Raw genomic sequence first — 72089 nt, forward strand, 5'->3', positions numbered from 1 at the left:
ATAAAGTAAACATCTCTTCATAAAAATATGGATCATTATTACTTTCACCGTCATCAGAATCATTATCATCAGAACAAGGATCATCGTGCTAAACAAAAATTATATATACTTAAATTAAACAATATACTTGTAGTTATATATATATATATATATATATATATATATATATATATATATATATATATATATATATATATATATATATATATATATATATATATATATATATATATATATATATATATATATATATATATTAGATATCAGTTGTGCTAGCCCAATAGCACTAGTTAAACCAATTTAAGTACCAATTTAAGAAACTTCTTTCTAAATATTTAATTGTACTTACGAATCACTAATAACAAATATACATATGCTTATTTACCACTAAATTCGATTCTTCAAGACTTTCCACACAAGACTCTTGTTAATACGATGTTCCAATTACTTGTTTATTCTTTAACTTGATTAGTCCTTTTTAATCAATTTTGCCAATCTGAAATGACCCTTTTCCACCTTTTTAGCTCTTTGGTTTTTAGGTACTCCCTTTCATTCACTGGTACCTAAATAAAAAAAATAGTAAACACTACTAATAAAATATTTTTTGCTGTAATAATGTCCTTAAAAAATCGATTTTTGTAGTTGTAAAATTTAGTTGTTAAATACCTTTTTTTCTTCATCACAATTGCACAATATATGCTTTTTTAAACAATCTTTAATGTCACATCTAACCAGTCTGCAGAAAAATGCCAAAAATTTAAAGTAAGTTAATTAAAATTTTATTTAAATTTAAAACTCGATGAAGAAGTTCCTATTATACATGTCATCACAATTAGCAACAGGTAGTTCACAATTACAAGCAGACAAATCAAACAATAAATCAAAATTCTTCTCCAAATAAACGATACTAGATTTGTTCCCTTTTAATTTTTTTATGTTCAGCACACAAAACTCTTTTAAAAAGTAACTCTAGTTTTTTGCGTATACTTCTCTCGTGGATCAAGAGGAGTTTAGAGTTCACTTTTCTCCATAGCTCAACAAGTTAAATGCTTATTTGAGAAACAATTTTTTGATCAGTTATTTTTTTGACAGTGAGTTGTTTATTGAGTTTGTAGCTGAACTGTATAACTTGTTTAAATGTGGGAAGGAATGTGAATATTGACTGCAACGAAAATTGTTGGCAATATATAACAAAGTTTAACTTTTTTCTATTTTAAAAAAAAAATTACTACTATGATCGTGGTTTCTTTACATCATTTGTATAGAAGTTTATTGTTTCACAGTTCCGTACAGCCTGATCCCTAATGTAGTCCTACCTCCACTTTAAATCTGTCTGTCATTCCTACTGCACATCTCTCTGCTGTCACACTGTTCTCATTTTTTTTTTGTTCTTTATTACAATATTTATTACAATTTAAATAAACAAAACTTTGTTACAATAATAAAAGTTAACAAGTCAAGATATCGTTAAGAAATAAATATTAAAAATAAATATAAAGAACGCGGATTACTCAAAGAAGACCATCAGGTCTTGTCACAGAGAAACCGCTAATTGCTTGTGGATAAAAAAACAAACAAAAAAATAAATAAAAAAGAATATACATTAAATATATACATATACTAATATAGATAAGGGATTTTCAAAAAATTTTAAAATTTAAAAGTAGATTAGTATATTATCAGTTGAAAAAATGAGTTTTTTAGGATTTTGTTTAAAAGAATCAAAATTACATTCTTGAGAAAAATCTTTAGAAGTATTTAGAACTATACTATTCCATAAAAATGGTCCGCGAAATGAAATAAAAAATATTCTAAAATTAGTTTGAGAAAATGATTGTTGAATTAAATTATCGTTCCTTAAAATATATTTATTTCTATCTCTTTGTAAATACAAGTTACGAAAAGAAAAGGGGTGATAGGTGGGTCTTGCATTTATACATAAAACAAAGAATATTAAAAACATTTAACTCATATATATTGAGTGCTTTCATATCATATAAAAGAGGCATGGTGTGAGCAAAACGTTCGCTGAAATTTATAAGGCGTGCTACATCTTTCTGTTGCCAATAGAGAGGTTTAAGTTTACTTTTATAACTACCCCAAGCAATGTTTGCATAATTAATATGGTAATGAATTAGCGAATAATATAACTGAATTAAGTTATGTTTATCTAGAAAGTTTCTTATTTTGTATAAAATGCCTATACTCTTTGAAATTTTATTGCACAAGTTAGCAATGTGACTTTTCCAATTAAGATTTTCATCGATATATACACCTAAAAACCTTGTCACTAGAACTCTTTTAATAGTTATGTTATCGATAAAAAGAAAGGGTAAGTTGCTAGGCAGCTAGTGCTTTTTACCATAAGGATGAAAAATAATCTATTTAGATTTATCAATATTTAATGATAGTTTGTTTAATCTAAACTATTCGGAAATTTTGGCTAGTTCAATGTTCATGTTGCTAAAAAGTGTAAAAATGTTTTTATGAAAAAGAAATAAGTTAGAATCGTCAACAAATATAATTGTCATTAGGTTAGAAGCTTTTGGTAGATCATTAATATATATTAGAAATAGGAGGGGTCCTAATATGGATCCTTGAGGAACTCCACATGAAATATTTAACAAATTAGATGATACGTTATCATCTGCATAAACAAATTGTTTCCGATTATTTAAGTAACTTTTAAGCCAAATTAACATATTTCCAGTAATTCCGTACCACTCCAACTTTTTAAAAAAAAATTTGTGATCAATAGTATCAAAAGCTTTTGCCAAGTCAATGAAAACACCTAAAGTATATTGAGAATTTTCAAATGAGTCAGATATATTTCTTGTAAATTGTAAAATGGCATGTTTAGTGGAATTGTTTTTTTGGAATCTATATTGATTGCTGTATAATAAATTGTTTATAGTAAGATGATTATAAATTTTATTATACAATGTAATCCTTCCCTATACTTCTCCATTAACACTCTCAGAGCAAACATAGCATCTGTGATGCACTTAGCTTGCATGAAACCATACTGCTGCTCACAGATCTCTACTTTTTCCTCTAAGCCGAGCTTCCACTACTCTTTCCCAGATTTTTAGGCTGTGACTGATCAAGTTTATTCCCCTGTAATTACTACAGCTCTGAACGTCGCCCTTATTCTTGAAAATTTGCACCATTAAGCTATGTCTCCACTCCTCAGGCATATTTTGACCTTCCAAGATTCTGTTAAATAACCCTGTCAAAAATTCCACTGCTATCTCTCCCAAACATTTTCATGCCTCCACAGGAATATCATCCGGTCCAACTGCCTTACCACACTTCATTCTTCAAATTGCAGCCCTTACTTCCTCCTTACTCACCTGGAGAACCTCTTGATTCACAACCTCTGTCTCTTCTAACCTCCCTTCCCTATCATTCTCTTGATTCATTAATTCCTCAAAATACTCCTTCCACCTTCCAAAGACACTCTCCTCACTAGACAACACATTTCTATCTTTATCCTTAATCATCCTAACCTGCTGCACATCCTGTCCATCACGGTTTCTCTGTCTGGCCAATCTGTACAAATCCTTTCCTCATTCCTTAGTGTTCAACTTCTCATACAGATTACTAAATGCCTTTTCTTTAGCTTTTGCCACTGCTCTCTTTGTATTGTCACACATCTTCTTGTACTTCTGTCTACTTTCTTCATCTTGCTGAAAATGCCAATTCTTTTTAGCCAACCGCTTTCCTCTTAAACTTTCCCGAACTTCCTCATTCCACCACCACGTCTCTTTGTCTATCTTCTTCTGTTCTGATGTCATACCAAGTATCTTTCTAGCCACATCCCTTAATGTATTTGACGTCTCATCCCAGGTATCAAGAACACCACCACCCAGTGCCTGTCTCACATCATCCCTGAACTTTAGACAACAGTCCTCATCCTTTAACTTCCACCACCTGATCTTAGGCTCTGCTCTGCTTTCACTCTCTTCTTCTTCTTCATCTCCAAAACCATCCTACATATCACCATCCTATGCTGTTAAGCTACACTCTCTCCTGGTACCACCTTGAAATCACTAACCTCTTTCAGGTTTCTTCTCTTACAGAGGATATAGTCGACCTGTGTACCTCTTCCCCCACTCTTATATGTCATCCTGTGCTCTTCCTTTTTTTTAAAATAAGTGTTAAATTCAGCCATCTTTATCCTTTTAGAAAAATCTACCACCATTTGTCCTTCTGTATTCCTTTCTTTAACCCCATACCTATCCATCACCTCCTCATCGCCGCTGTTACATTCACCAACATGTCCATTAAAATCTGCTCTAAGAATCATTCTCTCTTCTATAAGAACCTGCAGAACAATTCTTTCCAAAATTCTTCTTTCTCCTCCGAATCACACTCTACCTGAGGAGCATAAGCACTGATGACATTCATCACCACCCCATCAATATCTAACTTTACACAGACCACTCTGTCACTTACTCTCTTTACCTCCATTACACTCTTACCAAACTCCCTTTCAGAATTCCCTCCAACTCCATTTCTCTTCCTATCGACACCATGATAGAAGAGCTTGAAGCCACCACCAATGCTCCTGGCCTTGCTGCTCTTCCACCTGGTTTCCTGAATACACAATATGTTTAACTTCCTCCTCTCTATTGCATCAGCTAGCTCTTTCCCTTTACCGGTCATAGAGCCCACATTCAACGTACCAAATTTAACTCCACCTACCTGCTCATCCTCCTCTCTTTCAGCTTCAGAGCTCTCTTCCCCCCTTTCCTCCTCCTTCTTGTCCCAACAGTAGCCCAATTTCCACTAATACCCTGTTGGGCAACAGCACCAGAGGGGGTCGTTGTTAACCCGACCAATCCGGTATGAAATTCCTGTTGTTGATCCGCATCATTTGATTTGGCGCAGTTTTTCCACCAAATGCCCTTCCTGACGCAACCCTTCCTATTTATCCGGGCTTGGAGCCGACACTAAAATACACTGGTGTGTGCATCCTAGTGGCTAGGTTTGGTCTTCTACTTCAATTTCAATAAAGTGGTTATTTCGACAAAATAATCAATTGTTAAATGAAATGAAATCATTATTATTATCAAAGTAGAATCCGCGGTAAAATTTTTTTGTTTTGTTTTATCAATAAAATACGTAATCGTTATGTGTATTATTACTAGTAACAAGGCGTTTTGTTTTTGCTGTAAGTTATTTGGTAACAACACTGAGTCTCAATTATCTTTCAAAGGTTACAGTGATTGGGCATATCTTGGCAAAGGACTTAAATCCTATGAGACGTTACCAAAGCATGTCAAGAACTTTAAAAAATGTAAGGAATGTGTCATGTCAAGAAATGCACACTGGATCTTAGTCACAAGGAGCAGTTATACTTGGTCATACAATTTGTAAAAGTTCTTATGAATGCAAATTCTCACGAGAGTCAAAATGAAGATGTTAGCATCGAAAAACATTTCCTTGGATTCTTAGACGTTAAATCAACAACGGGAAAAAATCTAACTAATGTTCTTCTACAAGAGTTAGATGAAATTGGATTGCAAATCAGGAACTGCAGGGGACAAGGGTATGACAACGGTTCCAATATAAAAGGTATCCACTCTGGAGTACAGACACGGATCTTAGAAATAAATCCAAAGGCATTTTACATACCCTGCACTAGCCGTAGTCCAACCTAATTTGTGACGCTGCAAAATGTTCACCCAAATCTATGACGTTTTTTGGTGTTGTGCAAACAATTTATGTACTTTTTTCTTTGTCAACAATGCGATAGGAAATTTTGATGAAACTTCGTGTGACACTTTTTGGGAAAGTAAACTGGTAAACGTAAAAGCGCTTCGATATCAAATTAAGGAAGTTCATACTGCATTTGTTGAACCAGTTGGATTCACTTAGGATCCAAAAACCAGTAATGAAATACAATTAGCTATGAATAAATTAGTAGTTATGAGTTCTTACTAGCCCAATGCATTTGGTATGATGTACTGTTTGCTGTAAACAATGTTAGCAAAAGCCTACAGACTTAAAAAATGCACCTTGGATTTGCATTACAGTTACTTCAATGGCTAGTTTAGTTTTTTTACAAATTTAGAGCTGAAGGTTTTGTGGCGGCAACATTGGTAGCAAGATAACTTAGTGAAACTCTGGGTGTTGAGCCTAATTTCAAAGTAGTCAGGCAGAGAAAGAAAAGAAGAATGTTTGAGTACGAGGGTGAAAATTATTGTACGCCAGAATCCGCCGAGCAAACGTTCAAAGTGGAGTTTAGTTTTGTTATTGCAGATACTGCAGCATAGTCCTTCAAAAGAAGGTTTGAACAAATAGCTAATTACGATACTATGTTTGGATTTTTGTATCATGTCAAAAAACTAAAAGCAGTAAAAGAAGACAAATTTTTTTAAAAGTGTAAAAACCTAGAATCGCTCCTAAATTTTAAAGAAGAAACGGATGTTTGTGGAAATGAGCTTTTTTCTGAACTTAAGGTTCTTCGAGAGCTTCTGCCGGCTGAGATGGAAGCAGCTGCGGGGATTTTGTGATTTATTCACCAAATTCAAAACCAATTTCCGAACGCATTTATAGCGTATAGAATTTTACTGACTATACCTGTAACTGTGGCAAGCTCAGAAAGGAGTTTTTCTCGATTGAAACTTATCAAGGGATATTTAAGGCTGTCTATGGTCAAGAAAGGCTATCATCCCTGGCAGCGTTATCAATTGAATCTGTCACAACATCCAAAATTAATTTTGATGACATTATTGACGACTTTGCCGGAATGAAAGCGAGAAAATCACCTAAGCATGAACAAATGTTTTTACAGTATTAATAATACTGTATCATTTTTTATTAGTTAACAAGAACTACTTGTTTTTATTAATTAATATTTTCCACAATTCTATTATTATTTTACAGATGTGAACACTTATTATATAACATCTACCTACCTATGAGTACCCTTCATACCGATTGCCGAAAACATAATATGTGCAAATAACATTACTATTTTGAAATAATATGTTATATTATTTACAATTGATTATTCAATTACAACCCAAAAAAAAAAAAATTTGTGTTATTCTAATTCATTTCTTGTCAGAAAAAAATTATTATTTATTTTATATTATCAGGCCTATAATAACTTTAAGAACAAACTTTATTGTTATTATTCTAGGTTATTTTATAAAGCACTCAGTCCTTTATAAACCTACACAAAAATAACAACTCAAAATTATACCAATCCGAAATTTATGATTTTGCACAAAGGGATAATATATTATATATATATATATATATATATATATATATATATATATATATATATATATATATATATATATATATATATATATATATTACGCTTAATTGGTTTCAGTTGTTCTTGATGTGTTTGATCATAAGTAAAGCTTACTTGTAAAAACTTTCACATGTAAAGATCACTTATAAAACCACATGTAAAGATCGCTGGTAAAGCTAAAACTAAATCAGACGTTTTTCCTAACATCATTTAAGTTAATGATGAAATTTTACATGATTCAAGCAAGGTAGCAATAAAAATAAATAAATATTTTATTTATTAGGACAAACTTAACAAAATATATTTTATATACTAGAAATTCTTTTGAATTTTTACCTCCAAAACCTTCTTCGAATGTATATATATATATATATATATATATATATATATATATATATATATATATATATATATATATATATATATATGTATATATATATATATATATGTATATATATATATATATATATATATATATATATATATATATATATATATATATATATATATATATATATATATATATATATATATATATATATATATATATATACAAAAGTCACAAAAGTTTTCGCACACTATTAAAACTAATACCTAGTAATACGCAGTCCCTTGGTAGTTTGTTAAAACTTGTTTAAACTTGTTCGTTCATAAATTTTTTTTAAGGTAATTATAACTTTTTTAGCTAATATTTAGTAATAAACATGAGTTTAAATAATCTTTGTTCTCTTTTTAGATTGTCTGTTTTAGTGATTTTGTCAAAATTTTACTAATATTTTAGCGTGTATTCTCTGCATCTCAGTAGTTTCTACCATTGGTACTCCTCCGTATGGTACCTTAAAATATCTTGTTAAAATTATTAGGCCTACCCTAAACAAAAACAAAACACAATTGTAACTCAGGTCCGATTGGATTATCACTGATGGTTGTTTTTGCAGAGGCATTCTTACAAAAATTGGAAACAAAAGCTCTACATATTGCAAAAATCAACAATTTTTCACCAAAATCTTATAAAAGGTATGTTGATGATAGCCATGCCAGATTTGAATCAGTTAAAAAGCATAGCAAGTTTCTTATTTGATAAAATCAACAAGACTCCAATATTCAGTACACGTCAGGGGTTGAAAATGTTCTTAGATATAAAAATAACTAACACAAATAATTAACAATATTCAGTACACGTCAGAGGTTGAAGATTTCTTAGATATAAAAATAACTAACACAAAATATGGTTTCAAAGTCCACCGTAAAGCAGCAATAACAAACATACAAATAAAACCCGACTCAAATATTAACTATGCAATTATTACTGGAGTTTTTAAAGGATTCATATCACGAGCCACCAAAATCTGCTCCGAAAAATACATTAACAACGAGATTCAGTTTATAATAGATATTTTTGTTGAAAAAGGTCATAAGAGATCAAATCAAGAAACAATTTGCCGCGAATTACATTTCAAGTAAAAGCAATCCTAACAATAAAGTTGCAAAAAAACTAGAAAATAATGTTACGATAATAAAACTACTTTGGCTACCAACACTTGGACCGAAACTACGAAAAGCACTAAAAACATATAATATCAAAGTTATTTCTACAACACTACCTAATTTAAAAACAATTCTCTGTGACAACAAATCTAGTTTAATGCCAAACAGCAACTCTGGGGTGTACAAGCTTACGTGTTCGTGTGGGGGAATTTTATTGGGGAAACAAAAAAGATAATTTTACAAAGAAGCATAGAACACCAAACTAATTGCATGAGTGGCAATTGGCATGCTTCTGGAGGAACTGAGCATTGCAAAGAATGCCATAGGATATGTTCGACTGGCTGCACCCAAAAACTTTATCTATAAACTACAACTATCATGAAAGAAAAATAAGGAAATCGCTTGAAATTAACTATGCGCAAACATCTCAGGAGGTAAAACAATACCCAGTACTGCTTAACAGGGATAACGGAGTAAAAGTTGCTTCAAATAGTTGGAGACCACTATTTAAGAAAATCATAAAAAAACAAAACAATTTTTATTGACGTCGTCTTTGTAATGGCTTCATTATGATTTTTAAAATTTTGTATTGTTTATGTTTTTAAATTGGTATTTTACGTCTGATGATGGTCGATACAAATTAGACCAAAATATCACAAAAAAGAAAAATTAGTACGATGCTGTTTTTGATGTTTTATAACTTATTATAAATTTGCGTACTACAAAAAGTGTCGCTTAAACACATGAATTCCATAATATTTAAATTTTTGAAGTAAAATATGATGATTTACTGTGTCGAAAGCTTTTGATCAATGATACCTAAGAAATACTGTATATTTTAAATATATTTCGAGATTTCATGCACGAACTGGATTATTGCATGCTCTGTTGAGTTAACTTTTTTAAAGTTAAACTGTTTGTTGTATAGTAAGTTAATTTTATTGAAATGATTGTATATCCGATTAGATATTATTCTTTCTAAAATTTTTGAAAATACCGAAAAAACAGAGATGAGACAATAGTTGATAATATTTGATCTGTCACCTTCTTTAAAAGTAGAAGTAACTTTAACAACTTTTAATTGTTCTGGAAATATTCTTTGATTAATAGAAGCTTTAAAAAGAACTTGTTTTAATATATCGAAACAATCTATTATTACGTTTTCATTAATTTTATCTGCTCCAGTTGCTTTGTTTCTTTTCACAGAATTCAAAGCTACTTCAAATTTCTCAAAAGATGATTCTGAGGTTAACTCATCAGAGCAAATGCAATTATCCATAGATACGAGAAAATCTGATGGCCAATTAAAACAAATCGCTCTGACCAATTTTAATACGAAAACGGATTTTTTTAAATGAGTTTCCTCCTTGACACGACCTCTAAATAAGTCTTATAAGGCTGGTGGAAAACTCTTTAGTTATAAGAGAACAAACAAGTTCAGCTACATTTTTTTCTTTTCTATCTTACTAATGAATTTGAAATTAAATTACTCAAGCGGAAATCTTACTAATGATATATAAGCCTATCTCAGTTGGCACTGACTAGTTCTCGAAAGAACTCCTTAGATACTATGACATTTTTTTTAACATTATTTATACGAAGACCAAAGATAAGATGCCTATCAAGGTTACTCCTAACAATTTAACTGATTTGATTGGATTGATTACACAGCCGTCTACTAACACCCGTAATATATCCGACAGTTTCTTTCTAGGGTTCTTCAATATTATAAACTGTGTCTATGACGAACGGTGAGATCATAAGACCTGCAGAAGTCTTTGGTTTTATAATATGTATGTACCGATTTTTTTGTTAGTGCATACGAATCCACATCTTCCTTAGAGTGAAAATTGGAGAAAGTTGAAAGATCTCTAATAGAATAATTAAAAAATTTAGGACTAAGCCGACTTCTCTAAGGAAGACTACACAATAATGGCTTCCCCTGGGTTACTTGATATGCCTGAATGACTCTATGCTCCCTATCGGAAAAATAGCTGTGGAACTAGGATATTGTGCTCAAGCTACAGCCTACTTTTAATAGTTCTTTAATAAGAAGTTGGTGTGGAACAGAGTCAAATGCCATAGCCAGGTCAATCATAATAGCATCTGCAAATTTATCCTTATCAATGCTTCGCATCCAAATGTCCACAACCTTATAAGAGCATACTCACAACTCGATTTCTCTCTAAATCTATATTGTTTCGAAGGAATTGTCTCTAAATTTATATTGTTCCGGAGAAGTAAAAAAAAGTTTATTTTCGTTATATACTGGTAGTTATAAAATGCAAGTTTTTAAGATTCAAATATAAAAGAGAATAATTACAAGTGAAAAAGTTAAAAATAAATATAAAGAACGAAGATACTCTAATAAGTAAGTAAGGTCTTGTCACAGAGAACCACTGTTCAAACTTAGACATTTCTTTCGTTATAGTTTTAAGTTGTTTTTTTTTTAAACATCTTCGCTTCCAACAAGGCTGCAAGCAACCACTAATTAAAGTTGGAAGTTACTGAAAGAGAAAAGATGAAGATTGTAGAGCAAGATAACGATTGACGGACGACTTAAAGGATTGCAAATCATATGAATCAGGAAAGCAAGATGAAGGAAGTGAATTCCAAAGAACTGATGTTCGAGGAAAAAAACTAGACGAATAAGAGTTTTTGGAACACTTAGGAAGAGTCACAGAAAAAGGATGAGAATGTTGAATGATGAGTAACACAAGAATGAATTTTAGTAGATGGCATAAATGACGCTAGCTCTTTAGAGCAGTACCCATTATAGAGTTTATAGAAAAGAGAAAGAGAAGGAACATTACGACGATGTGACAATGGTTGGAGTTTGGCTGTTACTTGATTAAAGGGCCTTGCAACGAAATTACATAGCCCTCCAAACAACTGACTTATGCAACTTTTGTCTGTTGTTTTCAGATAAATTTAAAAAACGTTTGTAGTTTGAGAAACGTTAATGTTTCTCAAAATCAAAATATATTTGATATTTCAATTGAGTTTTTCTACTTCATTTTCTATATCTACTAACAATATCTCGCATGTTTTTTTTAAAAAAAAGTATATGTACTAAGTCAAAGTATAAATAATTAGGATATTATTTTTTTCGTTATATATATATATATATATATATATATATATATATATATATATATATATATATATATATATATATATATATATGTCCGCCCAGAGCTTTTGTGATGCCCGGGTCCAGCAGTTTAATGGGTGCCCTATCATACTTCAGGTCTTAAAATATATATATATATATATATATATATATATATATATATATATATATATATATATATATATATATATATATATATATATATATATATATATATATATATATATATATATATATATATATATATATATATATAATAGGCCCGTAGCAACCGGGTGGGCAGCACCCGGTTGCTACGGGTGCTGCCCACCCAGGTGCTAAAAATAAGGTCCTTAAAGCTATTTTGGAGTAGTACTGCCCCTCCACCCCTCAATATAATTTTTGTTCCTACAGCCCTGTATATATATATATATATATATATATATATATATATATATATATATATATATATATATATATATATATAATTTTATTTTTATACAAAAATTTTTAACTTTTCTTTTAACTAATGTAATTTTAGGTTTCATTTTTCTATACAGAATCCAGAAGCACTTATCAATTCTTGGAAAACTCAATTAAAACAGTTGTTCAAATGTGTTTTGTGGTTTAATCATGAAGCAATCGAGTCCATCATAAATATTAGGCAGTTTAATCAAGTCTAACTTTACCACCCTTAGAAGACGCTTTATAATATTGTATTTAACGGACGCCAAATATATGGTAAACAGCTTAAAAGTATAGTATTTAATTTTAATCAGCCTTAGGAATTAAAATTTACTTGTGAAATATACTTGTAAAAAAAGAACAATTATTTTAACTAAAGAAGTTTTATTTTGTAATTTTTAAAATTTTATGCAATGTTGTGAAATACCTTATGTGTGCTAATTCTATGCAGACTTCCTATATCTAAACATTGAATATTAGCGATTTGCTTGTAATTAAATTATCATAATATTTATATTCTACAATAGTTATTGAAAAAAAAAAATTCTGATTGTTGATTTTTAGCCTAATAAAGTTTTCAAGAATTTGCTTTAAAGTGGAAATCTTTTCACTTTAAGAAGAAATCTCCAGCAGCTCTAAATTTCTTAGTAAACACATACTTTTTCATACTTTTACTTGCATAAGCTTTTTACAGCACCTATTTCATAAAGCTAAAAATGGTTTAACAACAAAATGCATTTGAAACCTTCTAATTAAACATAAAAATTTGTATTAACTTTTATTTATTTATTAGTGTTTTACAATTATTATAGTTTATAAGTTATTCATCAGGAATTTTGGAAATAATAATATTATTTCCAAAATTAATTTATCTTTCTGCATAAGAAATTTATTTTGAAGAAGACAATTTTGAGATGCAAATTTAGTTAAAAAACTATTTTTTGTAAAAGACACATTAACTGTGTATATTATTAATATACACAGTTTATGTCTTTTACAATAATTTTTAAAATAAATTTGCATCTAAAAACGGTGTTTAATAAATTTCTTATGCAGAAAGATAAATTAATTAAAGTGAAAATAAACAATAGATCTAGTTTTTTAGATCTTTATTTATATCTCTTTTTTTTCCCTCAGATTTGAAACTAATATTTATAACTATTGTATATCCTATTATGATATTTTTCATCTAGGTCAAAATGAAATCAATTTTCTAATGCTTTTAAAAAATGGGAAATCTTTTGCGTTTGCTCACTGGAGCAAGTGAACAGGATTCCAAAGATATATTTTTAGACTTTGAAAGTAAGATTTTACTTTTTTGCTTTGATAAAATAATATCATTAAGTTAACTCTTGACCTAATTATAATATATATATATATATATATATATATATATATATATATATATATATATATATATATATATATATATATATATATATATATATACATACTGAGACAAACCTAGACCTATTTTAGTACTGCCGGAGCAGTATGCGCGCCCAAAAATTATTATTATATTATTTGATTTTTCTTTTGCTTTTTTTTAATTAAAAATAGAAGAAAAAAAATTCAGTTTCAAACGCAATAGTATTAAAATAATTTTCAGTTTATTTTAGCTACCTCATTTTTTTCTTCAGGTCAATAAAATGAATTAAAAAGAAATTGCTTTTTTTTGTGATTACGTGACATTTTTATGTAATTATGTGACATAACTGTCGTTCAGTTACTAATTTTATAAAAATTAATGTTGTTACAAAACTTAATTTTAAAAACTTGTTGCAAAATTTTATAACAATTGAATGTGTAAAAAATTTGCTTTTTTGAAAGATAGAACGATTTAAAAATATCCATTCTGAGTATAGTTAACTTTTGTCTTTTGGAAATTAAGGCTAAACTGCTTTTGATGATAAATGAACAAAAGTAAAAAATTTCAGTCTTAATAACTATCGTGCGAGTTTAATTTTTGAATGTATAAACTTTTGATCTTTAGCTTGCTATTTTAGTTTACGAAAAAATGAAACGTAAATTTTTTCAGAAAGTTTTGTTACTTTTCCATATTTGACAAGGCTCTTTGAATATATTATTATGGAAAAGTGTCTAGAAATGTCAGATAGCCGCTCTCATCAATTTGGTTTCAAGTACAATGGCTCCACTTTATGCAGAGTTCCTTTTAAGTGAAACAATAAAATATTACATTAATAATAACTCATCAATATATATTTGTAGTCTAGAATTTAGCAAATAAGGCTTTTGATAAATGTAACTGGGATCTGTTGTTTGAAAAACTCTGTTACAACAAAAAGTTACTGCTATCAGTAGTTCATGCACTACAATCACTATACTTATCGGATACTGCTAATATATCAAACCTTATAAATCAAATCATTTCTGTTTGTTGCCAGGCGGGTGACAAGGATCAATTTTATCACCACATTTATATAATATATACACTCAAAGTATATTAAATCAAATTGTTTTAGACTGTAAATTTGGAACAACTGTAAGTGATGTATACACTGGTATTATTGCTTATGTAGACAATATAAACCTACAAAGTCCTACTACTTTCAAAACCTATATATCAAGCTAAACTCTCAATAAACCGGTTTTATTATATCTGTTAAAAGTTCAATTACAAAAAACACAATTTAAATAAACGGCTCTTTCCTACACCTCAATAATAGACTGAAACACCTTGGATTCCAATGGGATAATCAAAATCATACACAAAATATAGCTACACTTCAAACAGAAAATGTAAATGAACGTATTATTCATTTTCAATCAATCTCCAGAGCTCTTATAAAATCTGGTATTTGTTTTTGTTAACCATTAACTATAGTACATTTGTTCAAATCTCTGGTTGTACCAAATCTATCATACGGTTTAGAAATTTGTTGTAATAATTCACTTCCTAATAAATTGGATGGTATTGGAAGATATTAAAATTTCTCTTTAATAAATCAAAAAATACCTGCATCCCTTCTTTAAATTGATGACATATCTACCATCCTCATTCGAAACAAATTGAATCTGTTTATCAGACTACTAAACAACCCGACTTGTTTTTCCCTGATTTTGACTCAGATATCTGATGTTACTAAAGATAACTTTTTTATCAACGATGTAATAAAAATTTGCAATCAACTTGAGCTAAACTTCGTCCAGTGTTTGATAGAGGGGAAAAATAACAACAATTAAGCATCGCTACGATAACATAGGAGATAATGTAGCTGCAATTTTAAACCATTCCTTTGAATTCTGGAATATCAGAGAACATGGACTAGTATATAAAAAATTTGATGGAGGAAAATATTCCAAGAAGAATTTAAATTAGACTTTAGACTGAAAGTATAAACTATAAATTTTATACACTTTGTTTGTTTTACCTGTAATTTGGCTGATAAAAAGGATAATTAAATACACATTCTTGTCTTTTAAAATAATAAAAATAATGATTACAATGACTTAATAAAAGTTTTATTAAGATCTGTTCAAAATAACCCATAGTAAATGTTAATAGTAAGTAAACTTATTTATTAAACGTTTTTTTTTAAATTATATTTAATGATTAAAAAAATAGAATATATTTTTTTAAATGTAATAAGTTTTTTAAAATATTATATGTTGTTTAAAATATGTTTTCTAATCAAAAATATATAACATTTTAAAAATTATGTTTACTGTAATTATCTCTTCTTAAATTATCTTAATTTAAAAGGTGCCACTTTAAAAAATCACTTTAAAAACTATTAACCTTTAATAAAAGTTAAATGAACAGATTTAATAATATTTGAGTCAAATTTTAAAATTAAAATAATAGTAAATACGTTTATTAAATGCTTGTTTTTTATTCAAATAGATATTCGAGTACAAGACGCAAAACTGTTTTGTTAATTTTACAAATATTATGCAATTTAATATATGTATGTAATATATGCAAATATACTATGTAATGTAAATATTGATTAAAAATTGTTTAAAGTATTTAATTACTAATTATTTAAAAAAAGTTACAATTCCCATAATTAAATTTACTAAAATATAGTCAATAAATGTTTAAAATACTTTAAACAGTTTTCAATAATTATTTACTAAAGGCTGTTTTCCACAAGATGAAAATATTTGCGCAAAGCGAATTTTTTCGTAGATAAGCATGCGCAGATAAAACATTTCTGTTAATTTTGACAGAAATGTTTCATCTGAGCATGCTTATTGATGAAAAAATTCACTTTACACGATTATTTTCAAATTGTTGAAGACAGCCTTAATAGCGTGGTATTTGCAACAAGAGTGTTTATTAAAGTCTTAAGTAAAATAGTTTTCTTATTGTAACTAAAGTAACATCGTCCACTGGTAAATTCATGTATTCAAAAAAATGCCTTTAAATCAACTCTTTATCTTATGATAAAACTAAAAAGATAAACAAAAATGTTTTAAATGATGATTAAAAATCATTGTCACAGCACTTGTTTTAACTAGAGGAGGAGGAGAGGGGGAGGGAGGGAAAAACTCAAAAATATCCCCCTCCTCTCCAACCCCCTCCATCCAAACTTTGTCGGGAAAAAAGCAGTATCCCAAAATAAACTCTGGGTTCTTCACTGATATATATATATATATATATATATATATATATATATATATATATATATATATATATATATATATATATATATATATATATATATACACACACAGAGTATACAGTCTTCTCCGTTTCAAATTTTATGCCATTACACAAAAAAGTGCAGGCAGGATGGTCATTTTTAAGTTAGCCTGTGTGATTTAAAAAAAGTTAGCCTGCGCGATAAAAAGTTCTTTTTTTCCTGCTATTTAAATTAAAATAAAGGTAGCAAAAATAATGCTTTGAATAAATACTAGTTAAAATAATTTTAAAAAAACTGGTAAAAAAAAGCCTTTTTTAAGTAAAAGTTGAACAAATGAACAAAAAAGTTTTGCTGCAATTTAAAATAAAACACTTTAATTTTTTTTAGCAAGCGCTTTATATTTATGCGCTCGCCAAAGTATTTGCCAGAGTGTGGACGAGCACAAAAAAACTTGAGCGCAAAAGTGCTGGCTAAGCTGAAAAGACTGGGTATACCATATTATATACCAATTAAAAAGTTTTTGTTTACTTTTATGTTTTGAACGAGTATTGATAATTTAATCACCTATTTTAATTGATAGAAAAAGTAAAAATTTTTAATGAGTTCAAAAATTTGCAGACAGCGTTTATATTTAAAATAATAGGAATTTATTAGCAATACTCATTTTCAACAATACTTATTACCAAAATTTATTAGGAATGCGAAATTATATTACTATTTTGTAGGATTATCTTTACAATCAAGAATAGCTTTGCATCTACAAGGCATAAATTCAACTAAATTAACACAAAAGCGGATCATTACTGTCCTGACTAAATTATCCCAAAATAATTTACATTACCTCCTCCATATTTTTCAACAAGCAGTTGGGATTTATTATCATATTTTGTACCTACTGGATGTCAAACAAACTTAATTCTATCTGATTTGAAATTGTTCTCATTCAAAATCTTGTTCTTGTCACTAAAAAGAGTCTTTGACCAATGTTGAGTACTCCACTTTAGATACTATGATGTTAATTCTTTTCGGTCATTTCAGTTATTCAAGGAAATCAATGGCTTTTAGACTGGGAATCTTTAAAACACATTTGCATGATGTAAACATTGTTTTGTTGTAGAAATATTGCAATTCATTCCATAAATTTGTTCATTTAAATCAATAGCTGTCAAATGGGGTTTTGAGTTGATTAGTCTCTCAAACTTTTTATTCTGGTGATATTTTGATTTTCCTGATTGCTTTCAAATATTTAAATATTCCATAAAATTGTGTCTTATGAAACAAATTTCCATTTGAACTGATCTCACTGTCAATTTTTTCACTGCTGATATACATTTCTTATACACTGTGACCACAATCACTAATAAATGAAGCTATTAAATTATTTTCACAAAATATTTGTTTTGTAATTTTATAGTATTTGAGAAAAATTTGAAAAGCTTCAGTATGTATGTAAGTTAATGAGTTCATTGAAAATCATTAATTTTTAAATTAATTAAAGTTCTTTAATTAAATAACTTATATTTGTTCAAAACAACAGTAAACATTAAAGTTTTTTATTTGGTATATATAATATATTAGATTTAATAAAATAAGTACTGAAATATTAGTAAAATTCAATTTTATTTAGTCTGTCCATACATTTTTGGATGCTATTGTATGTATGTATATATGTATGTATGTATGTAGTTCACTAAACTTACTGACCACAACTTCCATGTTGGAGGTCTAACAATATTTATCATTATCATATTATTCTTTGTGATAATCTTATTGTATATTGCTGAGCCTCGTAACCCATATTATAAAACTTACCCAGAGAGGTATGATATAAATATAATTTATAAAATCTATGAGATGAAGTTCTTATGTTATTATAGCATTCTTATGTAATACTCATTATCTGTTATATGTTAATATTGAACTTAATTTTTTATTTTTGTTCTATTTTTTATTAGAAAATATGAGCAAAAGTGTATGCAAATATCTAACTTATGTAAACTTCACATTATTTTAAAAATTATATCCAGTTTTATAGTTTTACTTTCAGTTTTACTATCCAGTTTTATAGTTTTACTTGAAAATTGCATTGTGGCAATATCTCCTTAATTTTAATTTATAACATTTATTCTCCGTTTCATTTTCATTTCAAGTGGGTATTCTAAATTATATTTAGACTAGTACTAATATGCGAACCGCTATTAAACAGCGGTTCATGCAAAGCCTATTTAAAGTGTTTAAAGTTTTTTAAAGTTAGTTATAATATAAAAAATTATTTTATAACTTTAAAAGTTAGATAATATTTATAGTTTTTCTCTCTATATAAATATTTTTCTACCAATTTCTATAAAATATTGAAGCAGAGGATATAAATGGTGGCTGTGGAATAGACTTACTAAGACCAGTATTTTACAGGTCTGGACAGCTAATTTATTTATTTACTGAAATTTTAAAAAATATGTTGATGAGTTTGAGGTTCAATGGTAAAAAATATTTGCAATTATTAGAAATATTTCAGTTTCCCTAACATTGTTAGGTTGCTGTTTATTACTTACATATCTTTTATGTCAGTAGATAATTTTTTATATAGATAATTTGTAGGTTGTATGAGTTAGGAAAAATATGAAGATGTGTAAAATGTAATTATATTTAATGATTGTTTTAAAGTTAACGATTGGTTTGCGTTACTTGTAAATAATTGCATCTGTATAAAAATGTATTTGTATATAATATAAAGACATAATTGTAAATATCAAGAGAATTAGTTTGTATATAAATTATGTTGAATTGTATTAAGATAGATAAGACGTTTTACGCTCAACTTAAAAAAGTTCTTTTTGATGTGATACAACAAGATGAGAGAAAGATCATTAATAAAAGCTCATCTTTATTAATGATCTTGTGGACAAATTATCATCAAAAGTGATTCTATTTGCTGACAAACAGCTATATACTCATGACAAAAGTCATCACTCTTTGATCACTTATAAGTAGCCGGTCTTAAGTATGAATTCACAAGCAACTGCTAGCTCCCCTCTGTTACAGAAGTGAGATCAGATTCAAAATCGGCTGCATGTTCTAAACAATCAAAAAGAGAAGACATTTTGTCAAGACACAAGTATAAAGTTAGTGGTCGGAATGTTCTCTAGAGTTTTTAAAATTGAAACCACATAGGCCATTTTCCAACAGGAAGGAAAACAAGGTTCAGTCAAGCACTTATTAAATAGTTTAGCAAGAATTGAAAAGATCAATTTTGTAAGACTATGACAAGAATGTTGTCTGAACCACAAGTCATGATTTTAAGTCAGAGTTTATTTTTCCTAGCCTTTGCCTTAAAATGCAAACCCTACAATGCAGCAGAACATGGAGTAGGTAGGACCCGGTTATTTAATACCAATAATATTAGAATTTAAGGTGAGCATAAGTTATATAGTTGTAATCACTAGTTGGTAACTAAACTAACACTACACTTGAGATCCAAACAGAACACAATCATTCATATAGTAACTTATGGGTGAGCTAACATAGTAATTAAGACACCTCCTACTATGTTTTATGTTACCAATAGCAGGGTGGTCATAATGACCATATGCCTTATGTGGCACTAAGTTGCTTTGTTACTCAACTTTAATTCTGTTTTGGTTTGTGTTTATTTTTTGTTTATCAATTATAAAAAATCAAAATTTCAAACTGGAATCTATGCTAATTTTTACGCAAAACATTCTGTTTTTAAACAAGTTTTTCCCCTTTTTTTCACTTTCCAAAAAGCATTTTTTACAATAGACACCTATGTATTGTTATCCCTTTTTTTTTGTTCTTTTCGAGTTTGATTCTACTTTGTCTGTGTTTAATCTTCAAAAGAACATTAAACTAATTTAAAAAAATTAGACAATCTAAATTTTAAACATATACATCAATTTAAGGTTCTTTATTTACTACCAAGATAAAATGTTTGTTGTATAATGATTGACTAGCAATGACTAATTATATATTAATTTTATTAATTAGGTTGTTTGTCTATTTTTGTATATTATATTATTTAGTTAAGTTCATAATTTATTAGTTAAAGAAAAATGTTGTTAAATAATGTAAGTTGTATGAATAATCTTTTTTATTTTAAGATGCAACTCCGACTGAGCAAGAGAAAGGTGTTTGGGAGGTTGTCAACAGTGTATTAGAAAATGCTCCTTCAATCTTAAACGCTCTCAAAAATTATGGTGGAGCTAGTGAAGAAATTAGAATTGTAACTAGAAAAATATATACTAGTTTTTTATTAAAAATTAAAATCATAGTAAATTTTTTTTGTTTGTTTAGGCAATTGGTAACCCTAGAGATGATGAGTTACAAGAACTTGCTTGGAAAGTTGTTCTTCCATTGGTTTCTAAACTAAAACTCTTTTATCAATATTCATTGGAATTGGGTAATTTTAAAGTTTTAATATTTGAATAAGTTAAGATCTAATTATTCATTACCAGGTTTCCAATAAAATGCTACTTTTACAAAGACTAGTTTGATTTAAAATACTTACTCCATTACCACATCTGCAAATGACACAGAAATCTTTAATAGGGTCTTTAATAGTCCAAAAGAATGAAGTTTGGAAATTCTGTTCCCACAAAGCTTATCTTGTCTTGTTTCATATAATATAAGAGAATTTCTGTAAAAATTTGAAGCAAATCGGACAATATTTATGGGTCAATGAAAAAGTTGGCTCTTCAAGTATATACTATCACACTGTATATTATCTATTGAGTATATCTTTGTCTTTTGAAACAATCTTAATTAACAACTCTTCTTCTTTAACAAGTATATTTTTTCTGAACACTGTCTCTTATCTTTCTCTTTCTGTCTTGCCAATTTTCTAGTCCAATGCTTCTTTTTAATCTAAATGAAACAATAGGAATAAAATTACAACAAAATTATGAAAAACCTATTATATATACACAAAAATATTCAAGTAATTCTTGTCCTTTGAAATTCTCCTGAAATCATCATCCTTTCTTTTTCTCCTATAAGAAGTTTAAGACTTCTTGTACCTTTTCATGACCTCTATCTTGGTTTATCCTCTGTTTAAAATCTGATTTGTCAAAATCAGATTTTAATTCTTCGAAAAATGAATCACAATTTCTTTTTTGACTTAATTGTTGTTTTTTTCTTTGATTAAACTTTTGACAGTCAAAGCAGATGTTTTTGACAGTCAAAGCAGATGTTTTTCTTCTGCATCTTACAATGCTTCTTCCTAATACAATAAGAACTTTTCAAGGGTTCAAATTATAATATATAAACAAATCTTCAAACAATAAATGTTACATAAAAACTAAATATATAAAAAAAAAAAAAATAATAACCTTTTGACAGAACTCATCTGAATTGCACCTCCAAATCCAGCCCTCCTCCAAACTCTCTTTTTTTACAGCATAGTTGTTTCTGTTCTCCCTGATAAACTAATTGTCAAGGAAGATAAGTAAATATGGATAAACTGTAAATATTGCTTAAATATTTTAAAACTAGATATCTGCACAAAATGAATATTTTTATTTCCACTAGTAACATGTATGGTTGGAAAAGCAATTACTATTTAACTAATTGCATTTTTTAATGGTATTTCTTTATTACTTAATAATAGGGTTGAAAATTTCCGAAAACTTTTCGAGAAATTTTGCTCAAAATTTCAAAAAATTTTTATTGAAATAAACTTATATAGTTTTATAAAATTCATTTTATAAAACTATGGAAGTTTTATATAACTTGATTGACAATCAAGTTTATCAATTTAAGCAACAAAAGTAGATGTTTTCAGAGTTAGTTTGTCTTTTGAGCTTGTATATAATATATTTCTAGCTTTTACTTCTCTCAACTATGGTGTAAAATATTCACAAAATACAAAGAATAAAATCTTTTTTAGATAAACAAGATTTATTGTGTATTATTTTTGTAGAGTTTTTAGTTTTAAAGAAACAATAATTTTATCTGTAAAATTTGCATATAAAATTTTAAAAAATATAGGAAGATTTTTAAGTATAAAGATTGCATTTAAAACATCTTTATAAAAGGTACTTGTTATAAATGTGCTAGCTGTGTCAGATTATAATAATTTATTTAAAAATGACTTAAAATTAGAAAACAAATTTGATCTGAATGTTCAGTAAAATAATAATAAATAAATTTGCTTGGTATGATACTTATAAAACACAGGCACACACAAATCACCCACTTGGCAGCAAACCTCGGAATTAGGAAAAATGACATTGGCAAGAGTTAATATAAGAGTTGAAAGTTCTTGGATGAGAAAAGATGAAGTTTCTGGAGCAAAATAATGATTGACAGGCATCTTAAAAGATTGCAAATTATATGAATCAGGAAAGCAAGATGAAGGAAGCAAATTCCAAAAAACTGATGTTCCAGGAAAAAAACTAAACAAATAAGAGTTTTTGGAGCACTTAGGAAAAGGATGAGACTTAATTGAATGACAAGTAACACAAGAATGAATTTTAGTAGATGGCACAAGAGACGCTAGCTCTTTAGAGCAGTGCCCATTAAAGTATTTGTAGATAATGGTTGGAGGTTGACTGCAAGAGCAGGTCCAACTATGTTTACTATGCGTTTTTGCACCAATAGCGGCAGAGTATTTTTTGAGGGGAAAACCCATACTCTGCCGCTATTGGTTACAATGTAAAGTTCAAGCCGAACTTGACTCAAGTTTGCTTCTTGCATTCCACCCTAAAAGAGAAAGGGCATCAGTAGAAGATCCGCCCCAAATATGTCAACAGTATTCCATACAAGGATGGGTTTAAGATTTATAGAGACAAAGAATAGAATCCGGAGTAAGAAAATGTTGAGCTCGATAAAGAGATGCAATGGATTTGATCTACGGTATTATTATAAAAGTTAATTCATTTATCTTTATTTTTGTGAATAAAAATGTCATTGAATATTAAAATTTTGAAGAGCACAATTACAATTAGCCACTGCAATCCCAGGATCTTAACCTTATTTATAATCCCAAAATCTGGGATTGGTCTAATATCAATCCCAAGATTTCCTGTAAAATTGAACAAAACAAAGCATTATGAAAATGTTTATGAATATAACAACAATTTATGTGTCTCGATAAAATAATTTAAAGTTAGTAAATAATTGCAGAAAATTGTTGTATTTTCAGTTGTACAATAAAAAAGTTATCAAAAAGGTTTGTTTTAGATTTTTAAAAAAAGTGAAAGTCTTCGCAATATATCATGTTGGTTAGTTGTTCTGTTTTGTTCTTTAGTTCTGCAAAATAAACTTTATTCAAACTGAAAAAAAAAGCATGTTTCTTATAAGTTAGACTTAAAGTTAATCAAATAAGCATGATGTATGTGAATTTTACAATTAAAAGTTACTCAGCTGTTTGCAAATATTTTCTACAGGATGAGAAAAGCCAGACAGCAATGTTTAAATTGCCAAACTGGATGAAGATTTTAAAAGTTGGTTGTGGTTCAACAAAAGGACTTCATATACACATGTTGTCGGCGCATAATATCCAGGTCTAAAGTCCAACCTAACCTAATGTTACCAAACAAAGCACAAACACCAAAAAAAATCTAAACCACTAACAATACTTTCCATTTATAAATGGGAAGATAAAACACTTCATGCTACACTTGCTTGCCTGACAGCATCTGGCGGACTATAATTCAATGTGGTTTTTAAAAAAAATTCAAAATGTGGACAATCATCGATAGAACCATTTAGCCATGAGACATTGTTATTAAAAATTCAAAAAGTAATGATGCTATTTGAAAATGGTGGTACATGTGACAATTATTTAGAAAGAGCTTATTCATTTCTAATGACCCTGAAACTGACAAGTGTCAAGGCTTTGCACCAAGCATTTTCTTCCGCTGGACTGTTCAATACAAAAATTTGTAACCATTTGGGCAATAAAACTTTTGATGCATTGTGCTTTATTATGTCGCATTTCAAAGCACATAAAATATAATAGATTTCCTTATTTTTTAACATTAACACATTAAATTAACTTGTTTTTCTCTCATGCATGTAACGATGTAATGTAAACTGCCTTCATTTAATAAATATATTTTTGGTTTAACAAAGTACTATTTTTATTCTATTTAATACTATGTAGATGTTATACTGTTTTTAATCCCGGGATTGATGTTTTTTTATAATCCTGGGGTTATGAAAAACCTCAGGGATTGCAATCCCTAATTTCAAGTTTAGAATGACAAATTGTTTAAAAAGAATTTTGTAAATAAATATAATTTTTTAAAAGGTATTTTTTTTTGTTTCTGCATTTATAATTTAGTTCAGATTTTTTGTTTAGCAAATTTTCTTGCTCCATATGGATAATAATTTCAAATTTTTCTTGCAATCATAGCATACATTTTTTGGAAATATTATCATAGGCAAGCACAGTTTTTTAGAAATTAAAAGTTTAATTTAAAATTAATATTTTTTTCTTTTAGTTGCAAAATATATTTTGACAGCATAGTCTCTTTTGAGTATTTTTCATGTTTAAAAGATTGTTTGTGATTGGCATAACATTTTTTCCAATTATCTTCGGCTGAGCTGATATATTGTTTATCAGGGTTGTTTTGCAAGGAAACAATACATTAGTAAATAATATTTTTTGATAAGCATTTGCCATTCATAGGCCATTCAACTTTTTGTTTTCAGTAACAATTTTCAGTATTTTTTTCTTTAAGAATTTCATTTTTATTAATCAATACAATATTGGGGTCTTTTATAATTCTTTATATATTTTTTGTTCAGCTATAGCTTTAATAGTATTTCAATTATAAATTTTGCGCAGTTTATTAGAGGGAGGGAAATGTTTGTCTATTAATTTAAAAAAAATGCTTTTCCAATATTTGTTGAAACATTTTTTGAAACATATTTCTATTTTGTTTTTTGCAATTTTTGTTTTGAATTTTAGCTCGAAATAATTAAATCTGCTTTTTTTAAGACCATCTTCATACACGTGTTTAGAAGATTTAAAAATATTTTCATTAGAAGTGTTTTTATTTAGTCTATTGTTAATTGAAATAGGAATTTGTTTTAAGATTTGAGGGGGATGATTTGAATTTATATTAATATACGATAATTCATCATTAGGTTTTTTACAAAGTCTATAAGAATTTTCCAAGAAGTTAAATGTGACATTTCAAATTTTTAAATTAATATTTATTTTAATTTAGAAGCCAATGTTTTTAAAATTTTTATATTTTTTCTGATTCTGTCAAGTTGAAGCCCTGTTTTATTTTGCATTTATTATTAAACCATCATTGTGATACAAACCTAATTGAATAAATTAATCAAAAAATGAAAGCTTTAGTTTTACAGAAAAAGAAGAGAAAAATAATAATAAAAACAAATATTGCTGCCTCATGCCAAACCCTTAGTTGATGTGGCAGCACTCCTTGACTATAAGATAGTTGATGTATGAACTGAAGCCCCCTTAGCTTTCTGTTTTAGTATTACATTATCAGTGTGTGTCATGCTGTATTTATATGTGTGTGTATTATATATATATATATATATATATATATATATATATATATATATATATATATATATATATATATATATACATATATATATATATATATATATATATTTATATATATATATATATATATATATTTATATTTATATATATTTATTTATTTATTTATTTATTGATAAATGTTATATACTGCTGGAAAAAAAACTCCTGTCTGTTTAAGAGTGATCAATATCTTTTAAAAAAAAAAAATAGATCAAGCAATGTTAAAATATTTTAAATGAAAAAATACAACTTTCAAATAGAACTTGAAGTTTCATGCCATTCGGCAACCATCAGCCATATTATTCAAATATAAAATCTTTTTATATTTGTATAATATGGCTGATGATTGCCGAATGGCATGAAACTTCAAGTTCCATTATAAAGATGTATTTTCTCATTTAAAATATTTATATATATATATATATATATATATATATATATATATATATATATATATATATATATATATATATATATATATATATATATATATATATATATATATATAGTGTGGAAAATAAGAAATTGAAGGTAAGCAGTCAATTTGACAGGGCAACACAAAGGATTGAGGGTCAATTTTTTTTTTTGGATGGTCAAAGTTTTAATTTTTTTCTGTGTTTAAACTTTTATCTAAGTAATAGTTCTTATCTTAGTATTGTTACATAAAAAAAGATTTTTACTAAATGTATTTTTTTAATAATCCTAAGTTAATTTTAATAAAAAAGGCAGGTTATAACTATTTTTTGAATATATTTTAATATAATAATATATTACCCATATTTTGCTGAAGAGTTTGACATGAGGTATGTATTGGACAAGTTGTTCTCAATCGAGGTGACAGGTATAATTTCAAAACAAAAACAGCTTAAGTTTAATCATTAAATATACACTATTATACTAATAAAAAGCTTGAAAAATGTTTCAGTGAAAGAAGTTACGTATTGTATTTACAATGTACCAAGAGTACAACATGAATAGATAAATTTGAAAAAGTTTAGTTACACAATGACTTCCTTATTATTTGGCAATAAAGCTGCATCTAAAAGCTAGTGATTTCTGACTAAGGAATTTAATAAAACTATAAAATAGTTGGTTTTTTTTAATGATATTTTATTTTGTAACAGTTTTTTTACAGCATTATTTTACATGTTATTTGTTATATTATATTTGTTATAGATCTAAATAGAATTGATAATGATCAATTCTATTTAGATCTATAACAAATATAATATAACAAAATAAAGAATATTTAAAATATAAGGTTATTGTTATTTATGCTTTATATGGAACAATGCCTTAAAAAAAGTTTTAATCAAGTTGTTTTGATTTCTCTATTTCCCATACAAAAGATTTGACTTAATTTAAAGAATTTGCTGAAAGGGGACAAAAAAATGGTTTGACTTGGCAAAGTTCAAGTTATCCGAGGTTGGACTTACCTGAAGAATTTTAATAGTAATCAACTACACGATTTTAAGGGACCAAATGAAACAGTTCATAATAAGTTCAAGTTAACTGGTGTTTGCCTTACCAATACGTTGTTAAAGTATCCGAAGATAATGCTAATTAACCCAAAGAAGTTTGCTGTTAGCAATCATCCAACGTCTTGTAAAAACCACATGTTTGTAAACTATTTTGTGAACAAACTGTTATAAGGAAGAAAAATAACTGAAAAGAGTTATCACTAAGACTTTCATTTTATTATAGCAGTCATGGGTAGAAAGGAATTTGTGAAAAGGCAAAAAGGTATGAAGTTGATTACTTCATTTCACAGAACAAATTACCGTATACAAAAAACCCAGAGATAATAATGCTTAAGAAAATACACAGTACTGTCATGAGAGATGCATATTGCATCAAAATAAAATATGCCAGATTTTTTCACTTAATTAAACCTTTTTGAGATTGGTCAATGTGATGCATCTGCAAGTAGTGTGGTATAATTTTGGCCCTAAACTTTTGGAAGTTTTGAAATTCAAATGAAATTAATATTAATAGGTGGTAGAATTTTGCAGTGCTTGCAAAGAAGGAATCGATTTTAATGTTGGTAGATTTCAGCCCAAGAAATGAAGCTATACTAGATGGATAAGGGAATAGGTTTCTGAGCAGAAAAATCTGATTTATATTTTGATATTTGTAAACTTGACATTTAAAAATGTTCATTTAGACATTAATGTATTGTTATAACATTCTCTTGCAAAGATTTTTAAATAATAATTAAATCAATATTAATAATAAATTTTTTTAGTGAAAAACAAAAATAGTATACCTATTTTCTGCATAAAAATTTATCTGTACATATAAAAATTTTAATGAAATTTTGTAGCCATTTAGAAACTATATATAACATTTTGGTAAAATTTACCTAGTATTTAGAATGTTTACATAAAATTTTAGTGAAATTTAGAGAGTGTATATAAAAATAAAGTTAGGTTTGATAAAAATTTATACATAGTTTGATATAAATGCAATAAAAGAATACAAAAGTTTTAAAAGCAAATAAACTTGATGCAAATCCGAATGATAAGTAAAATCAATGAAAGTAACAAATAAACTGAAGTAATAAATAAAAATGAAAGCAAATAATCTAAATCTAAATAAAAAATTGAATTATTTAATTTTTTTAACATTAAATGAACTATGAAAAACTATGTCACAGAAGTGGATCGTATAAGTTCGGTAAAACTCAGATATGCACACCTAGTATAAGTAAACTCATATACAGTACTTTTTCACTTATTTTGTGTGTTCCGCTTAACTAATGAAGTATTATTATATGACAATACTTTAAAAAAAGATTTTGTGTCCTCTGTGTTTTTTTTTGAAATTTTTAAAAAACGAAAGTTTTATTACTTTCAAAAGCATTTAAAAAAATTAATTTTTTTAATTTTTTATTTTTTAGAGTCGATTGTACCTCAACTCTTATATGCTCTTTGCGTAGGAAATGAACAAGTTGAGACTAGGTTGGGACAGAAACAAGCATTAGCAAAACAATTTGCAGAAGTTTTAAATTTTACGTTAAATTTTGATGATCTTAAAGTAAACATTTTTGTCTTACTGTTTAAATTGTATTTTATTTTTTCAGTGTTTATAAAAATAAAGTTTTTTTAGATGACAAATCCAAATATCCAGAATGATTTTAGTTATTATAGAAGGACACTTAGTCGAAAGCGAATGGCAATTGATGTATGTTTCTTTTTTTGTTTTTTTGTTTTGTTTTGTTTAAAATAAATTTTTAAATATGTATTGCTTTTTTTTTTTTGTCCATACAATTTAAAGTTTGCTTTGATGTTTTTTAAACTTGATATACCAGAACAAAAAAAATAAAAATGTAAAAAAGATTAATAAAAGTTACAGAATACAAATGTTTAACATAAAACAATTAGGTATGTACTTAGTATATGTTTAAAACAAGTTACAAGTGCAACAGTAATAATAAGCTTAATTTGCATGATTAAAGGAAATAATTTTATAATGTGCAACTTAAAGGTTTTTTAAAATTAAAGGAATGATAAAATTTTGAACTAATCTGCTGTATATAAAATATAGGCTGGTAGCAGTTTGTCAATTTTCAAGAATGATACAAAAATTGTTAGCAAAAGATTTGAATGCCTTTTAAAATGTTAAATAAATTAAATTTTAAGACCAATACCTAATATGTTTGATGTAATGCAAAGCCTTACAAAAAGCAATATGAAGCATTGACAAATTTAAAACTTTATAACTTATGTAACTCTCAAAATAATAAAAATGAACACAGTGGTTGCATCTTTCTAAAATAAGCAATAAATAGTTTTGCAAATTTGTTTAAAAAATAATGATCTCAGTTTTGACACTCTAAATGTTCTTTTTTAAAAAAACATAGCACAAATTGGATTATTGCATTATTTTTTTCAAAGTATATAAAGACTTTTCAGCAATCAGTAAATCTGTAAAAAAAAACATAACTGTTTCGCTAGTACATGTGGCTAAATAGCCAGGTAGCCACTTGTAAAACTACCAGTAGCTGGTTAATAAAGCATCAAGCTGGCTAACTGGATATAATACAATTATTACATTTATTGAATTTATATCACAACTTAACTTATTTCACAGCAAAGGATCGCTGTTGGTATAAAAATATCATATCTTCATATTAGTTGGGTTATCAGACAGTGATAAACAAGTGTCATTTAGATTTCATCTAAATGACACTTGTTTATCTCTGTCTGATATTTCAGGCACTCATAATGTTCATGTGTAATTCAAGTCAGTTATAGCAACTTACTGAAAAACAATTATTTTTATTTTGTACATTATTAATATTAGACAATTAACCATTGTTATGTGATGTGTAGTTATAAAAAATATTTGTTCTAGTTTTAAAAAGTATATACTTTAATATCAGTATAAATTTTTAAATCTTTTTTTAAAATATTTTATTAATATGTGATAGTAATATGTAGTTTATTGGCATAAATTTATGTTTTAGGACATTGGTGGAGATGATCAAGCCGAAGTATCTACAGAAATGGCAAACCGAATGTCGCTTTTTTATGCTCATCCTACACCATTATTAAAAACATTAAGTGATGCCACCACAAAGTTTGTTTCAGAGGTTTGAAAATGAACTTCGTTTATTTTTGAACAGTTTGTTTTAATTAAATGTGTCAACTTTGTTTTAAATTTTAGAACAAAAATCTGCCTATTGAAAACACCACTGACATGCTTAGTACACTTTCTTCACTCTGCAGGGTAATGGTTGAAAACTCGTAAGTGACTATAATTATCTTTAAATAATTAAACTATAACAGGGTGGCTACTACTCCTGGGTGCTCCTGGATTTAATGTTTTAAAACTTTTCAAACTACACATGCAATGTTTAGTAGTTTACATTTTCCCACCAAATTCTAATGGGCATGTAAAAACAGTTTCCTATAAAATTTATAAAAAACAAATTCTAAAAATATTTTTTTTGTTTAAAAAAATTGGTGACCACTCCGTATTACTATTAAAAAGTTTAATGTTTTTGATAACTCTAAATTCATGTTTAAAATTCATATATAATCATATACATACCAAATTGGGATGTGAATATAGATATAAAAAATGGTTAAATATTTAACCTGGAGCTTATTGGTTACATTTATATATTTGCTGCATTTATGTTGGTCAATTTGCTATGATGAAAAGTGTGTTATGTTTGGTTATAAAAAAATAATGAAATAATATAACAATAATGATAAATGTAATAATAAAACTGCATGTTTTGATGCTAAATAAATAATTAAAATTTTTTGTGGTTCTGCCTTGGTTTAATTATCAAGTCAAATCAAACCTTGCTATAAGGGTTTAATTTGATTTGATAATTAATAAGAGTTGTATTCAATTAGAGATTTGTAAAATTAAGTTCTTTATCAAATTGTATCCTTTTTAACTGAAGTTTTTTTTTTTATCCATGTTATTACTGTCAGTAAAAGTTATTCTGTTTACCTTAAAATTATTATGATATTAAATATTTGTTATTTTTTACTATTTGATACTGTGGAATGGAACTTTGTTAGAAAACAAGAAGTTTTTTTTTTCAGTTGTTCATGCATACTACTAATTCATGCATATGGCATATTTTTCTGTAATATCTGAACATTCTGTTTATTCACATGGTTTTATTGTTTTTGTTTTTTGTAGAGAAATAGCGCAGAAATTTGAAAATGAAGAAACTAAGTTTTTTGTTCTCAGTGTAATGGTGAGATTCTCCTTGTCCTTTTTTTAATGTTTACATTAATTTCATTCTTATTTTTATTTTTATTATTGTTATATAAGCTAGATTAATCATTTAGACTTAAGTAAAGTTATTTCTAAAAAAAAAAAACATCAAGTAGCAAAATAAACTTATAAACACATTTTTTTAAATATAATCTTTTAAAATATTTATAAATATCTTTTACAATATAAAAAGTTTTTAGTCAAGTTTTCTGAGAGAACAAGTTATTTAAAGTTACACATAACATGATAAATAGACTGCAAAGATTATCAAAATTATTAAAAAGTTTTTGATTTAACTTTTTATACTATCAAAATTCATAATGGTTTCGTAATTTATAAGAAATATAATCTTAAATATGGTTCTTCATATGACATAAGGCAGAAAAAGAGTGTTTTCCTGTGTAGTTTGTCACTAACACTGACAAATACTTAATGCCACCTTTATGTTGAAAAAATGATGCTAAGTTGTGTGACAAGTTCTTTAAAAGCAAGTTTATAATATTCATTTTAGTAAGTAGTAAAAGTTAAAAACCTCCTCAACTTTGTGTTTATTATTCTGAAAAAATTATTTTAAAATTATTAATAGAAACTATAATATTTAGTAGCAAATTATGAAATTACTCAATGTAAGTTGTTAAAAGTGTACATTTTGAAATTTATATTATGTCCATTTATAAAATTTTTATAAATCTTTAATGCAAAAAACATTAAAGTTAAACATTAAAAGTAACGGCAAAAAAAAGTTGTTTTTTTAATTTGGTTAAATTAATTTGATGAAAAAGAAATTTATGTAGATTTTGTTTTATTTAAATGGTTTTAAGTAACTAAAAATAATATTTTATAATAAAATTTATACATGTGTTTAAATTACTAACTTTTTTAACCTAAGCCTCCAGGGCTTAAGGGAAATACCCCACCGTCTTTGAATATTATAGCACATATTGCATGTGTAGTGCTTTTGTACACAATTTGTTTATTGATAAACGATTTGTAAAAGTCAACAGTTTTTTTTTTAATAAAGGTTTTTAATCTATAATTTTTAATTAGGCGGGTGAATAAAAGAGAGTAGTTGCTTTTAATTACATTTTTGAAATAATTGCTCAACTTTACGTGAATAAATATTTTTGCATGAACACTTTTACTCATGAGCAGTAGCTAACATATGAGAAAAACACATGAATAAAAAAGCTTCAACTTAAAAAGGCAAGCAGTTGCTTCTAATTTTATGAGGACATTATTTTAGTTGCTTTTTTTTTATTTTTGATAATGAGGCATTTATTTTATTATTTTACTACTTTATTTTTTATTTTTGACTATTTATGTATATAAATATATCTGTGTACCGTAAGCAACCGCAAATTTTGTAAAAAATTTATTTTTTTATCAAAATTAAAGCAGAACAAAAACTTGAAGATAAAAAAAAACATTTATTACAATCACAGCTTCAAAACAAATCCTGAACCTGGAACAGGTGGTCTGGATGTAGTCTCTGGGCATCTTGTTCCACTCCTTCTTATGGGACATATGTGGTAGTGCTCTTATTGGGATACCACATTGTCTTCTGGAGAGAAGTGGGCATCAATCCATGATTCTCCAGGATAGGACTGTACTTATTGGTGACAACTTTCTGGCCAGATTTGATGAAAACCTGAGGCATTTTGAGATGATTTTTAATGAAACCAGGCCAAACATCATAACTGAAGCCGGATGTTTGGTCTTGAATGTATGCTTTACATGCGCTGGGACTTCTTGGACTGGTTGATGATTAATAAAATGATTAGTTCTACTGTTTGACACAGAATCAACTTTATACAATTTCTAATCTGAGAAGAGAATGGTCATTGGTCTCTTCTTCAAGAGGCTCAGAAGTTTCTTTGATCTTTCAAAGATCTTTCCTTTGACACATGGGGAAACCAGGTGTTATTTAATCCTAGCTCTTGACTTTGCCTTGAGATCCTTTCTGACCACATTCCTGACGATGTGCTCACTCACTGAGAACTCTTTAGCCATTTTCTCCATTGACCTTATTGGATTCTAATAAATTTGATCAATTTGAGGAGTTCAAACTGACTTCTTTAAACCACTGCCAAGCTTCCTCTTACCATGGTCAGTCATTTGAAAATATTTAGTCACACTGTGTAGACAGTACTTAGAGGCTTGTTTAACATCTTGGAAATATCTTTGGGCATGGCGTCTTTTATGGCCAGATCAACAATTGCTTTATTTTCACTAATTTTCACTTTTTTTCGGCTTTTTTTTGGTTTATTTTTATTTTCAAAGTTTTATGTGTTAACAGAAACAAACTATGTGCAAAAAAATGCCAACAGAACATTTATTTTGAAATTACCAAACTTATTATGAGACTTGCAGTTGCATACGATATATATATATATATATATATATATATATATATATATATATATATATATATATATATATATATATATATATTATAACTTACATATTATATTACAACTAAAAATGCGTGTTTAGATAACATCTTTGATGTCACACTGAAATAGCCTGCTGCCAGGGGTTTCAGTACATATATTGACTATTTTATAGCCTGCTGCCGCAAGGGAGTGCCACTTTATTGACTGAGGGTCTGACATGGGGAAAGCTATCTTTTCTTTCATTCTTTGTTTATTTACTTCTTTTTCTGTAAACGGTGTATAAATTAATGTAACAAAAATAGGGTAACAGTTAGTTACATAAATACGCTATAGTAGATTTTTTGGCAATATAATTTAGTATGTATATTTCTTTTAGTATAAGTTTCTTGTTGTAATTAATTAAAATTGAAGCTTTATGTTGGCAAATGGATTGCATTTATAGTTAATGGTTATTTAAAGGATATTTGTAAATGTATCACATTTGTAAAAATTGTATACAATACATTTGTATAATGTAATCAGTTATACAATTAAGGTATTAGGTATAGTGAACAGTAATACACAAACATGGTTTTTATCAGTTTTTTTGAGAACATAAAAAATATTGCCAAAATAAAATAATGCTTAACTTTATTGAAGGAAGATTTGTACTTTGCATAATATATTTATAAAAATTTCTTCTTTGCATTTGTTAAAACTAAACTTAGCTATATTATTTTCACTTAGGTTATTGTCATTAATTTCAGTCTGATTAGCAGCAGCCATTTTTAAACATTCAAGTAAAATAAATAATTTTTATTGGTAACAGCATATAGCTTTTATTTTTAAGCAAAAGCAATTGCTTATGAGCAAAAGCGAAACTTTATTCACATATTTTTGAGTCATTGCTTTTGCAGTGAGCATTTGCTCTTAGTGTTTTGTTTTACTCAGATCAATTGCTTGTAAGCAATTGCTTTTTTTATTCACCCAGCCTATTATTTAAATTTTTTTTTGTCTTTAATGTAAAATTGTTAAACTTTAATTGTTTGTTGGAATTTTTTTTTTAATATTTTTTAAGGTTGGGATGATTATTCTCTATGACCATGTCCACCCTGTTGGAGCTTTTGCAAAATCGTCTGCTATAGATGTATGTTCATTTACCTTGATGATTCATTTTTACAGTTTTTTTGTTGTTATTTAACAGAAAATTTTTTTTAGATGAAAGCTTCAATTAAACTTCTGAAAGAACAACCACACGGATCAGTTGATGCCTTTTTTAATGCCCTAAGGTAAACCACTCGATCGACAATTTTTTGATACTTTCTTTTGAATGAAATTCCCATTTAAATATTTTTACTTTTCTGTAGAAAGTGGTGATAACTTTTTAAGACATTTTAAATTACAAAATCTTTTCTGTTTTTTTTTTTTTTTTAATGAAGTAAACTGATTTTTTATTTTTTTTAAAGTTTAATATTGCTATATAAATTAGTCTTTTTGAATATCTAAACTGGTTAGATATTTAATACCAGAAACAAATTAAATTTGGGTAAAATATTGTAAAATGGAGCAAGATAAAGTGATTTGAGTTTTTTGGAAAATGAGTTGACTATCTAGGTTAGAGATTGAGTTAGACTAAAGTTATGAGTTTTAGTGCCAGCAGGGTCAGTGGTGTTATGGCTAAGCCATCTAGTGTAATGGGCTTCAATTTCACCAATAACAACAATATTAGTTGATGGTTAAAAAGAAAAGTCTCAGTCAACATGATCAAAATGATCAAAAGAGCACATAAAAAAATAGACCAGATAAACTAAATAGTCAGGTGAATGTTTTAAGTCAGAGTTAACTTATTTAGAATTGGTCTCAAAAAGCAAGTTTTATGGCAGCAGAACATTTGGCAAGTTGTACTTGAATTACATGTTATTAGTAACAGGGTCTGTAACTTGAAACTTGACCTGAGAGTCTACCTGAGAGATCTGACCTGAGATCTAACCTGAGCTCATGAACAGACTAAGGTCAACATATCAAATCAAAAATCAAATTTATGTGGCTCTAAAGAAGTAATCATTTTGTTCACAAAGTCCAATCCACCTTTTTTTTTTATCTCTGAGTTTTAACATTAAGTGTTAACACAAAGTCCGGTTCTCCATATTATATTAATCTCTAAGCAAAAGATTTTTTTTAAGGGAACTTATTGCTTTGTAAATTTTCATAATTTATTTTTTAAATGGAAAAAAATAAAGAGTACTTGAGTGTAAAAAGAACGCTTTGAGTCAATGGTTTCTGACGTGAAATTTTAATTTGCAATTTAGCGATGAAATACAATGAATAAAAAACTATTTGTTATATTTCATTGCCGAACTTAATCATTTGATTTTAAAATCTTTTTATATCCTAATAAAATCAGTAAAAATTAGTTGAACCACCTTCACAAACTAGCATTCCACGTAAATCATTCAAAATGTCTTTATTAAGTTATTGTTTATAAATCTTGTTCCACTAGATATCCCATAATAATGGTTTGAGTATAAGAAATTGAAGAAACATTTTTATTGCTTTAAGAAAATAAACAAAAACAAGTTATCCGGCAAAATATTTTTTGAATATCAATAACTTTGTAATTTTAAACAAAGACGATAACAACTTTTTTATTCATACTTGCATAGTTAGATTTGTATTTTTTTCAATAAAGAATCTAAATGTTAAAAAAACTCAATTTTTGAAAAATGAACTTAGTTCCCTTTTATAAAACACTCTTCAATTGTGATTAGAAGAATTTTAAAAGGTTTTATTTTTTTAATTTTAACTCCCTACAATTGTTTATTTATTATTATTTAATATAGAATTAATTTACCGGGTTTTGCATCCATTTCAACCAAATATAACATCCATTTAAAACAACCATAAATGAATTTAAAACAACCATGACGTTCATTTAAAACATCGTGACAATCAGTTAAAACAATTGTTAAAACATTTAACGCATGCGCAATCTCAACATTCTATATTATTCACAAAAAAAAGTTATATTTATATGTTTATTTCATATAATATTAATCTATTTTTATTAATACAATATTAATTTATTTTTATTAATATTATATTAATTTATTTTAATTTAATGGAATTTATTTTAATTTTAAATGGATGTCATATTTGTTTTAAATGGATGCAAAATCCGGTATATGACATACTGGGTTTTAAAATTAAAATAAGTTCCATTAAAATAAATTAATATAATATTAATAAAAAATAAGTTTATATAATATTAAATAAATAAATATATAAATAAAACTTTTTTTTTTTGAATAATATAGAATGATAAGATTGCACATGCGTTAAATGTTTTAATTGGAAATCGCGATTTTTTTAATTGATTATCATGGTTGTTGTAAATTAAGGTCATGATAGTTTTAAATAGATGTCATGGTTGTTTTAAATAGATGCCATATTTGTTTTAAACAGATACAATACCCGGCAATTAGGGGTCATCCATAAAGCACGTACGCTCATAGGGGGAGAGATGAGGTCTGCAAAAAGCGTATGGGGGGGGTTCAATTTAAAAGTACGTACTTCGATTTTCAAATTTATCACAATTAACCAGCTAATCAATAGAAATGTTAAAATTCTGACTAAAGATCCTAGTTTGCCAAGATAAAAAGATGTACGGTATATGGAGTAGAGGGTATAGTTTCCTTCTATGCACACACATACATGAGCGCTCGCAGGATTTTTTGATGTTCCAAATAGGACACTTTCACACATTGTGCAAACTCCAAACTTAAGTATGTTTATACCAATGCCAAATGAGGAGGCCTTGCAAAAAATGGGATGGCGGAAGCCGTCATTTTTTGCAAGGCCTCCACCATCCCATTTTTTGCAAGGCCTCTTTATTTGGGATTGGTATAAACATACTTAAGTTTGGAGTTTGCACAATGTGTGAAAGTGTCCTATCTGGAACATCAAAAAATCCTGCGAGCGCCCATGCACACATGCCACCTCTTATATACTAGCCCTAAGTAAGGCTTATTTCAGGCAACCTATTTTTTGAGTCGACAAAAAACAGGTTTTAGCAGTGCCGTGGCTAATGAGTTGGATGCCCCCCTCCCTCCCTCAAAAAAAAACACGTCATTTGGGTCTCAAAATCTTCCAAATTTTGTCGCTAAGTTTTGCTAAAATAAAAAGCTCCTTGAATTAGCAAAAGGGCATAAATTTTGCTGTTCCCCCCTCCCCCTAATTAAGGGTTATGGGCAGCCTACCCTCGGCACTGAGTTTTAGGCTTTGGTTTAAATGTTATTGATCTCGCTTAAGACTTTTTTTTTACGGACTTTCTTAAAAGGGGTGCCTGAAAAAAAACTTCCGCCTTAATTATAGTTTATTTTTATTTGATCCAACATCAAAACAAAAGATAGCACAGTATGCCGTAACCAGGAATCAAGCTCCGGTCTCCGCCAATCTTGTTTATAACATTAACCTCTCGGCCAATCACACACATGTCAATATGGAATTTAATTTTATTAAAATTAATATTTGTATATTTCCCAATAAACTTTTTTATTGAAAAAAAAAGTTGGAGGGGGAAAGAGATTTTAAATATGTACGTACTTTTTAAGGGGAGTGGGGACTTAAAAGTACGCGTAGCAATAGAGGGAAGGGTGTTCAAATTTCAAAATTTTAGGCGTACGTACTTTATGGACGACCCCTTACGCTTTGTTTTGCGTACATTTTGTTTTGTAAACATTCTTAATAAAGCTAGTTAAATTATAAGAAACATTAATGTTGAATTTATTGAAAAAAAAGGATTTCTAGTATAAAAAAAAGAAAAATAATTTTCCATTCTTTGAACTTTCTAATTTACTTATTTAAAATTAAATTCCATATATTTATTTTATAATTAACCTTTTTTTTTTAAATTGTATAATTATTGAATATTTTATTTAAAGTTGAGTAATTATTAATTAGTTTTTTTAAAGTTCTGCATTATAATTTTTCATTTCAATTGCTTTTGTTCAAAAAATGATAATTTTTTATATTTTTAATGCTTAACTTACTTCAGATATAAAGCAAAGATTCGACTTAATTTTATCCCTTTTTCTACTAATTATTTGTTTTACATGTAACCGACACTCCAATGTACTGTAGAGAACCTTATTAATTCAGTAACGCTTTTAATTTTGACAAGTGTTACTTTTTAAATTAATTTAGACGAATTAATACTGCCCAATTATGTCTTATTGTTAGACACATTTAATCACAAAAAGTATATTTAGCAAAATTATCTAGAATTTTAGACAACCAAATATAAAGTGAAATAACTAAATAATTTTAAGGTGAAATAACTAAATAAATATAAAGTGAAATAAACAAGTAAATATAAATTGAAATAATTTTTTTTAATTAAAAATATTCTGGTATAAGATTTATTTCTTGCAATTATTTTTTAGATATACTACTAAACATCTGAACGACGATTCAACGCCAAAACATATTCGCATGTTATTGGCATAATTGTTATTATATTTTTGCCAATGTGCTGACAACGCTTTATTTTCAAATAATGTGCTGACAACGCATATTTATGATCGTGTATTAGCATTGTAAATAAAAATTCTTAGTTAGCTAATGTAAGAAAATGTGTAGATAATTATAATGGAAAATTTTTAATGATAATTGTGTTTTACTTTACGCAAGTTGCAAATGTTTATAAAATATTTTGGCAAGTATTTAATAAACACTGTTTATACAACAATGTTAGCATGTGTTTATAAGTAAATTAAAAAACTCCAAAAAAAAAAGATCAAAAAACTGCTATTACCACATTTGACGTAAAATTTAATGAGGTTACGTTTTTAAAGTTATTTTTTTGAATATTTTTATCTGATTTAAGCACCTTTTTTTCAGAGTCTTAAATTTTTCAGGCATAGCAACCATTTTATCGCTAACTCTTACTTGGTTTTATGATAAAATAAATTATCATCTTTTGACAATGATAAACCCTTCAGCTGCATGTTAAGTTAAATTTATTGGTCATACTTTTAAATCACAATTCAGTTAGGTGCGTGTCTTGCAAAACGTGCAAATGCACGCAATGTTTATATGTGATTAAAGCACTAATGTAATAACAACATAGTTTTAATTTAGAAATTGACATTTAAATAATAAGAAATCATTCTGGAACTAAAAAGAGATTATTTGCTTATAATCAGTACAGACACAAAAAGTATAAGATTTGACACACGTTAGCATCTAGTGTTTTACTGTCAACAAGGAACTCTAATCAGGAAAAATAAAACTCGACCAAATAGTTCTTGAAGATAAAGGTAATTATAACATTACAAATAATTTTGGTTTGTTGAGATTTCTCTAATAAATAAGATAGCTACTTGCTCAAATTGTAGAAATAATGTTAATGTTAGAAATAATAAAGTTAAGGGTTTAGTTTAGAACTACATCTATCATGTATTTGAAGTTCTTGTCAATGACATCAAATATTTGAAACGAGTCGAGTCTTATTGCTTTTTAAAACAAAAACAATATCACAAAATATTTTGGCCAAAAGATCTTTGCTACTAATGATTAAATAGTGGTAGCATTTAAGATTGTAGAGTTTATAGAGCCTTAAAATTTTTTATTTCATTACTTGCTTCTTTTTTTTGTTGCTACCTTTTATATTTTTTAAAAGCTTATAACAATATTACTAATCTTTTTCGTGGTATACTTGTGTTTGTAAAGCATTTATGACGTAAACAGCCATAGAAACAACAAAAATAAAGAGACAGAAAAGTGAAGAAACGATGATATGTACAGTTTCTGTTGATGGTTTATGACAGATAAGAGGACATAGAATAACTTACTGACCATCTGAAGGGGACATTTTTGTATTAAGAAAAACTGTTAAAATAAGTATCTGTTCTGCATTATTAAAATTAATGATGGTTAATTTAGTTTAAGACCAATAATGTTAGAACTAAGATTGCCAGTTTCACAGTTTATACTTAATGGATTTGTCGGTACTTATACAGAGCGCGTAGATAACATTCATAGAAAACAACCAAAGATAAACATCAATAAAAGGCGTATATGTTTGAAGAAAATTAAAAGCCACTAGAAATGGATTTCAACATTAAATGAAAGAATATGGAGAGATTCATGCTCATTTTGCAGGTTATGTTATGTTAATGAATTCATAGTATTTTTGTCAGTTTAATTTTATTTTTGTATTTTTCTCAGTTTTCAATATTTAGCGATTTTGTTAACTTAAAAGCATGATATCTAAAAGTCAAAATAAGCTTTTAGGTTGAAATTTTCACAGTATTTTCTTTATTTATAATGGCAGGAATTAAACAAAAACTGATGTTTTATACTAAAAAATTGTCATTTAATGGTTCTTTTTTTTTTTTTTTTTTTTTTTTTTTTTTTTTTTTTTTTACAACAATCATTATTATATATTTCAAAAACAAATAATATTTACATGTCTCCAGTTTATATAAATCTCCACCACAAATATTTACAATATCTAAAGAGCGTTAACAATGCTGTTTAACGCATGCGCGTTTGACATTTTAACTCATGCGAATTAAAATAATAAATTCGTGGTTTATAATATAATGTGCTGGCTATTAACCCATGCATTTAAAAAATATACGCAAGTCCGTCGCACCACAGGGCTACTAGGGACTTGCTTGTCGTTGTCGTTGAAAATATATGTTATTTGTTGAAAATATATATCAACATATATTAGTAGTACTATGTAGTTGTAAGGAAACTCGCAGAAGACTAAGAAAAGTCTTTTCATCGAGAACCTTTAAAATACAAAATAAACTAAAAATTTAAAGAGTAAAGACACACATTAATTTTTTGAGGTCTACTGTTCAGAAAAAAATTAACTATGTATAGTTGCTAACATTTTTTATTTATTTATTTTTTTATATTTTATGTTTTATTTCTTTTTTATTTATTTTTATAGCTTAAATTGTTCTTTTTACATTTTATTATATTAATTGTTCTTTTATATTTAATACATATCGATAAAATTGGTTTTGTTAATTATGAGATCTTTTAGTTTTTTCTTCAGGGCAATAAGATTATCCAATTTAGTAAGTTCTATATTTTGAGGTATTGTTTTGTTGTATAAATAGGGGCCACGGTATACAATTGAAAATCTCGAAAATTTTGTTTTTTTTATGGGCAATGTAAAGTATCCGGTTCCTCGTGTGGTATATCTGTTGGCGTTGGTTTGAAAAAAGTTATTAGTAAAATGAGTTGGGACAAGTCCGAGCTTATATTTGAGCATAAATAAAACATTTTGGTAGATGTTAATTTGATAGATATTTAAAGCATTCAAGTTTTTATGTAAAGGATCGGCATGAGTGAATTTATTTTTATTATAAATCAATCTTGATGCGTGTTTTTGGTGTGTATATAGAGAACTTAATTTAGATTTATTTGTACTTCCCCAGGCAATATTAGCATATGTTAGATAACTTTGTATATAAGAAAAGTAGAGAACTTTCAGATTCTCCTGGGAAAGTATAGTTTTGACTTTGTAAAGTATGCCGATACTTTTTGATATTTTTGTATTTAATGTTTTTATATGGGGTTTCCAAGAAATCGTTTCGTCAATAATTATCCCAAGAAATTTAATAGTTTCAGTTCTTTCGATGTTTATGTTATCAATTTTTAGTAATGGTAGCATGCTTGGTATTTTGTTTTTTTGTTGGTTGGAATGAAACAAGATGTATTTTGTTTTTTCTTGATTTAAAGATAATTTATTTACTTTAAACCAAATGTTTAGACTCTCAAGGTCATCATTTGCAGATTCAAAGAGATTTTCAATTGATGCTGATGAATAAAATAAATTTGTGTCATCAGCAAACATTATTGCATCAAGTTTTTTTAGTGATTGTGGAAGATCGTTAATATAAATTAAAAATAAAAGAGGACCAAGAATGGAACCTTGGGGAACTCCGCATTTTATTTTTAGTAAATTAGAATACTTATTATCGTTCGAAATAACACATTGTTGTCTGTTGCACAGATAACTTTTAAACCAATCAAGGCTAGTATTTTTTATTCCGTATTTTTCCATTTTTTTTAGTAAGATATCATGATTAATTGTGTCAAATGCTTTGGATAGGTCTATAAAAGTTCCTAATACAAATTGCTTTTTATTAAAAGAATCACTTATGCTATTAACTAAATCTAAAATTGCATGTTCTGTTGAGTGCTGTGCTTGAAAGCCGAATTGTTTTTTATTTAAGAACTTGTTTTGAATTAGGTATTCATATAATCTATTATAGATTATTCTTTCAAGTATTTTAGAAAAGGTTGGAAGTATTGAGATTGGTCTGTAATTGTTTATTAGAAATGTTTCACCGGTTTTAAAAATAGGTACAATTTTAGCTACTTTTAATTTATCTGGTACAGTTCCTGTTATAATTGATGATTTAAATATTTCGAAAATAGGTTTGCGTATCTCCGAGAAGACATTGACGACGATATTACTGCAAATGTCATCTATACCTGGAGACTTGTTTGTTTTAAGAGAGTTTATTGCATTTTCGAGTTCATCAATTTTTAGTTCTTTAAATATTAATTCGTTGTTGACACTAGTTAGATAAGTTTCAAATGAGTTGTTTGGACAATTGACTTTTGAAGCTAGATTTGGGCCTATGTTGACAAAAAAACTATTAAATTTTTCTGAAATTGCATTATTATTGTCATACTCTTTATTATCTATGACAATTTGAGCAGGTAAACTATTTATTTTGCAGGTTTTTATCCCAATTATTTCTTTCATGATATCCCAAGTTTTCTTAATATCACCATTTGTGTTTTTTATTTTATTTGAGTAATAGTTTTTCTTTGAATTTTTTTTAATTTTTTCAAACAAGTTTTTATACTGTTTGTAAACATTTAGGTTTGCCTCATTTCTATTTTTTAAGTATTTAATATAAAGTTTTTGTTTTTTTTTTGAGGATTTTTTAATACCTTTGGTGATCCATGGACATTTTAAATGTTTTTCTTTTATTAATTTTACTTTAATTGGGAAGTGCATATTATAGTTTTTTAGGAAAATTTTTTCGAAGTTATTATAAGCAGAGTTAGTATGCCCAAGATTGCATTCATGGTATACCTTATCCCACTCTTCTGCCGACAGTGAGTCTTTAAATTGTTGAATAGCAAATTTGTTGATTTTTCTTTTATAAGTTTTAATTCTACAACTATTATTAGATTTTATATCTTGCGTCAAGGAGAAGAAAATAGGAAAATGATCAGATATATCTGCCTTGATTATTCCTGCCTTTAGAGAAGTATCAAACAATGAATTAGTTAATATATTGTCTATTGCAGTGATTGAAGTTGGAGTTACTCGAGTTGGCTTGTTAATAATTGGGAAGATGTAATGTTGAAGCATTTCGTCAAAAAAAAGTTTAGTATTGACATGTTTATCATATTGTAAACAATCTATGTTTATGTCTCCAATACAGAATATTTTTTTTTGCTCATTGTTGTTTTTTATAAAAATTTGTTTTAAATGATTGGAAAATTTAAATAAATCACCTTCAGGTGGCCGGTAACATGTGGAGACCAATATGTTTTTTGATTTGTTGCTAGTTATTTCAATTGTAAAAACCTCACTATCGGCATCTGAGATCGAAAGGTCATCTCTAATTTTGGTAACTTGATCATTCCTAATATAAGTTATAATTCCACCTCCCCTTTTGTTAGTTTTTCTTTCAGATGATAATAATTTGTAGTTAGGAATTTCTAAACTTGAATTTATTCTGCATGATTCGTCAGAACACCACGTTTCTGTTAGGCATATCATACTGAATAGATAATCGCATTCGATAAGAAAATGTTTTAGCTTATCCATGTTGCTATTTATACTTCTTATGTTAATGTGTATTACAGTAAAATTACTCTTTAACGTTTTTAGTTCACTTTTAAAAGTTTTTATTTCAAAAAAGGACGAACTAAAATTGTTTTCGTTAAAAAAATGCAAATCAGCGTCAGAAATATCATTAAGTAAAACATTTGCTGAATTGAAAACATTAAAGTGTAATTTTTCAAAATCTATTGTTAAGTTAGTCATTAATTAAAATTGTTAAAATAGTGCTTTGCTTAATAAAACTTCGCGCGTTTACTTTCTAAAATCTCTACAATAAATTTTATCAAATTTAATAACTGCAAATTTACCTTCGTTTCGTAATCGTTTAACTTCTTCCCAAAGCTTCTTTCTTTCTAACATCGTTTCTTTTGCATAATCTTCATTGATATAAATACCGGTTCCTTTAAGTTTATTTACTGAGCTTAATATTTTATTTTTATCATGATAATTCAAAAGTTTAAAACGATTGATCTTGGTGTTTTATTATCTTTAACTGCACCGACTCGGTGCGCTCGTTCCACAACTACTTCACTTAATATATTTAGCTTTGTTTTAAAGATGTCTTTTACAGCCTTCTCACAATCACTCCAGTTTTCTTCAGGGTTTTCTTTTATGCCATCGATACGTAAGTTATTACGTCTCGAGCGATTCTCTAAGTCAATAGATTTTTTTTTTAACATCAAAATTTCATTATCATATTTTGTTTTTATATGAATAAGTTCATCCTTAGCTTTTTCTTCTTGGAAATTTAAGCTGACTTTTATTTCGTCAACTTCATTTTCAACTCTTCTGATATTTAACTTGTTATTGTTTATTTCAGCGTCCATTTTGTCTAACCTTGCTGTTATTATTTTGAAATTCGAACTTATTATTGTAGTGAAGTTTTTTTCATGATCTTTGAGTAATCTCTCCGTTTCTGCTAGTATACTTCTTTTTTGTTCTTCTAGTTTGCTTGTGATAATTTTTTCTATATTTTTAATATTTATTTCCATTTTTATTGTAAATAAAGTTATACTCAAAAAAAGAATACGTCTTACTCGTCTTGTGCCGCAAACGCAAACAAGACTTTTAAGGGCATTTCCAATACTATATGGGTGAGTTTTTAAGGGCATTTCCAATACTATATGGGTGAGTGTTGGGTATGACGACACCTCTAATCAATAAATTCTTACACCACAAGTCGGCAATTTGGGATCTTTTTGTAGATTTAGTCGGCAAAATAGGACTTCGGTTATTTATCTCTTTTTGTCAAATAATGTAAAATAAAATATTAAAATCATTCGCCAGTTTAAACTATACTTTGCAGCATCAGCAGCAGTTGACATTTGATTGGTTGCAATTATACTCCTTTGTATCAAGATTTAACAAAAGTATTTTTAATATAATATATTTTTGTTAAATCATGAAACGTAGAGAACAATATAAAGTGATTTTGAGTTTGTGAATAAGTCGAAGCATGGCTTATAACTTGATTAAAAATATTTTCAAAAGATTTAAAGTTTTTGAACGTTTTCGACGTGTTTTGAAAGTTCATTGGGAGGCATTTTTTCTTATTTGTTTTCTAATATTTACTGTATTTGAGGATTGTTTTAGGAAAAAAATGTCAAATACAACCTATGGCAAAGCAACTCAGTTTTGAATTGTGTTCGTATTAGGAAAAGTAAAACTACGCTGTCTTCCAAAGCATTAGGAGTCAAATGAAAAAAAAAAATTTTTAACTTCAATTACTAAATAGTAATTTAAGTTGAATGTTTTTTTAACTTAGATATACAGCAACTTTTTTAACTTCGATATACAGCAACTTTTTTAACTTCGATATACTGCAATTTTTTAACTTTAATGAAAAAAAATAAAAAGTTAATATTACATATTAGAAAAAAGGTTTATACATAATAAGACTAATTAAAAATTAATAAATGTGTTATTTTGCTTCTATTGGTAATGTAAAAATATAGTCTTCCAAAACATTTGCAACTTTTTTAATGGGGTATCCTTTACTTTTGAGGATCATGGGTTATCTTCTTGGCATAGACTCAATGAGTTTAATAATTTTTCTGGTGTAATCTCATTCAGGTAGCTTCAATAGTTTCAAACATCTCACCAGCGTTTTTGAAGGATCCTTTGTGTTTTAAGAAAAGTTTAACTTGATAGCATAAATTTCCAATCGAATTGAGATCAGGTGATTCAGCATGAGGAACCATTTTTTAACAAAAATATTACGATAAACAAATTGATCCATAATGCCATTTATTTGATGAATAGATCCAACTCCGCTAAAACCAGAAAAACAACCCCAAACCATTTCAATTTTTCTACCAACCTGCTTAACTGTTCCTCTTGTGTATTTAGGATCTAAACGTTTACCTTTAGATCTACGTACCTTGAAATTGTCATCAGAATCTTTAAAATTAAACTTTGATTCATCGCTCCAGCGTATTCTTTTCCAAACAGTAATAGTCCAGTCTTCATGAGCATTTGCAAATTCAATTCTATATTTTCGGTTCTTCGGAAAAATGAAAGGTCTTTTTGCTACTATGAAACTCAAATAACCTGAAAGTTGTAACCGTCTGCAAACTGTATTTTGAGGCACTAAAAGTGTCCAATTTTGAATGTTAGCATTAGCGCTGTTAAAAGGATTCTTTTGGCGTGACGAGTAATTTTTCTGTCCGTGAAACGACATGTTTTGCGTGGTCTCCCACCTTAATGTTCCGTTTTTAAATAATTGCCTTTCTTAAACCGTTTGATTATTCGACATACAATTGATTTATGAATTGAATACTTGGTGACAAATTCTTTTTGACTCCTCTTTTGTAGTCTTTAACAATGCTTTTTCTAAAAGCTAAATTATACTTGTTTCCTGCCATTATAAACCAAAACAGCGCAAACTCGTGATCTCAAGCAAATATTGTAACGATTGCAATACTGCAGTTCCTTCTCTAGGCAAATGTTAATGATATACTAACTCTTAAGTATTAATGATTACAACTTTAAAATTATCTTGGATATTATTTCCGCACGAAGAAATTTTCTGGCGAATGGTTTCTTGTGGGCTGTAAATAGTTTTTTAGAGTAGTTATGATAAAGTTGTTAATGCTTTGAAAGATCACATTTTTACATTAAAATAGAAGCAAAAAACGCGTTTATTCATTTTCAAGTAGTCTTATTAAGTATAAATCTTTTTACTTATACGTAATATTAACCATTTTTTTATTTCATTTAAAGAGTCTTACTTTTAGAAAAGTTGCTGTATTCAGTAATTGAACTTAAAAAAATATTTCCTTACATTCGGTTGCTAATATTGTGACAGTGTAAAATATGGGTTTCTAACTGCAATCACAAAAATTATTACTTTACCTTGCTTCTTATGATTTTTTTTTTCATTTGCACAGTGGGCATAACTAAGTCACTTACAATTACTATTACTATTATTAGTATTGTTAATTTTGTTATTATTATTATTATTATTGTTATTATTATTATTATTATTATTATTATTATTATTATTATTATTATTATTATTATTATTATTATTATTATTATTATTATTATTATTATTATTATTATTATTAGTATGTATTTCACGTTAAAATTTTTTTTTTGTTATTATAAAATGTAAATACACGGCTGATGAAAGATAAAGACAAATTCATTCTTACCGCCATGCCCATTTAAAATATGAATATAAATAACAAATTGCGTTACTTCGTTACAAAAACACAGACACAAATATAAAAAATATTGTTTTTATTATTATTTTTAGCTTTTATTCATTAAGATTTAAAATTTCAAATAAATAAAAAGGAGATAAAACATGAATAACAAAAGAAAAAGGAAAGCTTGGAGCTAGTATTATGAACAGTATTTGTATATTATAATGAATACTTCATATAAAACAAATTTTTTAAAAACTTTATTATAAAAAACATGAAATTATAGTATAAAAATTGAATATAATATATAAGAAATACATTTATAAGAAATAAATATAAGAGATAAATTTTTTAGAAACTCTACTATACAAAAAACAAAATTATAATATAAAAATTGAATATTATATAATAAAAATTGAATATTGAATATTATTGAATATTAAAAATTAAATACAAAGAAACATATAGGCACTCACTTATTTACGAATTAATAAACACACATTTTATAAATCATATTATTGTTACAATTGTTTATATTTCAGATTTATAAAGATTCAGATTAAGAATAAATATGATCAAGAATGTAGTAAAAAAAAAAAAAAAAAAAAGCATGTAAAAAACATGTGATTATTCCTATTTAAAAGTTTCAGAAGAAATCTAATTATTTGTCAATTATGAAAAGTTTTTGTTTAAGTTTATATTTAAATTGACCAAGGAAAGAAATAGTTTTTAACGCATTGTTCATTAGCGTGTTATGGAACACGCTTATGAACAATGCGTTTTAAATGCTAAGTTCTAAATCGCAATCAGATTTAGGTAATCTGGTTGCGATTTAGAACTTAGTAGCAGAATAATTTATTTTTGGTTAAATATAATTGTTCTTCGAAAATCGTTTTGGATTTAAGCGATTTTTTTTTTTTTTTAACGAGTTAAATAAGTAGGGTGTCATTTTATTATCAACTTTGAACATAAATATAAGAATTTGATAAAGGTTAAGTTGAAGTACATTTGAGTATTTTAAATTTATTAAAAAGAAATTTTGTTTGTGCGAAGAATTTTGAATTATTGAAAAAATGGAAATTTTCACCTTCCAATAATTCTCACAGCGTGTTTTTGTTTAATTAGCAGCTTATTATTTTTAGTTACATGAGTGCCAAGCAACGTTAGCGTAGTTTAGATAGCAATGAATAAAAGAAAAGTAAATGATTTTCAAACAGGTTTGGTTTATCAACTGTTTGGGTTTGTGTAAGTCTATATATTTTTTGGTATTTTGTTTTGGATTATACGTATGTGCTCCTTCCACGTTGCTAAGACTAGGAAGTCTTAAGGGAATATCCTTTTTTCATGAAGACGATGGAAGAAAGTATACTTTGTTTTCTTTAATATTTAGAGACAATCTAGTTGGTATAAACCATTCGCTTGGTTTCGCAAGATCTTTGTTTATTGTTGCAAATAAAACATTAATATCTTTATTAGAATAAAATACGTTAGTATCGTCGGTAAACAACATTGAATTTAAGATATTTGAGAATTTACTTAAGTCATTTATATAAAAGCGGTCATAGAATTGCTCCTTAGAAGACGCCGCAGGTAATTGTCATTAAATCCGTTTCATCGCCATCATATAAAATGCATTGCTTCTTATTTGCTAAATAACTCTTAAACCGAGTTAGAATTTACAATACCATAATTTTTAAGTTTATAAGCGGAAATAGGATTTTATTTAAATTTCTTAGAGATTTTTCCAATATTAAGTTCTTAAACATTTTTTTTAAGGTATTAGGTTAGTTGTTCTAATATAAAAAAAAAAAAAACTTGTACAACTTTTTTTTTTGAAAGGGGCAGTAACCAATCCAAAAATTAATGTGTTTTTTAGGGTTAAAAAACACATTAATTTTTGGATTGGTTATGATAAAAATCAAACTCTTACATTATACTTGTGTTATCAACTTAATGATATATTAAATTAATTAAAAACCAAAATAAGTAGAAAAATATTCTGGCTACCTCTGGAGTAAGAATTTCATTTTTACGGGTGTAAACTGTATAGAGAACTGACTAAGATTATTCTTCTAAAACTCTTTTTTTATTTAAAGTTATAAAAAATAAAATGATACAACAATTAACATGCTTCTTAAAGATCAACAAGAAGTTCAATAAAGAAAACTCACGGTTCACAATTTTTTGTTACCGGTAAACTAAATTATTCCGGAAAAAAAAGAAAAAAACGGTTTTTATTGTTTGATTTTTTTTTTTAATTATACACAAAAATAAATATACTGCCTTGAGTAAAAATTTTTCGAAAATATAAAATGGGTTCTCGGTTTATTTTTACTCGGTTATTTTCTCGGTTTATTAACCTGTTTACTTTTTTACAAGGAGTGTGAGGCTTAGTGTAGCGTATGACGCCTTTTTTTTTGACGGGGGAAACTAAAAACCTGCGTCTGAATGTGTAAAATTGTGTACCAGGAAATATTTTAATAGATTATCTTTTTTTTTATATTTATTATATTATTATATTTTTATATTTATTATATTTACTTTAGGTTATTCTATTTTCCTTATCCATTAAAAAATTATTGTTATACACAGAATTTAAAAATACTTTTTAGTTTTATAAAATTTTATTTTCAAGTTATAATTTTTTTTGCCTTAAAAAACCCACACAAAAATCCAGCTGCGTGATGATCAAGCCTTAGTGTTTTGAAAACTTATTAGTCAAACAAGAGGAAGTCGAAAAAAAGGTGGAGGGTTAGGGCTTTATTATGTTATGTCTCAAAAAAGATGATTTTAAGGTAAAAAACATACTATGCTTCTCAAACGATAATAATGAAAGCCTTTTCATTGAAATTGTAAATATAAAATTTCGAAATATTTTAATTGGATGCGTTTATCGTCCACCAAGTGGCAAAATCAAATCATTTCAAACTTTTATCAAAAATACGATTGAAAAAATAAATAAAAAAAATAAAACTTTATACGTTATTGGGGACATGAACCTTGATTCTCTAACTTATTCAAAGTCTCCGAAAACAAAATCCTTTTTTGATATGCTTCTTAAATTTAATGTCTTCTCAGCAATTAATAAGCCAACACGAGTATCAAAAACCTCGGCAACGGCAATAAACAATATTTTAATTAGTAATTACCTGGAAATGGAATTTGAAACCGGGATATTTATGACTGATATTAGCGATCACTTTCCGATATTTATAAAAGTAAGAAATTTAAAAGCCATGTCTGATTGTGAACCAAAAGTTATAAATTTGAAAAAACGCAATCTTAAAATGAGTAATACTAATGAATTATCTATTAGACTAAAACAAGAAACGTGGTCCAACGTGTATAGATGTCATGACACTAACGAAGCCTTCAATAATTTTTTAGATATATTCCTAGATTGCTTTAATGAAACCTGTCCTCATAAGAACATACAAATTAAGACAAAAGCAGTAGGCAATCTGTGGATGGATAAATCACTGATAAAATGCTCAAAAAAGAAGCAAAAACTCTATAATAAATAAATAAAAAAATAAAAACACTGAAAATGAGATAAACTACAAAAATTATAAATACTTTTACCAAAATCTTATCAAAAAGGCTAAAAATAAATACTGCAGTAATCAAATCATTAAATGCAAATCTGATAATAAGATTTGCATTTAATGATTTGATTACTGCAGTATTTCGGTAATTTTCTCTGATGTACTTAAATTAGCAAAAGTAATTCCTATTTTTAAATGCAATAAACATTCAGACATAACCAATTATAGACCTATATCAATACTTTCTGTATTTTCAAAACTTTTCGAACGTGTTATTTATAATAGAATCTATAATCACCTCACTAAAAACAAATTATTTTACTCAAACCAGTTTGGATTTCAAAAAAACCTCTCAACAGAGCATGCAACATATTGAATTAGTTAATCAAATAACTGATGGTTTTAAACAAATTTACTCAAGGAGTATTTATTGACTTATCAAAAGCTTTTGACACAGTTGACTATTGCATCCTATTAGATAAACTAAAGCACTATGGTATAATTAATAAAACTTACAATTGGATTAAAAGTTATCTTACCAATAGAAAACAATACGTGTGTAATATACAATCTGGAGTTTTAAATGTTTTATGTGGAGTCCCCAAAGATCTATCCTTGGTCCACTCCTATTTTTAATTTATATAAATGATTTTTGCAATGCATCTTTAAAACTTAATTAAGTCATGTTTGCTGATGATACAAATATCTTTCTTACTAACAATGATATTGAGAAATTATACTTAGATATGAATATTGAACTAAATAAAGTAAATAATTGGTTTAGGGCTAACACTTAACTTAGTTTAGTAAACACTTAGTTAGTAAACACTTAACTTAACTCTCACTTAACTTAGAGAAAACAAACTATATATAATTCCATAAAAAAACACAAGAAGAAAACCTTCCACTTAAATTGCCTGACCTTATCTTAAATGATAACTTAATTAAAAAACAAGCTAGTATTAGATTCTTAGGAGTTTTTGTTGATGAGAATTTATCCTGGCTTCCTCAAATAAGATATATTCAATCTAAAATCACTAATATAATTGGTATGATGTATCGAGTTCGCTCATATATCAATAAACAAAGTCTCAAACTAATATATTTTGGACTAATTCATTGCTTCATCAGCTATGCAAACATAACATGGGTGAGTACGCAACCATCAAAACTTAAAAAAATTTATATTCTACAAAAAAATGCTAGTAGAAGTATTTACTTTAAAAATAAGCGTGAACACGCCAAACCTATAATGAAAGATATGAAAATGATGGATGTTTTTGAAATAAATATCTATCAGCATTTAATTTTCATGCATCGATTCAATAATAATCTCTCTCCTGCAAACTTTAATAACAAGTTTTAAATAAACATAAATGAAAGCTATTAACTAGGAGCAAATATAAGTAACTCATATAAACTGTCTCAAATCTTTAATAAATATGCTGAATATAGCATTGCATATCGATCACCAAATATGTGGAATAGTTATCAAAAAGGATTCAAATGTATGGCAAAGTCATTAAGTTTATTTAAGTTTCTAATAAAAAAAGAAATTTTTAAAATTTGAGAATCAATTGTGCTTAAAGGGATCACCAAGTAATTTTAATTATTTTAGTATTTATTTTTGATTTACTGATTAGCGCAGCAGTTTTATGCTCATTAGGGTTTTTTAATTTAATATCTATATTCTATTGAAAATGTATAAAGGGACTCTATGAAAAAATTGCGATGACGTATTGTCATCTTCATCTTCTTTGAGCCCCTGTCTGTTAACTCTTTATTTTATAAAGATCATTGTAAAAAAGGACAGTTTTTATTGTATATACAAAAACGGTGCTTGTTGACAAGATTTTACTGTCTTCTTTGTATCTGCGGACATATTTTTATTTTTTTCTTGTATATATATATATGTTGATTATTTATTGTAAAATCACTAAAAAGAAAAATTTTAAGGTTAAATAAAATTTTCCGGGTTAATTTAAAAAAATCTCGCCAGGTAAATTTTGTCATTTTTTGTTGAAAAAAAAAGATAACTTTCATTGTTAAATAAAACATATAATATTCAAAATGTATTAAAAGCATTATTTTATCAGCTGTTAAAATATATACTTAGTGAAATGTACGAATGTTTAATCTACTGACTATTTTTAGATACAACTCGAGATAAAATCTTTTTTATCTACGTATGAGAAAAGTTTTAATGACACTAAATTATAGCGCATTTAAAATATATTCAAAACTTGCAACATGAAAAAAAGATATCTGGTTTTAGATAGGGATAAGATAAATAAGTTTAGAGGGGGATAAAACGGTTTCTAATAAAAATATTGGGACAAAACAACAGGACTGTAGTAAGATGAATACACCGCACGGGTGGTTTGAGTGTTTTTTTAAATTTAAATAAGAATAAATGTGCTTTTTAAAATTTACACTCAGTGACACCCGTGAGGTGTATCGGCTGCACCAGTCTAACTGCACTCCTGCCGCTTTGTCCCAATACTTTTTAAAAAGAGACTATTCTATTCCTCTCTAAACTTATTCAGCTGTTTAAGTTATCTCTTTCTAAAACCAGATACCTTTTTTTTTCATTTGAAAACATTTTTGCTTTAAATGTTTATTTTCCAACTTATACGCTATAATCGGTGTCATTAAAACTATTCTCATTATATGTACAGGAAATAAAAGCTTAAAAAAAATTGTTAGTGGATAAAAATTAATTACCTTTTTTTAAAAAATTTTTTTTTTTTGTAGGTGCCTCAAGAAGTTCTTACTGTCTTATTACAGAGCATCGCGGAAGAGCATGTGAAAGCAAGTTCACGCCTCCTTCCTTACCGATGTTATAAAACTTACCCAGAGGTGGCGTTAAACCACGGATCTTTGGCTTCTGAGGCAAGCGCACTAATCACTGCGCTACGGCTGCTCTAGGGTGATTGCTAACTTTTTGATCCCCAATGAATACAGCAGGGTCTCATTTGCTTATCTTGCATTGGGGCTTAATGATACAGATATAAGATGTGCTTTGTTAAAAACTCAATATAAAGAATTTATTTTAAAACTTAGGTTACTATACTTTCGAAGAAAAGTTTTTTAATGGTACAGACCTATCAAATAATCGTGGAAATGACGTTATAAACAGGATGTGCATGACGCAGGAGCATGGAGTTAATTTTAATAACCTGTAGGCCATACACATTTTATTATACTCTAATATATATTTATACATACAGTTTATTATATTGTAATATAAAAAATGTATAGTTATCTATAATAGAAAATATATCTTATTAAATAGGTACCAACGTAAAGAAAAACACATAAAGCTTTTTATTGTATAGAAGCAAGAAGTCGTGTCAAGTCTGTGATAATAACTCATTGACGCAAATGTTTATAAAACGATTTAGCGCATTCAATAGTTTTTACTTAGCAATTTTCACACAGAAAATAACTTGACAATAAATAATATTTTAGAGCAATATCCAGTCGGATATATACCAGATGAGGTCTAATCCAGTATAACTCATATGATATATATGCACACACAAATTTAAAGAAATTAAATAAAATTTAAGAAGAAAAAAACAACAAAAAAACCCACAAGTATTAAAGAAATATTTATTTTCGTTTTTCGTGTTTTTTCTTTGGCGCACATGCAAGAAAAAGAACAATAAAAGAAATGCAAACCCCAACGCTTAAAACAACAAGACTGTGAGTGCTTGGAAGGCGTTTTAATTTATACGACATCTAAAAACAAAAATAGTTTGTTTGCATCATTTCACGTCAGTTACTATCAAATGTTACTACCATCAAAATGCTAAGTAAGTTAAAAGAATTCATACTTTTAACTCTTCAATAAAATCTTCTTGCCAGACATCGCTAGAAATAAACAAATAAAAAAAAAAAAACAATCAAAAATGGTAATAACGAATTTCCGTTTGTCTTAATCTCAACTTTGTAAACAATCGGACAGCTAAAATCACACAACAGACACTTTTTTTGGGAAAGGGGTGAATTAAGTTCCTATTCAATCTTTTTTAAAAATATTTTACTTTCTTAAATACCAATTTAAAGTGATTTGAAACTTACAACCAGTCCAATGGTTTTGCAACTGTTTTATATTTATCAGAAAGATGTCCTTTTTCTATGTAATCACTAATACTAGATGCTGTCTCCTTGCCTTTGTATGTCCATTGATAACCCCGACGAAACCTTAATATATGAAAATCAGTCAATATAACAAGCCTATCACTAAAAAATTGTCTTAAGTGAAACTTAATTAAAAAGTAGACATACAGTGATTGATTATAAAGTATGATTATAAAGTAGACATGATTACAAAGCCAATATTTTAAACTCACAGCATAATGGTTGGTTTATTAACTTGAAATCTTCGAAGCGTTACTAAAATCAAATGATAACATTTAAAAAGAAAAAAGTCAATTAAAATTATATAAAAGCTGAAATAACACCTTGATGTGTTTTTGAACCTTACCCTAGTTATTGTTGCAATTATTAATGATTTTAATTAAAAATTGCAAACATTACTTTTAGCATCTGGGTTTAACTTTGCAACACTCATTGTAGTTTGATATCTAATCAAAAAAAATAAAACATAACACTATATAATGTAAAAAATTTAACTTTCTTAAATATAAGATTTATTGCAAATATAATACAAATGCAATAAAAAGATTTTGAAAAAAAACAAAAAAAAAACACTTTTATATTATAAGATCTAAAAATATACTCAATAATAAAATCCAGAAAATATACTTCCTCATATTGTAAGATCATATTATACATGGAAAATGGAATGTAATGAAAACAAGTGCAAATTATTGACAATCAAAAAAATATTAAACACAATAACCATGATCTACCATTTAGCTTACAAAAATAAGTTAATACAGTATTGTGCAAATTAATTGCATCAAACTTTTTTTCTTTTTCTTTTTTGTTTTATACTGTGTTTTCTATAATTTAACTGTGATTAGAAGGATAAATAAATTTAAATAAAGTAAATAAATAAAGATGGACATTACACCAAGAAAAAGATCTAAAATATTAACTTTACTTCAATATTCTGATAAATCTCAACGGGAGATTTATCAGAATATTGAAGTAAAGTTAATATTTTAGATCTTTTAAAAACGGGAGAGCCAAATTATGTTCAGTAAACCCATCTACAGTTAGCCGGATTAAGAAGCATTACATTACAACAGGAAGCTTATCACCATTAAGACAAGGAAAATGTGGTCGAAAACAAAAGACTTCAGAAAGAGATGACCGATATTTGATGCTGCAGAGCATCAAAAATCCAAAAAAGACAAGTGACCAACTAATGAATGATTTAGCTACGCATGACATCCATGTCTGCTCGAGTACTGTGCAGAGGAAGTTGATAGCTGTTAAAAGGTTTGCCAGAAAACCTTCTAAAAAACCATTACTTACAGATGTCATGAAGAAGAAGCGTCTCTTGTGGGCAAAGGAATACAAAAAGTGGACTAAAGAACAATGGAGAAGGGTAAGACAAAATGTGTTTATTAATAAATTTACAGCTATTTTATTTATTATATTTGTATATCATACTATTTTTAAATTGAAGGTATAAAATTGAAGAGACTTAATAACAGTTAACTTGTTTTTTTATTGATTGCAGGTTTTATTTTCGGATAAATCACATTTTGAGGTGCAAGGCCAACGGTCATAGTTTGTTCGTCGTTCTGATGGTGAGCCTATACAACCCGGACACATTGAACAATATGCCAAGCATCCAGAAAAGAAGATGTTTTGGGGTTGTTTCTCTGCTTTTGGATCAGGAAGACTCTACCCAGTTACTGCAATGATGAACTCTGACACTTACATTGAGGTTCTGCAAACACATTTAATTCCAGAAATGTTAAAAGTGTTTCCAAATGAAATATTACAGCAGAATTTACATGCCATACTTCCAAAAAAGTCAAGAAAGTCATGGAAAAAATAATATCAAAACCCTAAAATGGCCTGGCAACTCCCCTGATCTTAATCCAATTGAGAATCTCTGGGCAATTGTAAAAAAGAAAGACTGCAAAAACATGACTGCACAACTAAAACTAAGCTTACCACCACTATCCTTCAGATTTGAATTGAAGACACAGAAATCCAAAACATTTGTAAAAATTTAGTGGATTCCATGCCAAATCATGTGCAGAAAGTCATAGCAGCACGAGGAGGACACATCAAATATTAGTGCATGAGTTTTTATTTTATTAGAGCAAGAAAATTTAAAATTTCCTGGATTTTTATTGTTTTTAATTTTGATGCAATTAATATTCACAATACTGTAGTTGCACATATTTGTCTACCCATATTGTCAAAGTGTGGCGAAACCACAAAATTCTGAAATTTTGATAAAGGCTATTTCTTAATTTATAAGTCAGACTACATAGTTTATCTTACATAATATGAATAATATTTTACTTAGATAGATACATATATATATATATATATATATATATAGACATACATACACACACATATACATACACACACTCACATATATATAATTATATATAAAAAAATTAAAATTACAAAATATGTCAAATATATAAAAAAATTAAAATTACAAATTATGTCAAATAAAATATAAATGAAAATTTTAACTAAAATGACAATAGAATAAAATATGAATAATAATATTGAATAATAAAAATTTCTTCCATATATAAACTTTGTTTATTATTTTTTTAAACTTCTTATTTTAAAGAACTATAAGTTTATTCCTCTTAAAAAATTAATTAAAAAAACAAATAACAAGTTAATAATTGCACATATTTGATGGTATTTAAGTTTGTTTTATATGCATATTGTATAAATATATTAAAAATATATTATAGAGAACAGCATTAACTTTGAGTGATAAATTTTTTTCCAATCATTCAAAACCGCCAACCTGTATCAACTGCTTAAAATTTATATTACTAATACGGTATCAACCTTGTGGTTAAATATCACCTGCATACAGTTGCCTTAACAAATACACTTTCAAATTCAATTTACCACGCCCACATTATCAATATTGCTTGTTTTGTTGATAAGAATAAATTTCAAAGGATTTAAAAAAACAAATAAAGTGCAATTTGACTTCAAAATAATCTTTTTTATAGACTTGAAAATAATAATTTTTCATCTTACTGTCTTTTAGTTACTTGTTACAAAGCATTCGTTCAATAATCATTTGGATCAAATTGAAATCACTATTAGTCATTTTGGATGCGACCATTTTAAACTAGTAAAAACTCTGAAACTGTAAAAAAATAAAAATTGAACTTGCACCTTAACAACATACATTTACCATAATATTATTTATTAATAATTAATTTTATAATTTCCAAAAGAAATAAAATTAGACTTAATCAAAAAATGTGATAAAAATTAATAAAGGAAAAAAACTTTATGGTTGTTTATTAACTGCAGTTCATAAACAACCATAAAGTTTCAACAACTTTATTAAAAACTATAACTTTCTGCCAAAGTAATTTAAAAATTGTTTTATCAAAATTTAAAAATTGTTTTATCAATTGAAATCCATTTCAAAATAGATAAGACTAGTATGATAAATAGATTAGACTAATATGATAAAAACATAACTTTGTAGAATTTAGTAATAATTCATCATTTATTTCAAAAATCATTTACCATCAATTTATTTACCAAGCCAAAAAAAGTGGAAAACAAAACAAAAAACTTGTAAAAGACAAAAATCAAATTTGACTGGAAAAAGCAAAAACTTTAGACCTTTTAAATACTCAATATTCACTTTATGCTGGTATAAAAATTTATAATAACTTTTGAAATTATTATTGCACTATTTTTATCATGATTATTATAATAATTCTAAGTTGATGGCAGGTACATCAAACCAAAAGTAGATGGCAAATACATCAAACAATGATGACAGCTTTTTTTTAGCAATACAACATCTCAGCTACTATAATGAAAATTATTAATAAAAATGTTATTTTTATTGTTAGTATTATTATTTTTTGATTATTATTACCAATAACTGGAGTTTTTATTATTATTGTCTATTATCATTACTGATACTATTATTACTATGTTATTTATGTTGTTACTGTATATTATTTTAAGTTTGGAATTCGTGACTTTTAGGTCATTCCGGTTATGGCCGGAATTACTATATTTCAGGCCAGAATGCCGGAATTTATTTTTTACCTTTTTTATTTAGACATGTGACGCAAACTGTGTAAATAAATCAAAAAATCATTATCCTACAGGGCAATGAAGAACTATAGGTAAACCTAGGTGAAAAATACAAATTCCTTAAAAATTACAGTGTAATTTTATTTGCAGTAATACAACATGTAAGGATTTTTAGAGGTTTAGAAATGTTGTGGTGCAAAATGCGGTATGTGGTGTAGTGGTAAGAGCGCTCGCTTTGTAAGCGAGAGGTTCGGAGTTCGACTCCCACCACGTCCCTGGAAGTACCGCGCTCAACTTAGTTTCTCCGCGCAGCGGCCTTGCTCGGTTGCAAGGCTCGTGTTTCGGAGTTAAAGAGTTGAGAGAGGGTTGCACCACGAATAACAACTAAAAAATAAAAATAATAAAAACACAAAAAAATGAGTAGCCTCCTTGACTGTAGTGACCCCCTCGGGCCTTGGGGAGGTGAATAATCTAAAAAAAAAAAAAAAAAAAAAAAAAAAAAAGAGTTGCTATCCAGTTTTGGTAAACAAACTAGCTCTTTTTTTATCTACAATGTTACTTGGCTCTAAGAATTGTTTTTTTAAATGTTGCTTAAACTTTAAATAGTTCAAAAGTATAATTCAGTAAATATTCCAATTTTAACCTAAATGGAAAAGTAGAAAACAAAGAAATAATTTTAAATATAAATATTATACAGAGGTTATAACTTTCAATAAATAAAACTATAAGAAACAAATAAAAACAACATTAGATTTAAACGAAACAAAAATCAAATTAATGAAATAGATTATATATATTATAGGCTATAAATATATATTACAGCCACAATGCTGAGGTGCAGGCTTTCACTTTCAATTCTGAAGATAAAAAATTACATAAAATAATTCTTGTTCTGGCCGGAAATTTATTAACATTTCTGGCAAATTGGGTTCTGGTACACCCCTAATTATAATCTACTTTTATTTTATTGCTATATCTTAATTAGGTATATAAAAATCTTATATGTTAGAAGTATATTGAATAAGTATATTTTGTTTTAAATATATAAAACTTCTTACTTTATTATTATTACATAAAGTTTTTCATTTAAGTATAAATTTAAGTATTGAACTGTTTACACTTTTTTTTTTAGTTTTTAATTATGGTGTTTACTTAAAATTAGTACTTGTACTACATGTAAATATTCCATGAAATGAAAAATCTATTTCAGAATACATTCGATTTGATATAGTATTGACACATCAAAATTCAAGACATTCTGTTGAAAAACTTTTTTCTTTAAGTAGGTCACCCATGTATAAAATACCACCCATGACCCAAATGTATCCATAATCATATCACCTATGACCCATGGTCACCTGTAAATTAAAATAATATCACCCGTGACCCATGGTCACCTATAAATTAAAAACTTCATAAAGTTAGAATTTGTAGCTATAAAACCATTGAATTGTTTACTTACTATTATTAGAATAATAACGAATTTAAGGTCTTATGTGAAGTTTTTTTAGAAAAGATAAGATCCCACAAAATTTAATTATTGTAAGAGCCAAAGACTACTCTACGTAAAATATAAATTTAAATAATATTCATGTTGTGAATTTTATTGCTTATTGACAGAATTTTTAAAGAAATCAAAAGCTTGCAAAATTTCAAAATTAAAATTAAATTTTTTTCAAGTTATGGTAGACACGATCAAGCCTTCTCAGATGTGTGTGGTTGCACCCCTTGTATGACCACGCATATACAGGGTTTCCACTATTAAAACTGAGGCTAAAAATGAGGATTTTAAGGAGATTTAAGGAGATATTTTGCTAATATTTAAGGAGATTCGGTTGCAAGCAACAATTTTTTAAAAGAAAAAATAAGGAGAATTTAAGGAGGATGCGATTACATTAAAAACAGAATCTTTCTTTTTTTTAATAAACTTTATATATAAACAGATAAACTAATATAAATTAATATATAACAATATATAAGTAACAAGCTTCATCAAAAGTTTGTAAAAGATATATTCATATTTTTTTTGGAAATTCAACCATAAATGGTCATCAGACATCAAACAGCAATCAAACAGTGAAGAGAAAAAGCTTTTCTTTATGATATAAGTACACATTAAGACAAGAAAATCACATATTTCCTTCTTGAACTTATCAATTTGAGCATCAGTAATCTTTCCCTTACTCTAAAATTGCTGGAGATCATACTAATGAAAAATCAACATCAATCTTAATGGTTGAAAGTCAGTTTGCATAATTAGATAAATCTATTTTTAATAAAGACTTCGTAGTTTTGGCATTTGCAGGAACTTCTAATCAAATAAATTAATAGCTTAGAAGTTGCGTAGTAGTTTTAAAAAAAATATTGGTTTATCAGTTTAAAGAAACTAAAAAAAAGTTTGTAATCCATTGATAATATGTAAACCACAATAATGACTATGATTGTACTTAATTCATTGTTTTGATGTTCTTCATTGAGCATTGTCAAAAACAGTTTATTCACATTAGGGCTATCCATAGACACCTAAACCATTTTTCAATCATTGCATGACTGGTTTGATTTCTATCAAACCAGTCATGCAAGATTTAAAAATATTAATACCTGTGGTTGCAGTTTTTCCAAATTCTCTGGCCAGACTTTTTTAAAAAAATGCAAAAATATGCATTAAAGGACATGACCGAGCTGTCAAGCCCAAGTGAAATAAGGGAAAAATTAGGAGAGAAAGGGTAAAAAATAAATAAATAAAAAGATATTTTGAACAAATGTTCAGAACAAAACAAAGACACTCTAGTGAAGCATATAGTAAAAAATTATAATAATGATGATAATTTAGACATCACGTATGTAATAGAAATTATAAACTCAGACTCTTAATGAAAAATCATGGCTAATGTACAAGGTCTAAAAAAACAGAACATGAAATAGAAAACTTAATGTATTTGCTCAAAGAGGGAATTGAACCTGATCAAGCTAGAGATGTTGATGTTAACAGAAAATAATAAATATTGAAAATATAAAACATTAACAAAATTAATAACAATGAAATAAAACTATGTATAAACAAACAAAAACAAAATAAAGTACTTGATATATATATATATATATATATATATATATATATATATATATATATACATATATATATACATATATACACATACATATACATACATATACATACACACATGCATATACACATAAACACATACATACATATATATATATATATATATATATATATATATATTTATATATATATATATATATATATATATATATATATATATATATATATATATATATGTATATATTAATATATATATACACAAGCTTGCATACATACATATATATATATATATATACATATATATATATATACATACATATATATATATATATACTTGCATACATACATATTACATATATATATATATATATATATATATATATATATATATATATATATATATATATATATATATATATATATATATATATATATATATATATATATATACATATATATATATATACATACATATATATATACACACACACACACACAGACATATACATATATGCACACACATATAAACCAAAAGGGGAAAGTAGAAAGATAATAAAAATCACAGTGTTATAAGATCCAATTAAAGGCAGTTCCAATTAGAGGCAGACTAATGTAGGTAAAACTCAATCATAAGAGCCAAAATATGTTCACCAATGATGTTTCAGAGAGCTTGATAAAAAACGGCTAGCATTGCTCGTCAGGGATGCATCCTTGTTATCTTTTATATCACCTCTATTTTCAACTCTAAAGTAAAATATCTTGTACAAACAGTATTACTCTCTTCATTACAGTATCGCACATGTGTCCATTAGACCTTTTTTTACAACTATTTATTGTAAAACTCATCAAAAAGAAAAAACTATTTCAGCTTGTTCAGATATATATATATATATATATATATATATATATATATATATATATATATATATATATATATAGACACACACACACACACACACACACACACACACACACACACACACACACACACACACACACACACACACACACACACATACACTGAGAACAGAATTTAATCGTACAAAGTAATTTTTGCATTTTATTTTGCTAAAAATTGCTTTAATCTTGATTAATAATGAAAATAACAGGTGATGCGGAAGTTATCGGACAAATCCTAATTTCATTATTTGAGCATAATAATTAGTTTTTGTGGTTTTATGCGTAGGCATAAACGTTCTATAAAATATAAACTTTATTATTTCAAACACAATTATTTAAAATGAGGTTAAATGCAGCTGAACGAGAATCTTTTCGAAAGCGACTAAAAATGTTTTTTGTAAATAAACCTAATATAAAAAAAAAAAATCGTAAATCATTTTGAAAAGGAAGGATTTGCTCGAAGTATAATACATGATAACCTAAAAAGACTTGAAACTGTTCAATCGTTTTCTGATAGAAAGCACCCTGGTCGTCCGACATCCTGGACTAGAGAAAAGAAAGCCGAATTAACGAGACTTGTCAACAATCGAAAAGGGGTCAGTCAGAGAAAAATAGGTATTAAATTCGGTGTAAATCAATCGACAATTGGTCATCAGTTAAAAAAAAATGAATATTAAATATAGAAAACGTGAAAAGACTCCAAAATACACTATAGAACAACAAATAAAGGCAAAGAAAAGAAGCAGGAAACTAGTTAACCAACTCTATAAAACAAAATCGCTACTAGTCATCGATGACGAAAAATACTTTTGTTTTACAGGGGACAACATGCCTGGAGAAATTCTGGATACTACACAAACAACAAAAAGACATGCCCAGAAAGTGTTCATTTTATAGGAAAAGAGAAATTTCCAAAAAAATTATTAATGTGGAGAGCCATATCTGACCGTGGTATGGCCGAGTCATTGTTTCGCACTTCCAAGGCTGTAGCGATCAATTCATCAATCTATATTAATGAATGTTTAGAAAAACGACTTCTTCCATTTATTCACTATTTATTTTGGCCAGATTTAGCAAGTTCTCATTATTCTAAAGATTCTCTAAATTGGATGGACCAATACGTCTATTACGTTGATAAAGAATCCAATCCGCCAAATGCGCCTCAAGCACGACCAATTGAAAATTTTTGAAGACATTTGGCACAGAAGGTTTACGAGGGAGATTGGCAAGCTTCAACAGAGCAAGTTTTGATTGATCGCATTAAACTAAAACTACAAGAAATTGATTTAAACTTTTTACAGTCGCATATGAAAGGTGTCAGAGCAAAATTGAGATCAATTGCGGATGGTGGTGTTTTTTCATATAAAAAATAATATATTTTTATTAAAAGATAAATGCTTTATTTAAAAAAAATATTATAGTAGTTTGTTTTTTTATTTATAAGTTATTGACGTTTTTATTTTGTCCGATAACTTCCGCATCACCTGTTAACTGAAGCAATTTTTTTTTAATTTATTATGGCTATTTCTTATTTATAATTAATCAGTAAAAATATAAGAAAATGTGTTTGCTATACAATTTTTGATTTTTTACTTACAGAGGTATTAATTTGCATGCACAACAATTAATTGTACAAAACTGTTTTATTATTTGTTATGAATGTTTATGGTTTTTTTAATTTATAAAATATCAATTTTATTATTGAATTTATATTTCTAGAATATTATTTATATTCTAGATATTATTTAGATAGAATTTATATTCTAGATATTATTTTCAACAATTAATAACATTTTTGATAAAAAAAAGTAATTAAAAACTCTGTTCATTGAACATTATGGCACCTAAAGGTAAATATTTAAATACTACTCAACGAAAACTTGTTGTAGACTTGGTTAAACAAGGAAACAGTTATAGAAAAGTTGAAGAACTTACAAATATTCCATTTACAACAGTTAGGGCCATTATAAATAAATACAAACAATATGAAACGTTTGAAATTCGTACTGGACGAGGGGGAAAGCTGAAGACAACCTCACGAAATGATAGAGAAGTTTTAAGAATGATTTAAAAAAATCGGGTTGAAAGTGCAAAAAGTATTTAAAACAAATCATTTGAAAAATTTAACAGGAAACACAATTTCACTAACATCAATTAGAAATCACATTCATAAAGTAGGGTTTAATGGATGTATAGCTCGAAGAAAAAAACATTTTAAACAAAAAATCATATGAAGAGAAGAATGAATTTTGCAAAAAAGTATTATTTAATGCCAGCCTCATTTTGGAAAAAAGTACTTTTGTCTGATGAATCCAAGTTAAATTTAAAAAAATCTGATGGTGCACAGAGAGTTTGGGGATATAGGGGTGAAGCATTTAATTTGAGTTGCACAAGAGGAATAATTAAACATGGTGGTGGAAGTGTAATGTTATGGGGTTGTATGGCATGGAATGGTGTTGGTAAATTTGAATTTATTGATGAAACTATGAATGCTGATTTGTATAACAATATATTGAAACGAAATTTAAAATCTTCTGCTAAAAGTCTTAGATTGGAAAACAGTTTTTTGTTTCGACAAGACAATGATCCAAAACATACTGCTAAAAAGACTAAAACTTTTTTTGATGAAAATCAAAAAAAGTTTCAGTTTGATGATGGCAATAATGTTTTAGAACGGCCTTCACAGAGCCCAGATTTGAATCCAATTGAGCATTTATGGACTATATTAGATAAAAAAGTAGGCAATAGAGCATTTACGAAAAAATAAGATTTAAAGAAAGCTGTTTTTAAATCATGGTCTAATATTGACAATAATCAAATCAAATGTCTGGTAGAATCAATGCCGAAACACTTGTAAGATGTAATTAAAGCAAAGGAGGACTAACTAAATATTAAAGTATATTAATAAAATACAAAAACTTGAAACTTCTTTCTCAGTTATTTTAATAAACTGGTATTTTTTCTTAGCTTTAACCTTCAAGTTTTTCTTGAATATATATATATATATATTCAAAGAAAAACATATATATATACATACATATATATATACTTGCATACATACATACATACATACATACATACATATATATATATATATATATATATATATATATATATATATATATATATATACACACACATACATATATATATACATACATATATATATATACTTGCAAACATACATACATACATACATACATACATACATACATACATACATATATATATATATATATATATATATATATATATATACACATATGTCTACAATTTTAATTTATGTGCAAGTGTTTTTATCCCCTTCTTTTTGTTTCAAATTCTTAACCAGGTAATTCAAAAGCAAATTTAAAAATATTTTTGAAGGTTTTTTACCAAATAAATAATTGGAGAAAAAAAAAGTTCTTTATAATTACTGCTTGATACAGTATTTTATTCAAAGATGTTAATTTTATTGAAAAATTACTTTGTACGATTAAATTCAGTTCTCACTGTGTGTGTATATATATATATATATATATATATATATATATATATATATATATATATATATATATATATATATATATATATATATAAAATAAAAGTATAGGACTTCAAATAATCAAAGAAGTAATATTTGCTTTTTTGTTAATAAACATGATCTATTCACTTTAATAAAATTTTCTTAATGATAAAAAAAGAAAGTAAAGAGAAATTAAGGAGAGCAGCCAAATTCTAACTTTTTTTAAGGTTATTTAAGGACTTTGAAGGAGATTTTTTTTTTTTAAAGACATTTAAGGTTTTTAAGAAGGAGTGGGAACCCTGATATAACTTTTTTTGAACAACAGGTTTTTTGAAAATATTGATAATTCACATGTTTTTAAAAAATGTACAGAAAAATTAAACTAATTTAAAGAGAAAATTAAAAATAAACAAACCATAAACTGAAAAGTGAAATGAACTTAATGAATGATAAAACAAATAAAGGATAAATCAGAAAAAATAAAAGCATGAAACTAATACATTTTTAAATTTAAAAGCATGTCAATTAATAGTTCAAACTTAATTTAATTTAAAAGCATCTCTATATATATATTATTGCCAAACCTAATAGTGTTAGTAGTAGTAGTGCCCCTTCGAGGGTGTTTGACACGAAACCCTTGGCGGCCATTGCAACCGAGGTAGTGGCAAGAGTCGCAGTACTTTTGTTAAAAGAAAATGTGAACAAAAATGTACGCAAATATCTTACTTATGTAATCTTGAAATTATGTAATGTTAAAACATTAAAACATGTATCAAGTTTTACAGTTTGACTTTCACTTGAATACTGCATTGTGGCAACATCTGCTTAATTTTGATCTATAGCATTTATTTCCGTTTAAAAAGTTATTATATAGTTTTACAAATTTTTGTTTATCAATGTGCCAACGTATCCTAGTGGATAGCGTGCAGAGCTTCTGAATAAAAAACCAGTGGTTCGAGTCCTACCACTTGTGACTTTTTTTTTTCAATTATTTTAAAATACAAAATACTTTTGAAGTTTTATAGAGACTATATACAATCATATGTAACGCTATAACTAAAAAAACTAATGATGTAACGAAAAGGTTTTTAAAAAAAGCTAAAAATTTCAAAAACATCAAAACGCCGGAAGAAAAAATTATTGCGTATGTGTCATGATTGAGATACTAATGCTATTAATGTGCTCAGGTAATTAGTTATAATAAACTGTGGATGGTCTGAAAATTTTTTTTACTGAAACTTAATAAAGAAAAAATTTAATAATACAGCCCTGCTACTCTAGATGGCGCTGTTGTGGAGGCAAAAAAAAACAAAAAAAAACCCGTAGTAACAAAAAAACTTTAAAACTCTCTTTTGACAATTAAAAGTTTTTTTTTGCTACATTTATCTTTTTACTATAATTATATGGATGATACAACGAATATATTGAAATGAATTAGATGCAAAATTTAAAAGCTATTATCAAAAGCCACTAAACCAAAAAAATTAAAAGTAATTGCAGTTCAGTGAAAATTAAAATTCATTAGTTAAATTTAATTCAGTAAAACTTAGAAATTTTAAGTATAGTATATTGGTGTTTGCAAAGAAACATAAATCATTTTTTAACATAAACTAATTTTTTTTACACTTTATTGTATAGGCAGGTTTGGTGCCTAAACATTTTTTTTTAAAACACCTTTATATAAACAATATATATAAACAAATATGTTACTTGTTTATATATACTGTTTATAAAATGTAAAAAATCCACTTATAAAACGTTTTATTCAGGATCGTATGCAATATAAGTAAACTTTTCTAATAACTACAAGTCTTTTTTGCTCAAGCTGTTTTGTCTTGATTTTTTGTATGTATGTTATTATATCTGAAAAATTGACAAGATTGAAAAAACACGAAACATATTGTCTCATCCAAGTGGAAAATTTGAAACTTCAGTTTTAGATTTGCCCCTCTCTTGATTGCTGAAATTATGTCACCTGCTTCTTAGACCATTAAAAATAGACGCGGCTTTTTTGTAAATTGTTGAAGCCACAATTTTTTTTTGCGTATGTGACGTTACTTTGTGGCAAAAAAACTAGAAAAACAAACTAGAAATAAGATTTTATTAAAATTTTTTAAGAAAACTCCTTCTATTAAAGATATATGGAATATACTTTTATGGGATATATTCTAACAAAGACAAAAACTATTTATTTATTACTATTGTAATAAATACAAACTTTTATCTGTGAAATGATATATCTGTACCAGTTTTATATCTTTTTGTGCAACTGTATGCAACATAACTAAAATAAATCAAAAAAAGTAAGATAAATGCAAAGGAAACTTGACGCATAAGTTTATTTTACCACAAACTGACATCAAAGCGCAAAATTTTTTTGGATTAGCATTTAATAGCAAAGGCTATTATTCTTAAGTTTTTAATCATAATCATAAGAATGAACTTTTTTTATGACTATGTTTTACTGGTCTAAGATTTCTTAGTTCCATTTGTATAGTGTTTCGTACAAACGTCTGTAAGTGTAAACATCTTTGGCATATGTTGAGTTTATTATATGGAATAATCGAGTATAATATATCTACAAAATGAGAAAACTTTAAAATTTTATTTCAAATTTTAGAAATCTTTTTTGCTATATTACTATTTTTTTTAAATAAACTAAAAAATAAATAACTAAAAAATATTAAAGTAAATGAGGAATAGGTATATAAATAATTGCCGGGGAATAGATATGTATAGAAATAATAGGTTTGGTAAAGACCTGTATTTTACGGATCCAGAAAGCTAGGATATGTAAGGAAGAAGTATAGAAAAGTTTGGTTTGGAATAGACTTACAAAGACCTGTGTTTTTACGAGTCAGATCTCAGCTAGTTTCAATTAATAGTTTAAAGCTAATAATTTTTCCTATACCACCATGTTGACGTAGCGCTTAGATCAATTGATAGTGGCATTTACGAGGCGCGAGTGTTGTATTGATATTGGATTAGGATTCAAATCCTACGAATAATTTCTTTTTTATGGTTTACTTGCTTTGTTGTCATTAGAAAATATCAAAGTTTCAAATTTATAAATAATTAAGTTTCAAAGTAATTAAACATGGATATAATAACTTTGAAACACCATTTTTTCTAAATTCTTCGTAGCGAAACACTTTTAAATTAAAATAAAAACATATAATAATTTTATGCTTTTTTTTTTCTGGTTTAATTTTTATTCAATTTATCATTTGTTAATATTTTAATTTTTTTAGTTATGTATTTTCTTTTCTAATTTTTATTTCTCTTCCCAGTTTGTAGTTTATTTTTAATTTTAGATGTTTATTTAGCACATTTTTCAAATGAGCTAACTTAAAACATGCAAGGAGATATGGTCTAATTATCAAAACAAAATATTATGTGTGGTCATATAAGGCATGCAACCGCAGATGTCTTCTGAGAAGGCTTGTATAATTGTTTTAAACAATTTAATCAGAAAATGAGATATTAAAATTAAAAGATTTAATTTGACTTAATATCAATCTTAAAGGATTTAATTCAATCTTGTTATTGTTTCTAAGAAAATTTTTTACTTTTCTTTGATTTGAAGAAGTTCTTTTTCAATTTTTCCACAACTGATACAATCCGCAACACTAGGCGTCCTAATTTTTAAAAAACAAGAAAACAAACATCAAAAACATCGAAATAATAGGCAGTATAAAAAAAGATAAATGACTTATGGTT

The 72089-nt window shown here is 27.1% G+C and overlaps 4 protein-coding genes across 6 annotated transcripts in view; 1 reads left to right on the forward strand and 3 right to left on the reverse strand.

Moving 5' to 3' along the window:
- Window positions 1-3569: 3569 nt before the first annotated feature.
- Window positions 3570-4309, reverse strand: LOC136088371 (uncharacterized). Its single transcript, XM_065812076.1, has 2 exons — window positions 4058-4309; window positions 3570-3992 (listed from the first exon to the last, which is right to left on the reverse strand). Exons 1-2 carry the CDS (start codon window positions 4307-4309, stop codon window positions 3570-3572), a joined length of 675 nt encoding a protein of 224 aa, XP_065668148.1.
- Window positions 4310-4317: 8 nt separating this feature from the next.
- LOC136088372 (uncharacterized) lies at window positions 4318-4668 on the reverse strand. Its single transcript, XM_065812077.1, has one exon. It carries the CDS (start codon window positions 4666-4668, stop codon window positions 4318-4320), a length of 351 nt encoding a protein of 116 aa, XP_065668149.1.
- A 7925-nt stretch (window positions 4669-12593) lies between these two features.
- Window positions 12594-40276, forward strand: LOC100199474 (CYFIP-related Rac1 interactor B). 3 transcript variants are annotated; one of them, XM_065814528.1, is made up of 12 exons: window positions 12594-12617; window positions 13535-13643; window positions 21070-21191; window positions 21263-21368; window positions 29395-29531; window positions 29604-29678; window positions 30964-31089; window positions 31164-31243; window positions 32160-32217; window positions 35688-35756; window positions 35828-35898; window positions 40051-40276. In XM_065814528.1, the coding sequence occupies exons 2-12, from the start codon at window positions 13571-13573 to the stop codon at window positions 40112-40114; spliced, it is 981 nt and encodes a 326-aa protein (XP_065670600.1). In that variant the 5' UTR covers window positions 12594-12617; window positions 13535-13570; the 3' UTR covers window positions 40115-40276. The 3 variants fall into 3 exon arrangements, with proteins under 3 accessions (XP_065670600.1, XP_065670601.1, XP_065670602.1); XM_065814529.1 differs by having other exon boundaries at window positions 12598-12632; XM_065814530.1 differs by lacking the exon at window positions 12594-12617 and adding an exon at window positions 12867-12988.
- A 15603-nt stretch (window positions 40277-55879) lies between these two features.
- The window catches only part of LOC100204250 (thioredoxin domain-containing protein), a 25299-nt gene continuing 9089 nt past the window's right edge, over window positions 55880-72089 (reverse strand). The window contains exons 3-8 of the mRNA XM_065814531.1: window positions 71939-72007; window positions 57241-57287; window positions 57054-57096; window positions 56782-56904; window positions 56535-56571; window positions 55880-56439 (exon numbers count right to left, since the gene is read on the reverse strand). Coding sequence (XP_065670603.1) covers window positions 56311-56439; window positions 56535-56571; window positions 56782-56904; window positions 57054-57096; window positions 57241-57287; window positions 71939-72007 — 448 coding nt within the window. The 3' untranslated portion in view covers window positions 55880-56310. The remainder of the gene's footprint in view (window positions 56440-56534; window positions 56572-56781; window positions 56905-57053; window positions 57097-57240; window positions 57288-71938; window positions 72008-72089) is intronic.

The sequence above is a fragment of the Hydra vulgaris genome, chromosome 12 (assembly GCF_038396675.1).
Source record: "Hydra vulgaris chromosome 12, alternate assembly HydraT2T_AEP".
Classification (NCBI taxonomy): domain Eukaryota; kingdom Metazoa; phylum Cnidaria; class Hydrozoa; order Anthoathecata; family Hydridae; genus Hydra; species Hydra vulgaris.

Excerpts from the sequence above, each read along its gene's own strand:
- LOC136088371 (XM_065812076.1), bottom strand. The coding sequence starts at position 4,309 with ATGATTCTTAGAGCAGATTTTAATGGACATGTTGGTGAATGTAACAGC. Across the intron at positions 3,993-4,057 it reads AGAGAAGAAACCTGAAAGAG|GATGGTTTTGGAGATGAAGA; the intron begins GTTAGTGATTTC and ends GGTGATATGTAG.
- LOC136088372 (XM_065812077.1), bottom strand. The coding sequence starts at position 4,668 with ATGACCGGTAAAGGGAAAGAGCTAGCTGATGCAATAGAGAGGAGGAAG.
- LOC100199474 (XM_065814528.1), top strand. The coding sequence starts at position 13,571 with ATGGGAAATCTTTTGCGTTTGCTCACTGGAGCAAGTGAACAGGATTCC. Across the intron at positions 31,244-32,159 it reads AGGGTAATGGTTGAAAACTC|AGAAATAGCGCAGAAATTTG; the intron begins GTAAGTGACTAT and ends TGTTTTTTGTAG. Across the intron at positions 35,899-40,050 it reads GCCTTTTTTAATGCCCTAAG|ATATACTACTAAACATCTGA; the intron begins GTAAACCACTCG and ends ATTATTTTTTAG.